This window comes from Danio aesculapii, chromosome 8, assembly GCF_903798145.1.
Source record: "Danio aesculapii chromosome 8, fDanAes4.1, whole genome shotgun sequence".
NCBI lineage: Eukaryota > Metazoa > Chordata > Actinopteri > Cypriniformes > Danionidae > Danio > Danio aesculapii.
The window spans coordinates 33,675,317-33,747,405 of NC_079442.1; the positions used below are offsets into that span (position 1 = coordinate 33,675,317).

Below are 72,089 nucleotides of genomic sequence, written 5' to 3' on the forward strand. Positions count from 1 at the left end.
TTTAAACTAAATGCAAGATGAAAACAAACAGAAAATTAAAAAACAATCATAAGTACTTATTTAAATTAAAGCTCATTATATATGTATTTATCAATACTATAATAATATTTATCTTATTTTAATGTCAGCTTTAGACCACTTTAATAACTGTAATCCAAACGACATTGGACCCTATTGATGTGGGGTAGAAGTGGGGAAAGTTCTTACAATAAAGGTTTTACAGTAGCAATGCAAACACAGAAAGACTTAAAAATATTGAAAGTTGAAGTAGGTATTTCGACTTCAACCTTCCCAACATTAAGTGAAAGGCGTGAGGAAGCCATCAAACGTACTCTCACTAAAATACTCAATGACAGTTTATCACCACTGCATTGTTTCCTGCCTAAGACTACAGTGTCATCCTACCTTCTTCGGCGACACAAAACATTTGCTATACCCAGGAGTAAAACTAAACGTCCTGAACTCTCCTTTATTCCTTGTGCTCTAAAATTGTTGTATGGATAACTTTAATTTATAGTGTATGTTTTTATTATTATTATTATTTTTATTATTATTAATATTAATAATATTAATAATTATTTTTTTACTTTGTTTATCATGTTATACAGTAGTATTTTTATTAGTCAAATATTGATTTGAGTGTGTGTTTGACCAATACCCTGTCCTGTCAAAGTTTAAATAAACTAAACTGAACTAAAATAAAATAAAATACATAATTTTAAATATTCATTCCAATAACTGTGAATTCTAAAAGCATGCTAAATTAAGTATTCACCATGTAAACACACACATACACACACACACAAACACACACATACACACACACAAACACCATGAGCCCTGTTCTTCAACTAGTCCTGCCAGCTTTCCCTTAACCCCACATCAAAGGCCATCAATCTCTCCCGGTACAGAGGGAAAGCCAAATATTTAGAGAAGGCCCAAGCCCCCATAAATCTGTTGTGGGAGAGAGCGGGGAGAACACGATACACCCCAAACACACACACACCTCGCTCCCTATCCCAGCGCGCTCCTCACCTCCATCAGCCGGAGGAGGACAGAAACACAGAAGAAATTGAAGCAGAGAGAGAAAGGTGCACTGGGAGTCTTAAATTAGCTGGAGAAGTATATAGTGCCCCCTGCCTTTTAATATACACACACATAAAGCCAAATGTACAGCAAGACGCAAACACACACTAAAAATGCAGAACTGCCATTTTAAAGTGGTTATGGATTTTTTTTTATTTTGTTATGCTCCTGGAGGTTCACTTTTACTGCTTTTTTACACTAAAAACTAATATTAATGTAGAAAAACAATCATTTTCAACCCTCATCCTGACCCTTTTTGTGAAAATGTGTGATTTTAAGAGGCTGGTCTTAAAGTTTGATTGGCTAATGTCACAGCATAGGAAACAGCATCAACAAATCCTCACTATTGCACGCGTCTTGTTAATTTATTAATAAAAAAAACTATTATTCTCAGTCAAAGCATTATGAAATTAAGAACTTAGACATTCATAAAGCTGCTGTCAGACAGAGCAGAGCTGACTGCTTTGTCTGTCAAATTTCTCATTGTGATCTCACTGTCAAATGCTCCGGTATCCATGATCGCTTCTGTTTGCTTTTAACATGACAATATTTGCATCTAATTTGCAGTTAAAATTAATGCTAAGGACAGTATAACAGCAAATATTTTCATTCGTTTTCACACTAATAATGTTTCCAGGTACACATTATAGGCGAGTAAAGGAATTTTTTTGTGCTGTTTTTTGCACAATATCAATATAATACCACAAAATCACATTATGGTGTCTATGATTTGTTATTGGACATATTTTAGTTATAATTACGGACAACTTTTCCAGTGTGGTCAGTTTTAGCTCCTTTATTACTGTTGTGTTTGTGATACAGAGCACTCAGGTTAGAGTCTGGTGAAAAGAGATGAAAGCTATGTAAAATCAAGGTAAAATGTCTAATTTTAAGAGGTGGTTCTTAAAGTGTGTCAGTTAATTGCCAGTGTGTTTTTTTTTAAAATTCAATTCAATTTTTCAATTCATGTTTATTTATATAACGCTTTTTACAATGTAGATTGTGTCAAAGCAGCTTAACATAGTTCCAGTAAAGTCCAGATTTCAGAGTTGAAGTTCAGTTTAGCTTAGTTTAGTTCAATATATTTTTATATATATAGTTATATATAGTTTTATATATTTCTTTTTGTGGAATCAGAAAAAAATACCACAATTTCAATAATTTACACATTTTCTTTTTTTAAACAATAACTAAAAGTAAACAAGAACTTTCAAAAACCCTGTGTGTTTTAATTGGCTAATGTCACTGCGCAGAAAACAGCATCAACAAATCCTCGCTATTGCACAAGTGTCTTGAAGAATTTATTCATATAAATGTATAATATTGTCAAAGCATTATGAAATTAAAACTTACATATTCGATACAGCTGCTGTCAGACACAGCAGAACTGACTGCTTTGTCTTTCACCAAAATTCTTATTGCAATCTGTCAAATTCTCCTGTATACATTATTGCTTCTGTTTGCCTTTAATGTGACAGCATTTGCATCTAGTGAAGGCAAGAGTCTGCTATTTGCAAAAAAATGCCAGTGGGTGGAGCCTCTGCTTTAGAGGAGGAGTTTTATGTACCACTCTGATGTCACAATCTACCTCATGTTTTATTAAATAATACTTTGCTTATAACAAGGAAGTCATTTAAAGTGTCAATATGCACAACACAAGTTAACATATGTTTGACTGTAGTTAATGTTACGGGGCAGTATAACGGCAACAATTTGTGTTCCTTTCCGCATTAATGATATTTACAGGGACATACTATAGACGCATAAAGAATTTCACAACACCAATTTATTACCACAAAACTAAATAATGGTGTCTATGTTTTTGTAATGAAATATATTGGGTCACACTTTATTTTGATGGTCCATTTGCAGAATTTAAGTTACATTGCATCTACATGCTAACTAATTCTCATTAGATTATAAGTAGACTGTTAGGTTGAGGTTAGGGTTAGTGCAAGTTGACATGTACTTCCAAAGATTCTTATAGTCAGTTAAATGTGTTGAAGGAGCAAAATCAACAGATATTAAGCAGATTGTCTACTAATACTCAAATAGATCATCAAAATAAGATGTAACCATATATTTTACTTATCAATATCCATACGCACAACTTTTCCAGTGTGGTCAGTTTGCTCGGTAGCTCCTCTTGTACGGTGCTGTACTTGTGATACAGAGCATGCAGGTTCGAGTCAGGTGAAAAGAGATAAAAGCTACGTACAAGCAAGGTAAAACTATGTGTTTGCAGTGCCTATTCTTTTACATTTGCTTATGAAAACACTATTGGTTGGGTTTAGGGAAGGATCAGTGGTTCGGTGGGTGATCTGTATGACAAGCTCTGCTTTCTCATGGGCATGTACAAGCTGTACGTGTATCTGAAACTTAGAACAAAAGTGCCCCTACATATTTTAGATTTGCAATAGAAAGTGCCCTATATGTATTTTTAGTCATCTGAAATGTGCTACAACTTATGCACGGATTTCCAGTGAGCCTACGCTGAATTTGCAGGATGTTTTAATGGAACAAAGACTTCTTATTTGTCAAAAGATTAAGGCAACTTTGCTTTCACATATCATGATCCAATTGAAGCTGATTTATATGGTGTTCTTTTCATAACATAAATAATCTAAAGTCAAGTTTCTGCTGAAACTTGGTCTTTATTTTCCCTTTAAATGCAAATGAGGCTTTTTTTAAAGACAGGTGGAACCGTTAGATGCTACTCTGGCAATCCATTAACATTAAAACAAGATTGTCTTGGAAACATTCTCGAAATATGAAGTGACAGACTTGCCACTGATATGAAGTTAGAACACAAGCAATTGTATAGACAATGACATTCTTCAGTACATTTCCTTCATGAATTAAATTCAGCTACCATGCTCTCAGTGGCACAAATTGTGAATTTAAGTATTCACGTGACTAGATTACATATAAAGTCAAGGCACAAGGCAAATAGAGGCAGATTTCTGCTGGGTGGGTTGCAATCCCTGCACGCTTCCAATCCAGCAACTGTGTTCCTTCAGCATTTGATTTACAATAACAAGGCTTGGTTCCACTCAAGTAGGCTGGCAAATATTCCAGACTATTTATTCCCCTTTCATTGGAAAACAATATGGTGTTTTGTGTAATAAAGAAAGGAATGCTGTACTGACAGGTCAGAGGTCGCATTAGGAGTAAATTGAGGGCAGATGAGGCCTATCGGAGTGAATGGAGGCATGCGGAGGAGACGCGAAGATGTTTGGCTCGCTCTGAACACAGAATGAGGAACCAGTTCTGAGCTGGAGGGCTCTTAGCACCACGGTGATAAATGACATGAGTTTATCCATCTTAAGGCTCACCACTTCAGCAAGAGCAGGCCTATTGTACCTGAGAAACTATTTACCCGTGCATCTGTGACACTCTCACACACATTCACACATACTCACATACACAGACTCTCAGCATCCACTTCATCTCTTTTTTTCCTTCTTACATACACACACACGCACACACACACACATTATATTCAGTTGAAGTCAAAACTATTTGTCCTTGTTGTAAATTTTTTTCAAATATTTCACAAATGATCTTTAACAGAGCAAGGAATTGTTTACATTTTTTCCTTTATGATATTTTTAGAGAAAGTATTTCAGTTACAATAAAAGCAGTTTTTAAAACATTATTACATTTAAAACATTACTACATTTAAAACATAAGCAGTTTTTTTTTTCGATTGTCTACAGAACAAACCACTACACAATGATTTCCCTAACTCACCTAATTAACCTAGTTAAGTCTTTAATGTCACTTTAAGCTGAATACTAGCATCTTAAAAACATCTAGTTAAATATTATGTGCTATTATCATGGCAAAGATAAAATAAATCAGTTGTTAAGTAATCAGTTAAATCAAGATAGTATTTAGCTTAAAGTGCAATTTAACAGCTTAACTAGGGGAAACTAGGGGAAATCTCTGGGAAACATCCATACACACTTACATTCAAACACTATAAATAATTTAGCATTCCCAATTCACCTGTACTGCATATCTTTGGACTGTGGGGGAAACCGGAGCACCCGGAGGAAACCCACGCGAACACAGGGAGAACATGCAAACTCCACACAGAAATGCCAACTGACCCAGCCGAGGCTCGAACCAGCGACCTTCTTGCTGTGAGGCGACAGCACCACCTACTGTGCCACTGCATTGCAATAAGACTTTCTCCAGAAGAAAAAATATTATCAGACATACTATGAAACATTTCTTGCTGTTAAACATCATTTGTGGAATAATTGAAAAAGAAAAAAAAAAGAAAAAAAAAAATCACAGGAGGGCTAAAAATTTTGACTTTATATATATATATATATATATATATATATATATATATATATATATATATATATATATATATATATATAAAGCGAGAACAGTCTGTCAGGCTGACAGGGAACAAGCAACAAGCAGGGATTATTCTGTCTCTCTGTACATGTCCTTAAGAGTTTGCACTGTGTGCTTTAGAAATAGACAGGAAAATTGATCCCATGGATGGAAAACAACAACCTCCGGCTCTGACAGAGGGCCGGAAGAACTACAACTTCTTTGGAGATCTTGTTGGGATAGAGAAACACCTCAGTCTGTTCAGAGATCAACCCTAACACTTCAGCCCAGGGCACAACCTAGACACAAATCATGCATTCTGCATAGGGCACCATAGGTAGAAGAAACTTTATAAATATACCAATTATTATTTTCTTATTTAATATATATTATCATTTAAAATATTACATTTAAATCTAAAAGTACCCCATATTAAAATAAAGGAATTCCAATGTAACATTTATTACATTTTATGTAATTGCTTAAAGACTAATACCAATATTTTCTTTTCATAATAAAGACTGTAAAGATATTTTAATTTACTATATTCTATTATAATTTATGCATAACATAAAAGTCTTATTTTGACCATTTCATATTTTTTTCAGAAAAAGGTTAAGGCTTATATATGGATTATACACTTGAAGTCAGAATTATTAGCAACCCCTGAATTATTAGCCCCCCTGTTTATTGTTCCCCAATTTCTGTTTAATGGAGAGAATTTTTTTTCAAATATCTCGTAAATATTATTTACTGTCATCATGGCAAAAATAAAATAAATCAGTTATTAGAAACGAGTTATTAAAACTATTTTGTTTAGAAATGTGTTGAAAAAATCTTCTCATTAAACAGAAATTGGGGGAAAAAATAAACAGGGGCGATAATAGTTCTGACTTCAACTGTACGAGATGTAGAATGTGTATATGCAGCATCGGAGGAGTCACATTATCCCATCAGCATTTTCACTCAATGTAACGTCTAAATTAAACACGTATTCAATAAATGTGGCCCAAATCTTTTCAAACATAAAACATTTTTAAGCTTAAACATTATTTTTTCTACAGGAATATAAAACTGAAGTTCTCTAAGCCATACAATATGAATTGGTGGTTTCACTGATTTCCATTGTAGCAATGCAATACCTTTCTGCTATCAGAGCCATTTTAATTAAACATAAAATCTTCCTCTGATCCAGCTGATTCATCCCCCAGTAACATAAATCTTGGATTATGCGTAAGCTTAACATTAGCAATTTTGTTTATAGTGTGTATTATATTTCGCCAATAGGTTTTCAGTTTGGAACATGTCCAATGTAATAATGTACCAACCTCGGTTTTACATCTAAAGTAACACTCTGAATATGAATCACTTATCTTGTGTAATTATTCAGGTGTATATTATACCCTGTGTAAAATATTAAACTGTATTAATTTGTCTACTATTCAATGAAAATATTAAGGCACTATTACAGATACATTCCCAAGTATCTTAATCAAAAATGCATTTCTTATCTTGGTTTGATTACTTCTATCATTCCCAGGTGTAAGTTGCTTTGAATAAAACCATCTGCCAAATGTTAATGTAATGTTAATTTAAGAAATTTTTTATTGTATGTTTATATATAGTATAACCCGAGTACCTACCTTTAATAAATTTGGAGGAGACTAGAACACTAGTCAACAGTGGCCCTGCTCCATCCTCTATGTGAGCATCCAGGAAAGGGCAAATTCAGGTGCTTCTGTCATTTCGCGCCATCAGTTTGTTGGTATTCTCGGCCGTCGTGCCCAGCCAAATGTCACCTCTCCAAAGGCCTCCATCTATTTTGTGGATAAATGTCAATAATGAGTTATACAACCACAATATGGCAGAGGAATCTTTGCACAGGGGGGTTGTAACCTTTTTTCAATGCTGCAACTTTGCTTTAAAAAATTCGGGTATGTCTTGAATGTTCCCCCAGAGCGGCTTTTCTCCCCCCTCTGTTATTTAACTAACCGCCTCTCCTGTGTTTCTTTTCGGTGTTTATTCTTACAGCATTAATTCTAGCTTTCTTCTCTCTCTGTGTGGGCTTTGCAGAGAGAGCTCCCTTGTCTCAGTGTTTGACACGCGTCTTCCTGTGCGCCTGCCAGGACCACTGGGGACAGCAGAGGAACAAAGCTGTCCAGAACACTGCCCGGTTCAATTACACACCTAGGCCACAAAGAAAACTCAGAGCGTCTGCACCTCTGCACTCACCCACTTCTCCAACATTTTAAATCCTGATATTTTTAGCAGTCTGGAGAGTCAGATTGTTTTGCATTTATGAATTTGCTTGGTTATGTCCTAATAAAATGTCCTACAAAATAGCTACAAAAATAAAGGAGTGCAACATTGATGAAATCTGTGCTAATTTTTGATAATGTTGCTGAAGATGAATTTTCATCACAGAAATAAAAGGCTTTTTAAAACACATTACAAAAAAAAAACTATGTAATAATATTTCACAATAATAATGTATTTTTGATCAAATAAATGATCTTTTGACTAGTTTCTATAAATTATGCATTGTAAATGTAAAGAATATACAATATAAAAGCATCTGCCGATTTCTTTTTTAACGAACACACAATGACAGTAAATTTTTCTAGCTTTAATATATATGTATATATATATATATATATATATATATATATATATATATATATATATATATATATATATATATATATATATATATTTGTGTGCGTGTGCGTGTGTGTGTGTGTCTAAATATATATTTATATATACATGCATACATACATGGAGAAAGAAGAAAATGGATGAATGAATGAATGAGTTTATGATGATGTAGGCTATATATACATTCTACATCTTGTACATGTACATCTCGTATATTTACATCTCATATATGTACAACCTGATCATGCTTATTTCAAAATGGGAATTATTTCTTTCATTTCTTTCATTCTTTCAATTTGTATTTTTTACATTCATCCCCTTCCAATTGCAGTTTCTCATTAATTTACAGATCTAAAGCAGGTTTAACATCAGACTCAGGAATTTTACATTCTGTTATCACCAACTGTACACTCTCAGAAAAAATGGTGCAATGTTGTACCAAAGAAGGTACAAACCCTTGTCACTGGGGCAGTACCTTTCTATGGAACAGAATTGTACCTTAAGACAAAGAAACAAAATTGTACCATTGCAGTTTGTACCTTCAGGGACATGATTTGTACTATGGGAAACCAAAATGTACCTTTGGTTTTTAAAACCTGCAGATACAATATTGTACCTTCATCAAAGGTGAAAATTTGATCCATGAAGGTACCACTACAGTGACAAGAAACTTTGTACTTTAACAGTGTCAAATGTATTCCTTCAAGAACCATTTAAAGGTATTCTGCTATCCAAAATGTGTCAATTTATATCCAGTCAATATAAAACATCAAATACATTTATTAAGCAATGTTGTATATTAAAAAAAAGTTTATTTTTGAGTAAATGCATCTTTTCCATTCACAGATTAAAGATTAAAAAATTCTTTAACATAAATCAAAAGCTCTATTTTTTTGCTAAACATTTCACAACACTTTTCACAAAAAGGTTACAGAAATATAATTCTCCCATGTACAATAATTTTAAAATTGAAATCGAATTATGCAAAAGTATCATAATGAGATATGCACAATGTTTGATTAGTTTCACAATACTAAAATGTCTGCATGAACACATTTTTAATTTAAATCATATCAACGTTACAGGTTATTTCAACTTCATTTAACTGACTTTTTCTGACATGTTCATCCAGTAAAATGTTTTTTAAATAGAACAAATGTAATATAACTTAAAACATTAAGTTGAAAATAGACTTATTTTAATAATTAAAAATAAAAACATATTGTCATGACTATTTAATTATAAATAAAGATCATTATTAACAGTGTTGAGTTTCTCTAAACAATTTTGAATGCTGCAAACTTTTTCCTCAGATAAATGTTTATGTGAATTTAGCCTGAATTAAAACTGTATAAAATGTCTTTCCAGAATATTCGTATTAAACCACTTAATTCTTATTTTTCTATCCTTATCGATTAACCCTACAACAACAGATTTATTACAATTATTTCATGATTAGCCTATGGTTAGTGTAGTAGAAAAAGCAGAAAGTATATAAAAACCATGTGTGGTTTTTACTAAACATTTAATTAAACCATTGTTATTTTTTTGTAAAGGTTTTAGGCTAGTGACAATAAACAATTGTTGTTGTTTTGTCCTCCATACATTCTTATTATTTGCACAAACCCTGAATGCCTAAAACCCCATTACTTTAGTAGAAATCACTGTAACACATACCCTCAAGTGGCTACAGCATTTATAAACCAGCTGCAAAGCCAACAAGATAATATGTCAGCTACATCATTCCTCTTTCTCCTTCACCTCCTCATCCCTCTCCTGAAGCCAACAGCCCCCTCCGCTGGGCCAGGGAGGGTCTCTGTGCACATAATTACTCCTCGCTGATCCTAATAGCACATCACAGACACCGGCACTTCAGCCACCCTCCGTTCACAAGCACCCGGTCAGAGACGTTCGTTACTCCCCGTGACGCCCCCACTCCAGCACCCAGAGCGGGACCCCCAACATCTTCCACCCCCAACACCCAAGCGCTGGCCCCCTTGCACATGTATTGTCCCCTGGGGTTTAATTGGAGCGATGTTCCCTATTGTGAGCGCACTCAATGGTAGTGGAGAAGCCCATTGTAGGAGTGAATGAGGCCAGGAGTGTTCATTAGGTCCCGCAGCTGAATGGGTCTATCTGAGGGTGAGGACCACGACATAGAGCGTCCCAGACCTCCGTGGAGGGTGAAACCATGCACCGGCGCTCCAACATACAGTGACGCTTGGCCTCATGAAAGGCCTACGATGGTGGGTTCATTTGTTATGGGGGCTTTTGTAGCTCTGAGATTGATGAATCATGGAAAGAAAGAGAAATAGAGAGGACTGGATGGACGATTGTACCTGAGAGAGGAGCGTAAAGGATTCAGTTCATTTCAGTGTGTGGAAGTAACTTGCAAATGTGTGTGCCTAAAATATACCATTCAAAACATTGGAAGTATCTGTGTGTGCATATAAAATGAAATATATGTCCATTCATGATTCTATTGTTGTGATTATTTTTTGTTTTGTTTTTTAATATTAGCTTAGAAGTCTGAAATAAAAAGATGATGAATGATGTATACGGATGTAACACGGTTGCTCAGTGGTTAGCACTGTCACCTCACAGCAAGAAGGTTGCTGGTTCGAGTCACGGCTGGGTCAGTTGGCATTTCTGTGTGGAGTTTGCATGTTCTCCCTGTGTTTGTGTGGGTTTATATATATATATATATATATATATATATATATATATATATATATATATATATATGTATATATATGTATATATATACATATATATATATATATATATATATATATATATATATATATATATATATATATATATATATATATATATATATATATACACACATATATGTATATATACATATATACATATATATATATATATGTTTATATATATATATATATATATGTATATATATATATATATATATATATATATATATATATATATATATATATATATATATGTATATATATTTATATATATATATATATATATATATATATATATATATATATATATATATATATATATATATATATATATATATATATATATATATGCGTATACAGTTGAAGTCAGAATTATTAGCCCCACTGTTAATTTTTTTCCCCAAATTTCTGTTTAACGGAGAGATGTTTTTTTTTTCAACACATTTCTAAACATAATAGTTTTAATAACTGATTTATATTATCTTTGCCATGATGACAGTAAATAATATTTGACTAGATATTTTTCATGACATTTCGATACACCTTAAAGTGACATTTAAAGGCTTAACTAAGTTAATTAGGGTAAATAGGCAGGTTATCGTAATTAGACAAGTTATTGCATAACGATGGTTTGTTCTGTAGACTATCAAAAAAACAAAAAGCACCTGGAGGAAACCCAAGGGAACACAGGGAAAACTACATCTCCCAGTAGTTAGAAAGCAGCTTCTTGGATGTGACTCCATACTCCATACAAGCGGCATCTTGAAGCTGTCATTACCAAAAAAAGTATTTTATACAAAGTATTAAAAACATTTCAGAAGTTCAGTATTTTCTCAATACATGACTTAATTTCTGAAAAAAAGGTTTGTTTGTATAATCAGATTGTTTGTATTTTAACTGAAATCTGGTGCAAATTCATGTCAGCAGCACCATTAGAACTATATTTATGAGGACAAATCTTGACGTGTTCGATTATTTTTACCTGCTGTTTAACTTAATGTAGAAAATGCATGAGGAGATGCATGAAAGAAGGCAGTCATTACTGCAGTGTCTGAAATGAGTGAATTCTTGGTGGGCAACAACAGCTGGGCATTTCCGCACCTCTGCAGACTGCAGCTGGCACTTTTCCATTCAGCTGGCATAAAACCAAACCCTTCAGCAGAGTTATGGTGCAGGGCAGAGCAATTCAAGTAATTATAAAAAAGGGACCTACTGTAGATTATGCTTATCGACTTATCAAATCAACAACAATCCAAGGGTTTATAGATGTCGTTTTATACATAAAACACTGCAAGAACAAAACTGAGCTTTAAACATTAATCCTGCAACACAGGTTAGTTCAACCTGTCCTGTAGCTTGTCATGTACAATGAATCATTTACTCACCCTCCTGACAAACAATCTCACCCAGCTAGTTGTCTTTGAAAGCTAAACAGTGTATGGGTCTAACTTTGATGACCCAGAACGTAAACCAAGCCTCTTAAGATAAACTTACTGAGCTTCCTGCACCCAGACTGCAGTGACTCGAGGCCCGCCAGTCTCCAGCCGTCCCATCACTGGAGCCACAGTCACGGAGCAGTCCTGACAAACACCAGTCCTCATCCTGACAAACGTCACCCGCACAACCCTGCCATTGAAGTTCACAGAGGACTTGCTCTCTTACATCCGACGGTTGTGGCCTGGAAAACAACGTCAAAGCCGGAGGTCATGCAAATGAATATACACACACAAGTGGGGCTTAAATGTAATGTCAATCTGACATCATAAGTAGTGAGGCGTCTTATTCATTAAATACACAAACAGAGTGTCTACCAGGCACTTTCCATGAATAGAGTGCAATACAGAGTCTGAAACTCTTTCAGAAACTTATAATAAACATTTTTTTTTTCAAGAAATAGTAAGAGGTGAAATATGCTGATCATCAACCTCGGGATGTCAAGAATTATTCAGTCCATTTTATCCTATAGTAGAACTGCAAATGTTGCAACTCTTATTCAAATGTGGTGTATATAATACTGTAATTTACCAAACTATCAATAAACATTCATAAAATCGTGCCGGCATTTGTTTAAGATTCAGCAGATAACCGAGTTATTCTTTGGAGAATAAGTAACTTTGCAACAAACAGAGCCTAAAATAACTCTAAGCACCAGATCTGAGCAAAATTCAGTGATGGTGAAACATATGAGACAGAGTTACTAACCAGTTAGACAGTAACAGTTTTAATTTTATTAATGTCTGAGAATGCAATACTTCTCGGTTGTAAAATACATTATTATGTAATCTGAAGCATATAACAATGATTTTTTTTTTGATAAGAAGGATTTATTAAACAAACCTGTCACCAAAATAACTACAACGGAAATAAAGTTCTAAATAATGCAATTTAACTGTAATAATAATATTAATAATATATTTGTTATTACAATAGGTAGATATCTTTGCATTTTTTTAATTATTGTTATTGTTGTTCTTTACAAAATACTGCACATACAATTTCTTGGGCAGCAAAAAAATATTTATGGCTGATAAATGAAAGAAAAAACGTCATTTGCAAGTATGGCAAAATGTTACACATTAGCAAACTTTTATTTAATATCAGTAGACTGTTAGAGATGGGGGCAGCACAGTGGCGCAGAGGGTAGCACAATCGCCTCACAGCAAGAAGGTCGCTGGCTGGAGCCCCGGCTGGGTCTGTTGGCATTTCTGTGTGGAGTTTGCATGTTCTCCCCATGTTGGCATGGGTTTCCAAAGTCCAAAGACATGCACTATAAGTGAATTGAACATGTTAAATTGGCTGTAGTGTATGTGTGTGAATGTAAGAGTGTATGGGTGTTTCCCAGTGTTGGGCTGCGGCTGGAAGGGCATCCGCTGCGTAAAACATATGCTGGATAAGTTGGCAGTTCACTCCACTGTGACGACCCCTGATTAATAAAGGGACTAAGCTGAAAAGAAAATGAATGAATGATTGAATGAATGTTGGAGATAGCAAAATTAGTTTAAAAATGTGTAAAGTTATTTAGACTGAGTGCAAAATCTGTTAGGAGATCACCAATTTAAAGTGTAATCAGATATTAAACAGACAGTACAAAGACTATAATGACTGCTAATTGACATATAGGTACAAAAACAAATGCTCTAATAGAAGAGCATTCTGCAAATTATGCCAAGGTTGCAAGAACTGACAAAATTTGTACTTTTAAATTTAATTCTACACTGTAAAACCCAATAAATTAAGGTAACTCAAACCATTTGAGGAAACCGATTGTAACAAACCATTTAAGTTAAAAAAAACTAATTCTAATGAGTACTGTGAACTTAATCCATTTGAGTAAACAAAGCAAGTTGAGCAGAGTAAAACCCAATAAATGAAGAGAACTCAAATCAACTGAGTACTGTAAAACCCAATAAGTTAAGGCAACTCAAACCGTTCAAGGAGATCGATTGCTACAAACCATTTCAGTTAAAAACAATCTAATATATATGAGTACAGTGAACTTACTCCATTTAAGCTGAAGTAATGAGGTATTTCATTAACTCATTACCTTCAACACTGAGTTCAAAACTCTTTTCAAATGAGTAGAATTAACGTTCAGTAAATTTTCTTTGATAAAGTTGACTGTTGGGTTTTACAGAGTAGCAAACAGATAATAAAATGCTGTTATGTGTTTAGAGCCAATAATTATTCATTAAACTTTAATTTGAACGATTTTAATTATCATTTGATTTTACCTAAAACATCTAATAGTTCTCAAAATAAAAAAGTCTTTAATTTTTCGTAAACAAATAACTAAATCTACCACATTCATGGAAAGTGTCACGACCAATGAAAACCCACACAATGATTTGTATGTCTCCCCAACACAGCGGTCTTTCCTTCTTTCAGTCACTGTTTATTTTACTCTGTGTAGTACAGAGGAAGTGTGGAGTAGCCCACATCAATACACACATGCACTCACATTTACATTTACGCATTTAGCAAACGCTTTCATCCAAAGCAAAAATGAGGAACAAAAGCAATTTGTCAAAGGACCAACAACAACCATAACATACAATGTCAGGTTTCGCAGAATAGTGCAAACTTCATCCCACAAACTAGCACACTAACATACACAGTCAACATTTCCAGCTCACAATGAAGTCCTAAGATACTGAATTTGAAACATTTTTTTAAGTCTAAATAGCATCTGGATTGAATGGTACATGCGACAGTGCTTCAACAACTGGCATTTGTGTTTTGTGTCCCCCTTCTATGTTCTGTCCTTTCCTGTTTAGCCTGGGCGTCTGCGGGCAGTAAACAAAGGAGGGCTACGTAACCACTGTGGCACGCTCAGAGATGGGATGGTTTTCATTGTGGTAGAAAACCCAAGGCTGACCAGAAACTTACAATATTAAATTGAAGAATTTTGGACAATATCTGTATTATCCAAGTTGTTGGAATACTCAAATACTCTAATTCAGGCCACAAAAAAAAGATAAATGAATAATGTTCAAAAATAATCTTTAAATTATTCTTTAATAATATTGTCTTTTATAACGTTACAATTATCATTCTTAGTTATTTCATCAAATACTGGAATTGCAAATAGGAATTCACATTTCACTGAATTTTCATTGCATTACTTTGTTCTTATTCTCGGGAGCACATCATCAAAATGTACACCCACAAAGCATTTTCATATAAGTACTATCAGCACAAGCTCTCATGTACAGCGGTTTTTACTCGCACTCTTTGCTAACAGATCATTTCAATATTCAAATTAAACGCACAGAAAGCCATTTAAAGCCAAGTGTGCCTAAAATGCAGTCAAAATTCAAAAATAGGCCCAGGCTATATGCTACATTATGTACAGAATCCATTTCAGATTCAGTACAAACATAATATTTATTACTCTGAAATAATCAAGTACTGTAGAGTAATTAATAATTATAGTAATAAATTAACAGTTACATGTTGAATTTAGGGCGTCACGGTGGCGCAGTGGGTATAGCACGAACGCCTCACAGCAAGAAGGTTGCTGGTTTGAGTCTCGGCTGGGTCAGTTGGTATTTCTGTGAATTGGGTAAGCTAAATTGACTATAGTGTATGTGTGTGAATGAGTGTGTATTGATGCTTCCCATTGATGGGTTGCAGCTGGAAGGGCATCCACTGCATAAAACATATGCTGGATAAGTTGGCAGTTCATTCCGCTGTGGCAACCACAGATTAATAAAGGGACCAAGCCAAAAAGAAAATGAATGAATGAAGGAATATTACATTTACAAGCAATAGACAAATAAATGTCCTCTCTGGTTCTTTAATTACTCTTTATTCTGGCTTATATTTTATCTATGGCTGAAACTTTGTATTATTAGCCATTCTTGAGATTAGTTCTCATTTTTCATGAATGACTTGTTTTTTCCCTAATTTGTAAGTCCCTGTGGATAAATCTAAATAAAATAACAACAATAATTATTATTATTGAAAAAAATTAAAACAAATATGAACCATGTCCACAATAAAACATTTACACACAGGTTTTTACTATCACAGCCCTCTAATATTTCCACCTCACCCTCATTCCTTCACTTGTTTTGGACCAAATCAGCATTTCTAACTGTTGCTTTTCTCTTTGCTCTTTAATTTTCTTCCCTTTTAAATTCTTCAGCTCTTTCAACTGATTTCTGCCACCCTCTGCTCAGTCAAACCCTAGAGTAAAACCCTAGACCGCCTCGCATTTTGTCCAAATCTCTCAATTGCCATCCGCCCCCTCCCCACTCCAACAGTTTGATCTACTGAGAGCCGCACTCTTCACTTTTACAGTGACATCTGTGATTAGAAACCATGTTTCTGCCCACCCACGTGCTGCACATCACACGCAGAACAAGCTGTCGGAGATGTAAAGACATCGGGTTCTGCCAAAAGCATGTACAAACGTCACTGTGTGACCCTGAGATCTGGCTGACAGGACTATCCTTGCATCACATAGTGGGGTGTGGGTTTTAATAAGCAGCCAGGGAGCAAAAAAAGCATTGCTTTGTTTGTTTTGCAGCCTTCGTACTGAAAAAATCCTAAAGTGACTCTCAGCGCCACCCTTTTTCATTGAGAAGTATCTGCAGAACAAATGTTCCCCACACTGGAGCTGTTACTGACCACACGGTAGAGGAGGACGAGAGAGAGTGTGTGAGCTTGTGTGGTGCTGAAATGGACTGATGTGTGAACACACACACACACTTACACACACACAGGGCTCGAGGGCCGTGGGGTGTGTGTAAATGAGCATTATCCTCTCTGCAGCCCCTCACATCCTGACTCACGCCACATCACAGGATCAGACCCAGCCAGTCAACGCTCATCCAGCCATACATCTGTCCCGGAGCACTGAGACGACTGAAAAAGACAAACAGAGAGGAGAGCATGAGAGAGAAGCATTAGCAGCAGCGTGCTGGATAGAGGAGTGATGGAGGAAGGATGGGTAGAGCAAAAAGGATACAAAGGCAGAAAGTAATAGGGGAGTCCAGCTGTGTCCCATTAGAGGTGGAGCACAGGAGGTGGTTGGGGTTGGCAGGGGGCAGTGTCCAGGAAGTGCTAAGAGGGACATACAGCGGTCTGGACAAGGGTTTTATTAGACAAACTGCCCTCTGTCTCTCTCCCTCTACGCCCTTGGGCCTAGCATGGGCTACACCAGTAGAAAACTATTAGAGCTGTGGAACTGAGGCCGGACCACCCAGAGACACACATATTATAATGGCTACCAGGAGGAAGTCCTGCCATCAGGCCTGCAGCTGGAGAGAAAAAGAGACAGAGTGAAAGAGAATGTGGATGAGGCAGACGGAGAAAGAGGGATAGATAAAGGAATAAAAGAGGCAAACCGCTGAGGTTTTGCCACTTGTGAACACAGCTCTCCTTTGATATTTTGCTGTCTGTTGCATTTAAATCAAACGTTCCCCCAATGCCTTTGCTAATCTTGGTTTTCCACACTCTATTGCTGAGGAAGAGACGCATGTTGAAATACCTTGCGTGCTTACATCACAAGAGAAAATGCGCGCGGAATCTGAGGGCTTTGAGAAATGCGCGCATCTCCGTGAATAGAACTTCCCGCCTTTATTCTGACAAGTAGGCTAACGATTATCGCCGCGGCCCGAGGGGTGAAATACATATTCAAAGAAAATAATTTCTTTGGTTTGCCTGTATATTAGCATATTCATCACTATCGCCTTAGGTAACGTAACCAAAGTTTTTAAATAGCGGTATCTTGCTTTCAAAAGTAACTGAACCGCGACGCGCATATGTGGAGAATTTGACACAGCCACCCTCCGTGTTAACATTCCGGAGCAGGATGTGTATACCGGTAATGAGGCTTGGCTCGGACTTCTGAGATCCTTTCCTCCATTGTCTTTGATCTTCTCCATCTGAGTTGTATATTGAGCCGTCCAAACATGCGCACCGTCGCTGTCTTTGCAAGCCACAAGAATGTTTGACTAAATAACCCAATTCCTCGGCAGGAGTCTTGGAAAAAAGTATAGCTGAGGTAAGGGCGGAAATTTGTTTGTAAGGTCAAGTTAGAGATGAGAAAGACGGTAGATGTTTGGGCGGGACTCATTTGTTACCATGGTAATTTTGTTACCACATCCAAATATAACAGACTCGGGTGGGCCTGTGCTTTTGCTAATTCTGGCAAAAAAATTATTTATATGAGAAAAAAATCTGCAAAAAAAAAAACATGAAAACATTATATGTCAGAAATGGTAAAAGTGATATGCTATTGGAATTCAGCGTTCGTCGTTGTCATACGTTTGGTACCACAGGGTGGTCCAGCCGTGGTCAGATATGCGTGCAAAAGCAGCCCAACACAAACGCTTAGAAACACACTCATCAACAATAGCAAAAGTGCACATAATAAATATATTTTTTAATTTCTTTCTGTTATTTGTTGGCATAGCAAATAAGGCAGGAATCTAAATAAATATTAACCCTTTAACTACCCCACCAAGAAAAAAAGGGATTGCATTTCTTAACTCCTAATGTCGCTAGTTAACACAGTCAGTGCATTTCTTGTTCCACACATCTCATGATTTCTAAAACATCAACCTCTACCAAATGCTTGCTATATCGGCTTATTGTTAAAATGAATACATATACTATCAAAAATCAGAAAATATGAAGTGTAAGACCAATTTATTTAAAAACATAATACTAAATCATCGTTATTTTTAGAAGTATGCCATAAAATATTTCAGAATCTCATTTAACATGTTTTCTTGTTTTGTTTTGTTTTGTTTTTACAATAAAGCCAAAATCAAGTGTATAGTGTAACATGATTGTTTGCTTAATTTTGTAAACCAACAAAGCTGTGTTGTGTAAACCATTATTTAAAACACAGCCACTTTATTTAAAACAGTCAAAATATGGACAACTATTTGGTAGAGCAGGCCGTTAAAGGGTTAAGTTAACAACATAAGAAAATAAAACAATGACAGCAACATTATTGACATGTTGCGATGCAAAATGTATTTTCCAGTAAAGCTTAATTAAAAAATTATATTTAGTTAATAGACTACACTAGGTATCATTACCTATAAAAATCCCTTTACATATTTTACAGCATTAACTAATTAAAGAGTTACTTTACATTTTACTGCAATATAAATCATAATTTAAAAAACATTTAAAATGCTCTCTTATAAAAGAAACATAGCTACCAATAAAAAAACGAGGGTTATTAAAGCACAATGGGCTATATGCACAGCTAGTGTTTTTTAGCCAATGATCAACTTCCGGTGATAGCTTTATGTGACTATTTTCAATTTCATACGGTTCTTTTACAGCATCGATGTTGCAATGTAATTAAAATATAATCAGTTAAAGAGACGTAAGCAACCATTTGGTTGTTCAAACGTAAAATTAATTTCCATATTTTAAAGACATGGCGCGGATAAATATAATTTAATGCAGAGCTTTTAGTTTGATCTGCTACTCACTTTTTATATCGTATCTCAGCCAGGCAGTGAAGATCACTGTTTTGTTTTGTTTTTTTTAAATCAGATCTTAAACATGGCGATTTTGTATGGGATGACAATTCACCAGAAGTCCTGGGGCTGGTTGACTGAAATTAAAAGTCTGTGTGAATATACCCCATTAAAAAAGCAAAGAAACACTCGCAAAACTGATACATAATATGAAGGACTAATGTGAAGCTAGTTTTCAAAAACAACATTTTAAGATCAATAGGCTATCTTGACAATGAAAAAGGCACAACTATTTTAATTCATTTTATAATTATTTTTATAAGGCTTAAGAATTTTAACAAAAACAAAAGCACTTAGAGTATTTCCATTTTTTAAATCCCAAAAAGTGTTCAATTTCAAGAAAAGAGCAACACAGCGCACCATTGAAAAATGCATCTTTCACCTCAGTCTCGGAGTTCACTTCAAAAAGTGAAGCTTATTCATTCGCAGGTAATTATTAAACCACCAAAAGCTGTCCAACACAAAGATTTACGGAGAAGGTGTCTCTGCCAGAAAGCAAAGTGTTGGGAGGGTTTATTCTCCCTCTGGCCACATTGTCACACTCACGTGGTTGGTCTCTCGCTTCAACCTCATCCTGTCCAGTTTAATGCTATAGGCTCCCTGACGGAGCCCAGGTCGGAAGATTTAATACTTAAGCTATTCAATCATTAAGGTGTTTTATACATCTAGCCTCGGCCTTCTCGCTCCCTCGTAAAAAATAATATTTGTCTTTCCAACTGTACTGTGAACCACAAAGTCCTTATATTTTATTTTCATCTGTGCTGTAAAACCTTGTTCTTGCCCTCAGACCCACCCGGCCATGGGCAATTACCTTGTTCTGTAACTGTACTGTGGTGTGTGTGATCATGTATGTGTATGCGTGTCAGAAGATGTATGAGCTGAGCTGTGGGGAAGCCACACTCTGGGCAGGAGGTCAAGGCTACTTGAGATTGCGAGTGTGTGTAATATGCGCTTTACCTTCCTTTGGCCTGGCACACGAATGCACGCATACACCAGCACGCATTTGCAGCCATGTTTTTCCAGGCCTGAGACGTTACTGCTTCTGTGGTGGCAACGAAAAGACAAGCTGTAAATGAAGTGTGAGATGAAGTTGTACAGAGTAGACAAGTGTAGAATAAGAGGTGGAATGAAATACATTGAAGAGAGAACACACCTGTGCCCATGACCCGGGTTTTATCACAAAAGAGCCAAACCTAAGAACCCAAAGTCAAACACAACTTTAGGTTCTTCAACAGCCTCTCCTCAGTATAATCAGTAGAAAGTCCACAGCGACTGTCCAGACGTTTAACATCGCTCTGATCTTGAGTGTGGTGTCAAGTCAGCTAATATTATTGCTGCCTCATTAGCTAATCAAAGTGCTAACTTACGAGATGAGCTCAGTGATCCTGTTAGCATTGTGAAGAGGCATCTTCAGGGCTGTCATTTTTCTCTTCTACTCCAGACTCGTTAGAGGACAACGATCCGCTCATTAGGAGTGTAAGTAGTCGGGCTGAATATGAGGAACTCTTCAGAGAGGCTGCTCAGAGCTAATGGATATGTTCAGAATAGCATAGTAGCATGATACCAAACAAAATCTGTCAGTTTTCGGAATGACATTCAACAAAATTTGCTGTAAATAACAAATACAAAGAAATACCATAGCCCACACTCAATCGACTTCTAATTTGATAACGGATGGATGGATGGTTTAAGAACAACTGACTGATAGAAGAATAGAATGATAGACAGACAGACGGACGGACGGACAGACAGACGGGTGGGTGGATGCATGGATGAATGGATGGATAAATAGACATAGATAGACAGATAGAAAAATGGATGGATGGATGGATGGATAAATAGACATACGGATGGATGGATGGATGGATGGATGGATGGATGGATGGATGGATGGATGGATGGATGGATGGATGGATGGATGGATGGATGGATGGATGGATGGATGGATGGATGGATGGATGGATGGATGGATAGATAGATAGATAGACAGACAGATAGACAGATAAAAAGATAGATATGCAGATAAATAGATGGATGGATAGATAGATGGACAGATGATGGATGGATGGATGGATGGATGGATGGATAAATAGACATAGATAGATAGATAGATAGATAGATAGATAGATAGATAGATAGATAGATAGATAGATAGATAGATAGATAGATAGATAGATAGATAGATAGATAGATAGACGGACGGACGGACGGACGGACGGACGGACGGACGGACGAACGGACAGACGGACGAACGGATAGATAAATAGATGGATGGATTGATAGATAGACGGACATGAATAGATGGATGGATGGATGGATGGATGGGTGTATGGATGGACGGACAGACGGACAGATAGATAGACAGACGAACGGACAGATAGATAGACAGATAGATAGATAGATAGATAGATAGATAGATAGATAGATAGATAGATAGATAGATAGATAGATAGATAGATAGATAGATAGATAGATAGATAGATAGATAGATAGATAGATAGACGGATGGATTGACAGACAGACAGACAGACAGACAGATAGATAGATAGATAGATGGATAGAGATAGATAGATAGATAGATAGATAGATAGATAGATAGATAGATAGATAGATAGATAGATAGATAGATAGATAGATAGATAGATAGATAGATAGATAGATAGATAGATAGATAGATAGATAGATAGATAGATAGATAGATAGATAGATAGATAGATAGATAGATAGATAGATAGATAGATAGATAGATAGATGCAAAATATAAATGTTTCATGACCGTGTCACCATATCAGAATACAGAAAATTGAGCATCCATTTGACCAGCTTCAAATTAAACATTAACTCCTGTCCTCTTGTTAAAGCTGCTAGCACGTAACACCGGAGGTTGTAAATACCTTCTCATTGCCTCTTCCCCACCTCTGTGTGTATGGCTACAGTGATGAGATCCACAAGGTGGCTTATTATGTGTATATGATTTATAATATGACAATAATAGCTCTGACACTGTTAAAAATCCTTCATTTAAAGAAATTCTAGTACCTTCAACCCACAACAACTGTACAGTTGCAAAGAGGATTTTTGCAACTACTAGGTTACATCCCCCAGAAACATCTGTTTATCATTTGAACACGATCCACTTAAGATGCTTTGCCTGGATTAAATGCAGATTAATCAGATTGTCAGGTCTGTTGTTATTTTTTAGGGATAATCTTAGATCATGAGTAGACCGTCAATTTTTTTGGCCTCGGCTGTCTACGCTCTCCATGGCAACAGTTTATATATCCTTTCCTTGACATCATGAATGATTTTGTCACCTCTGTCCTTTCCATCCCATTAATAAGGCAAACACATTACTGCACAGCAAAGAGAAGATAACAGGAGTCTCAATTCTCCCCTCAAACCTCCTCCCAAAGAATGAAAATATTATCTTATGCTCATTTATGATTTGAGCTAGTTTTGAGGTTTCAAGAGCGAGTCGGCTCCGTGGACAATGAGAAGCAGCAGCTGGACTAAGCCGGGGAACTGAGACATGACTATGGGCATGGAAAAATGGTGTATTAAATATCAGCATAAGGTTACAGAATTCGGCATTGTCAACAGTTGTACTCCTCTTTCTTTCTCTGTGAAGGAAAGAGCAGAAGTTGAAGGGTCTTCCCTCTGCCAAATACAGTTAACCCTCATAGCCCTCATTAAACAAATCGTTTTTGGAGTCATGGCCTACTAGTTTCCGACACACTGAGCGAAAGACTACCACAGAAGACTATTGACCTTATTCTTCAATGCGGAAATGCGCTTGCTTTTGTGATTGTTTTAGAACTTCTGATTTAGCTGCCTATGGGAGAAATTGTTAGGAATAATGATTGGCAGAAAACTGTCAAAATACATGCTCTACAAACAAGTGTTTGCATGATTGTACAGATAAAAAATATAATAATATAATAAAAAAAGATCAGTTTGCAACATCAAGCAGCAAAACGAACTGTTCTTAATGTCTAAAAATGAATGAAAGTGAATGAGACCGGAAGTCTCGAGCCAAAGTGATTCAAATGGCTGCGCCCGCTCGTACGCAGAGAATAAGGTGAATAGGTTGAAATTTGGTTTGGGGTTCAAGATCCTGCTCTTCATCTCCACCAAATTCATGAAATTCATAAAACTGTGAATAGTTTTACTCTTCTTTCTTTTTCCCTAAAGGAAAGAGCAGAAGTTGAATGCTCTTCCCTCTGCCAAATACAGTTAACCCTCATAGCCCTGATTAAACAAATCATTTTTGGAGTCATGGCCTACTAGTTTCCGACACACTGAGCGAAAGACTACCACAGAAGACTACAGATTGAAATTTGGTTTGGGATTTGATCCTTTTCAAGATCCTGCTCTTCATCTCCACCAAATTCAGCACTGTCAATAGTTTTACTCTTCTTTCTTTTTCTCTAAAGGAAAGAGCAGAAGTTGAATTCTCTACCCTCCGCCAAACACACTTAACCCCCACAGCTCTCATTAAATAAATCATTTTTGAAGTCATGGCCTACAGTTTCCTCTTCGTTTCCGACACACTGCACTATAGTCTAAAACAGAAGACTTAAAATAGGACTTAACATTACTATTTTAGATCCCATTCTCCTTTCCTGCATTAAAACCATCACAGTTGAAAAGAGTTTTACTCGTCTTTGTCTCTAAGACACAAACCTGAATGCTCTACTTACTTCCAAAAGCACTTAAACTTCATGTCGTTCATTAATCAAATAGTTTTTGGAGTCATGGCCAACTAGTTTAATATATATTAAAGAGTCTAATAAACAAGACTTTGGTTTAATTTTGGTTTTGGATATGGTTACACTCTATATTCTACCTCCTTTCTCATCCAATTCAGCAATGTTAGCTTTATTTATTTATTTTTATTTCTAAGACCAGACATTGAATGCTCTACCCTCTGCAAAACACACTTAACCCTGTGAAGAGAACAGAACCACAATAGTAAAATTACAACATAACTGGTCACATGACAACCCTGCACTTATTGTTCTGTAGATTACACTACCTATTCGCCTTTATATTGTGGATTTATTTGTTTAAAGATTTGTAAAAAATTGCTTAAAGATCTTTAAGGATATCAATTAGCTATTGTGCTCAAATGTGTCTCCAGTAAACCTGGTCAGCCTAAAATTAATTCATTTGGCAACTTACGAAATGATGACTTATTTGACACAACAGAAGCAGTACACAGGAGTTCCAGCTTCCACTGCAGCTCCATGGATTCCTAGTATGGATTTAGGTAGATGCATAATGACGTAAATGCATAAATTTGTCCCATTTGGCATTTTAAATTCTTTTGTACACATTGAGGTGCTGGTTTTTCAATCAGGCAATGCTTCAAAAATGATCGATATAAGTTTTATGATAAATCGCTGTGACTTTAACTGCAGGCACTGCGTGATACGAGCGCACATGAATGGGAGTCAGGATTCGATACAACTTTCCTTCACCTGCATGCTTGCGGGTGAGCTAACGCAGTTCGTAAGTTTGTTGGATAAAAAATTTATGTTTTAAAACCGCCCAAACTTTGTCAACCTGCCTAAGCCATTTTGGCAACATATTCAAAATCTAGCAACACTGATTCCAGTTCCTACTAGGGCTATGAGATTAATCGAAATCGAATCACAGTTTGAATCGTTGCGATTAGTTAATCGCAAGAGGCTATATGTATTATTTAATTTCTTCCACCCAGAACAAATGCATAACTGTCGTCTGTGTGTGATAGTCTTACTAGAGTGTGACACACTTTCATTCTGCCCAAACCGAATTGCACAACCGAACTATGCGGAACGCCCACAGTGAAAAAAACAAACAAAAAAAAAACAGGAAAGCTTGGACAAAAGAAACAGCATTCACTTGGACAAGAAACAGCATTCACAGACACCGAACAAAAACAGGTAATTTTTAAGAGCTGTCGCAGAATTGTTGCCACAACTCACAGATTATTGGGCTGAATCTTGACAACAAAATCAAATCGCAATGTCAAAAAAATCTCAATTACATATTTTCCCCAAATCTCACAGCCCTAGTTCCTACCTTCTTTCCCCATCAAATTGAACATTGTCAACGGTCTTACTCTTTCTTTTTTTTCTGAAGGAAAGAGCAGAAGCTGAAAGACTCGGCGCTTTGCCAAACACACCTAATCCACCTATTCCTCATTAAATAATGTTTTTGGAGTTACAGTCTGGAGTAAACTTCAAGTTTCTGACACACTGAAATAGACTCTAGCATAGGTTAAAATTAGTTTTGTGTTTCTTTTTTACTAGTTTCATCCCTCCTTCACCATCATTTCCTGTTCTTTCAGTCCACTCTCTTCTAAATAAAAGCACCAAAAAAGACCTGTGATGGAAAACAACATGCATTAGCAATTCTTTCATGCTCTTACCATTCCATCTAAGACGAATGTTTTCTGTCTCTGAGGGTCTCTCATGTGCTTTCTTCCATTCTGCCTACCATTATCCTGGTTTGTCTATTTTCCTATGCCGCGTTTGTTTTTCTGCAGCATTCCAGCATTCCAGTGCCGCATTAAAGCCGGATTCCTGAGTATAAATGGATTACGTCATTGTTATTGAAGAGATGTTGTTAATTCAAATGTGCTGTATGGATTTGTTTTTAGAAATCAAGTACAGTAAGTGTTCAGGGACGAGCAATGGCACTGGACAGGAGGAAGCAGAAAGAAACAAAGAGAAAAGCCACATGAACAAGTTAAGGAGAACCCATCAACATTTATTTTTTACCTTGAATGTTGGGTTTGGAGGAACGGCCGAGCTTTGTGGCCGGCTGTGTTTGGGTTTCTCCCTATCTGCTGACAGCTTTCTCCATTGGATCGAGGCAGGACGCTTCCCACAGCGCCACAGCCAATCATGCCAATCAGATTTGACATTTCAAGTGGGCCCCAGTGTCAGGCCTAGCAACAGACTGACCTGCAAGCTCTGTTAACAATACCACTCAGCAGATTTCAACACCCGCTCACTTCCCAAACACTGCTGTGCATCTCTAGGCTAGATAATGTCGAAGAGGACAAATTGAATTGGGCTTAAATTTAGCACTGAAAAAAACCCATACGTCTACTTTCTGAATAGTGCACTGAAACACAGCAGATTGGCCCAGAGAGATGCTGGGTATTTTGGGACATGCTAAAGCACATGATTTCTGAAACACTTCCTTCAGATTACTGTTCTCTTGGGACCTCACAACGTAAAATCCTGAATAGAAGTGACTAACTTAAACTGCATTAATGCAAGCATGGAAACATGTTTAAAACTGATTGAAATGAAAATATAGCAGAAATTTGAGATTCCTGCGATTATGCCCGAAGAGTTTTACCACACATGCATACAGTTCTTCTGACCACCCAGCAACTGACCCTGTCACTATTACCCCTCACCCAGTCCGAAAACTGCACTGCCCACTTCCTCTTCTTCAACTCAGTCTATTCCTCCCACTGTCTCTGCCACTCCTAGTCAAGCTCGTAAAGGTGAGAGACTTTGAACTGTTTAAGTATCTCTTGCCCTTCCCCTGATGGCAGTGTTTAATGGTGTGCCTAAAAGATATATCATACATTAAGGATCTTGGAAGGGATGGCAGACTGGAGTAGTCAGTTTCTGTATATGCACTTATGTTTGGGCTACAAAAGGCTATTCATGCTTGTGGGATGTTGTAATAATAATACACGTCGGTTCAACGTTTGTGGTCAGTAAGATTTTATGAAAAGAATTTAATACTGTTATTAAGCAAAATCATAAATGATTAAAAATGACAGTAAAGACTTTCAGATTGTTACAAAAGACTTCTATTTCAAATAAAAGCTGTTCTGAATATTCCTCTCCGTAAAGCAACAAAAAAAAGCACAAAAATATCAAGCAGCTCAACTTTTTAAAAGATTAACTGTATTAGTTTCATCAGCAAAAAAATAAAAAATAAAAAATGTTGAATGATTGCTGAATAAATATGTGGCATCGAATACTGGATACACAACAGTCTATATTCAGCTTTGCATAACTAGAATAAATTACATTTAAAGATTAAATATATGCTAAATAACAATTGTCCATAGCTTGTGAATTCTAGTTTATTAACACTTATTAACACTTTCAAATAGATCATAGAACCTTTCAGCAATTGTTGGAGCAAAGTGAATTTGGTGGTTTACAAAAATATATTCATTGTAAAACATACAGGGTTCAACACAATTCCTTCATGTTGTCCCAGCACAAATCAATTAAGTTAATTGTTTTTAAAAATGTAAGTTGGTTGAATATATAGTTATCCCCCAAAAATCTCGAGAATTGTGTGGATTCAGCTTAATATAAATAAGTAGTTTAAACAAACAGCAAAAATATTTTTTTGAGTGTTGCCTGGATTGGTTAAACCCCTAGTACTTGTTCTGCAGAATAGATATTTTATATATAGACTGTAAAAAATCTGTTATTTTATGGGGGGGGGGGGGGGGGGGTGCCAGGAAAAAAAGCTAGGGTGCCAGGGAAAAAAAATATAAAATAGCAGGTGTTAAATTACAGAAATTTACTGGAAATTTAAATTTAAGGAAATTTCAGCAGTTAAACATTTGTTGATTTACGGTTAATTTCTGCAATTTAACGTTCGTTATTTTATGGTAAATTTCTGCAATTTAACAATCGTTATCTTTTGATAAATTTCTCCAATTTATTTTTGATTTTTTTACAGTATATATATTATTATTATTATTATTATAAAAAAATTGCAACAGAAATATCTAAATGACAACAGTTTTCTTTTAAATTTGGATGAAATGCCATCAGTAATTCTAAGAATAAAACAACAACAAAAACATTTGGTAATACTTTCGTTTAAGTGCCAATTCTCACTATTAACTATAGTGGTTTGTTACCTACCTACCGTATTATCAAGATATTGCCGTTTTTTTTTTTAAGTACTTATAAAGTAAATATTCTGCATGATCTTCTTACATATCTAATCCTACCCAATACCTAAACCAAACTACTACCTTAATAGCTATTTATAAGCACCAAATTAGGAGTTTAAGGCAAAAATCATAGTCTATTATTCACAATAATATGTTGTATTCATAATTTTGTGAAATTAAGGCATGTAGCATGATTACAGCAAATTAATGCAAAAATGTCTATGTCGTTTGCACGTTAGTTATAGGAATTCCAACTTTTTTTTTCAACATAGAAATCAATACAAATTAACTTTTATGTTAGTATTGGCAGCTTTTTGATTTAGAAACAACAGAATGTTATTGCAGCCCTAAAAATTATTTGGTATCTTTTTGGTTGCACTGCACCTTTAATTGATCTTATAAGGTTAACATGGAAATATGAAATAATATTTAATGAACAAAACTTCGTGCTTAGCCAATACACAATAAACTGGAATAAAAGTAATTGATTCATTAAACCAAACACTATTAAACAACCAAAAGGATTTCAAAGTCAGGGTAAATGTCAGAATGACTAGCCAAGGAAAGCTTGCATCAGACGGGTTCATGAGTATTGCGCACCCATCATCACGCTAATATTATTAATAACTAATATTATTATTAACAAAAAATATAAACCATAAATACAGAGAATCTTCAAGTAACGAGTCTTCAAGTGGTCTCTTAATTTTTTGCATAGCTGATGTATGTTAGAGAGGGAGAGAGAGAGTGTTTGTTTGTGTGTGTGTGTGTGTTCGAGTGCACACGTAATACACCTACATCCTATATAAAACCTGTTTTTTATGAATTATAAAAACATTAGTACTCACAGACCAATTTTTAACATATGAAATTTTGCTAGAGGTTTTTTTTTTCATTTTGTTAACTTCTTTATCTAAAAGCTATTGCAAAAAAAGGCGACCATTACTAATTTTAAGGTAATAAAAGTTGAAGCTGGTGCCTGTAAACCCTCAGCAGAGCAAGTTTGATAGTCGGAGAGAGCTTGTTTTCAGCCGCTTCTACCACTACTGTTAGAGGATTACAGTAATAGTCCAGATTACCATCTCTCACATTCTGACCACTCAAACCATACCATAGCAGCTCATCTGATGGACAATTCTGGACAACAGCAGAGCATTTTCTTTTACCACTTCTCTCGTTCTCTGGTCTCTCTAGTGCAAGCGTTGCAGCGGTAGCAGAGGTCAGGGGTCGCTGAGGGTTTGGGTTTCCTGAGCACAGCCTCCTGTGGAACTCAGTCGGGCCGCTTCCTTCAGCTCGGCCCACTCGCTGCAGCCTCCTCTGCAAAAATATTAGTCTTCAAGCGGCACTGGGGAAAAGAAAAAGAGTTAGGGAGAATGTTCTTTTCCTCTGCCAGCTTTGATGGTACAATTATGGCTTTATCCTGATTTACGGAAATTCTCAGTGAGAAGAAGCAAGCAACATATGGGGAGGAATAATATGGCAGGACATGTTTCACACCAAAAATAGAAACAATTATAAAAAAAATGAAGTATTGATAAAATAGACAGATAAACTAACTAATATCCAATTAAATATAAAGATGCACATTTTAAGGCAGCCGACAAGGAAGTGTTTCTAATTTTTATTCTGCACAAGTTGATATATAAACAATATAAATAAATGTACAGACAAATTCATAAAAAAAGAAGAAAATTTTCATAATTACAAAAGAAACTCATTTATCAATAAAAACAACTCAAACTCTAAGGTAAAACTACAATAAAGCAAAAATAAAACTTGTGTGTATTAGGAAGCATAAAAATGTCATCTATTAAACAATCCCTTTTAACTTTTCTTTTAAATGAAGCCTGTTTACAACACATTCTAAAGGCCAGTTCCTTAATATTCTTTAAAAACATAAATTTAACCACTATACTGTGGTACTACCACAAAAAAACACTTCACAATGTATGATGTTTAATAAAGCTTTATAATATTCATTACGGGGGCAGCACAATCGCCTCACAGTAAGAAGGTCACTGGTTGGAGCCCCGGCTGGGTTTGCCAGTGATGTGTTGCAGCTGGAAGGGCATCTGCTGTGAAAAACATACGCTGGTTAAGTTGGCGGTTCATTCCGCTGTGGCGACCCCTAATTAATAAAGGGACTAAGCCGAAAAGAAAATGAATGAATGAATATTTTAAATAATGCATCTATCTATCTATCTATCTATCTATCTATCTATCTATCTATCTATCTGTCTATCTGTCTGTCTGTCTGTCTGTCTATCTATCTATATCTATCTATCCGTCTGTCTGTCTGTCTGTCTGTCTCTCTCTCTCTCTCTCTCTCTCTCTATATATATATATATATATGTGTGTGTGTGTGTGTGAGCATAATTTAACATAATTTGTACAAATAAATTAAAACAGTCAGAATTTAACATTTGTTCAGACATTTAGAAATAGAGCTTTAAACTTCATAGCACAGAGTTATTTTAAACATCCAAAATCCTTCCAAATTTCCAGATTCAAATTGTGTTTAATGTGATTCTGATCACTAATAATTTGCAAAAGGTTTCTAAAACACAAACATATTAAGCAGCTCATCTATATTATCTATTTTTCTATTTTAGCAGTTATCTATTCAAAATCCATGTGTTTGTGTAGGTTTGCAATGGAAGCTGAAGTTTGTCAATTTGTGTGTGTGTGTGTGTGTTATAGAAAGATCCCGGAGGTCCAGCCTCAGCTCTCTTTATAAACACATCAGCTGGGTTGACAGTGCACAGTAGGGGTGGATTGCAAGCCAGGGAACTGGGACACAGTCCTCATAAAAAATCACTTCTAATTTATTTCCCCCCAAATTGGAAAGTGCACGCTCACACCTGACTAAATCATCACGCGTCAACAGGAGACGGCCCCCCGCCGCACACTGCCGAAACCTGAGCTCGGCTTTGCTGCACGCAGGCAGAAAAAACACACCAATGCACTGCACACCCTGTAATGCATTCTGCAGATGTGCCGCTTCAGATAGTCCTGTTCTCAATATGCCTCCTGCTATATTATCAAATTGATCATTTTGCTCTTTTTTACACCCCAGGTTGGCCTCACAATGCCCTCTTAATGTTTCTCAGGCTCTGTCTCTTAGCTTGTAGCTACTGCCCTTCCTAATGCCCGTCCACCCCCCTGCTTTCCTTTCAGCTCATCTATCACTTCTGGGCCAGTTGGCATGTGCAAGCGAGGTGTCTGTGCTCAGCGTGCTTAAGCAAGAGGATTCCTTCGCCTGTATTAAACTCATAATCAGAGTTCTGATCGGATAATTTTACCTTCATGTTTTTCTCAATATTTCACAGACTTGTTCACACTCTGTCCTCTTTTTCTCTCTGTGGACTTCCAAGCTCTGATGTGGAGCACATATGGACACCAAAACCAATGTCAATTTTTGTGAACTGAGATTTAATCAGGACATGAAAGCAAGATAATGATTTATAGTTTGTTAGGATAGTACAAAATTTGGCTGAGACACAACTATTTGAATATCTGGAATCTGGGGGTTCAAAAAAAAAGTAAATACTGAGGAAAAAATTACTTTAAATTTTAACCAATAAAGTTCATAGGAATGCATATTGCTAATCAGAAATTGTCTTTTGATATAAGGACTTTGCAAAAGATCTTCATTTTGACACGTAAAATGTTTTTTGGCTATTGCCAAATTATACCTGCACTGTAAAACCCAAAAAGTTAAGGTAACTCAAACCATTTGAGGAAACTGATTGCAACAAACCATTTAAATTCAAAACCTAATCCTAATGAGTACTGTGAACTTAATCCATTTGAGTAAACAAAGCAATTTGAGCACAGTAAAACCCAATAAATGAAGAGAACTCAAACCAACTGAGTACTGTAAAACTCAATAAGTTAAGGCAACTCAAACCGGTTGAGGAAACCGATTGCTACAAACCATTTGAGTTAAAAAAACAAACTATACGAGTACCGTGAACTTACTCCATTTAAGTTGAAGTAATGAGGTATTTAATTAACTCATTACCTTCAACACTGAGTTCAAAACTCTTTTCAGATGAGTAGAACTTTCAGCAAGTTTTGAGTTAACTACACTCATTTCATTTGATAAAGTTGACTGTTGGGTTTTACAGTGAGTGCAACAACAGACGGCCCTGGGTCTCAGGTTTTATTGTGCAAGATCAGATGTAGTTCGACATAAATCTGACATAAGCCAAACAAACAGAGGTACTATCAAGAGGAACTGGACCAGGAAGATCTGACTGTTGCCATTTCAACACGTCTGAGGTAAAAACACCGCTGCAGACCTCTGAATAATTCCTGAACTGTACTATTAGGTGGGTATAGGGTAAAGAACTGACGTGGAAATCTGGAAATCTGTTGAAGGTTTAAACCATACAAAACATGGCCCATGCATTATTATCATTAGAACTGCAGGGTTAATTCTCTATCTGTCCTATAATCTGTGATAAGTTACTGAACCTCATACTGTTCCAAACCTGTACGGCTTTTGTCTTCAGAATACAAATGAAGATATTTTTACATTTCAATTTCAGTAAAATAAATCTTTAAGGACCAGAGACACAATGAATGAAGATATTTCTCAATTAAAGATTAGAATTATTCTCCCAAAACCCAACATTTCAAATTGTTTAAATAAAATTGTAAAATAAATCCACAGCAACCAAGCAGTTTTTTTTCTTTAGCAGTAAAACGTCTTATGAAGAGACACAAGTACTTTACTGTATACTATATTACTTCACTATATTATTCAGGTATAAACATTGATGAGCAAATATACACACAAGCTTAACTAAATCTGCTTGAGGCAGAAGAACAAATCTTATTGGTTCTTGTAGAAGCTCAAACCTGCCATGTGAAATACAAAAGCAACTCTCATTGGTTCTCACATGTCAAGCAAGCATGGTTAAACTTCTGAATGAAACAAAATTTCTGATTGAATTTGAACGCTGTTTGCCGATCAGACTTTAAATGTGAATGAACACCTAAACTTTCCCAGTGATGGGTTGCGGCTGGAAGGGCATCCGGAGGGTAAAAATGTGCTGGATAAGTTGGCGGTTCATTCCGCTGTGGTGATCCCGGATTAATAAAGGGACCAAGCCGAAAAGAAAATGAATGAACACCTAAACAAAAAAATATTTAATTATTTATTCTTTAAAATGATGTTCATTATTTAAAATGATCAACACAGGCTCATTGGGAATATGTGCCCACCGTTACATTTTTGAGAACCAAGAAGGCACAATGGAGGCACAGAAGACTGGATAGACTTCCAACTAGTGAACAGACTTTCTGTCAAAAAGCACAGCGAACTAAACCTTTAATAGTTGCTTTAACAATTTAAATACTTGTAAGGATGTGAGGAAAAAATAGTGGGGGAACTAAAAAGAATATTCATATATATCATTCTTTCATTTATTCATTCATTATCCTTCAGCTTAATCCCTTTATTTATCAGGCGTCACCACAGCAGAATGAACTGCCAACTATTCCGAAATGTGTTTTACACAGCGGATACCCTTCCAGCCGCAACCCAGTACTGGGAAACAGCCAATTACATCCAATTTAGTTTATTTAATTGACCTATAGTGCATGTCTTTGGACAGTGGGGCAAACCGGAGCACCAGGAGGAAACCCACACCAACATGGAAAAAGAATAATATGTTTAATTATCATTCTTTATGAAATACAACAAAACACATTCATGCTATTAAAGATTAGCTTTAGCAACATCCTCAAACAAACGTGTTCATTTACTGTACAGCAATGCTGCTGAACTAACAAACATAAAGATGTACTGGGATAAACCTTTTTCATGGAATATACAGATTGCATTGCATGCCAGCTTGCTTATATTGCAGATTCTTATTTAAGTCCAGTTGACGCATTAAGAAGAAACTGTGCTTCTAACCACAGATCAAAAACTAGTTTGCAATAATAGCAGTTGCAACTTTGCAATGCTTTTTCATTGTGCATAATTGGAACTATACATTAAGAAAAAAAAACAAACATTGTTTGTAATAATGGAACTCGCAACCACTGGCTAACAGTGCTTTTAGAAAACACACTCCTTGTAATGAGAATCATTCATTCAGAAAGTTTTTCGATTCCGAATGATTCATTCAGTAGCTGAACAACATTGGTTGTGCTGAATGTTTGATTGACTAAAACATATCAGCTCATAAAAGTAATCCACCTTTTTCTGACAAATATATGTGTGAAATACAGAATGGTAATGCCTCTGGTAATTTTCTCATACGATTAGTCAGTGGTGGAAAGAGTACTGAAAAATCATACTCTGGTAAAAGTACTCTTACTTGTACTAGTGCAAGTGGAGTAGAAGTATCTGTTGTAAATATTACTCAAAGTATGAGTAAAAACCTTTCAAATGTACTCAAGAGTAGTGATTAGTGAGTATTACGCTGTAAAAAGCTGATGCATTTACATGTCATTTGTGTGTACATGTGTGTAAACATAACATTCTGTAGTTCATTAAGTTATTGCCCAGCAGGCACACAACGTCATCAGACGTTAATATTACGTTAGATTTAGGTTGTGATGTCAGGTGACCAAAATTTTATGTCTAGCCAGCGTCCAAGGACAATGTTATTTTAATGTCCAATAATAACATCAAATGACGTTGATGTTTGGTTGATTTTAGGTTGAGAAGGTCGAGCCAACATCTTAAACCAACGTCATATGGATGTCAAATATTGACATTTATTCGTCAGGTATGGCAACTAAAATCCAACATCTGATAGACGTTATAGTGGTAACGTCCACACAACATTAAGCTGTAACATCATTAGACATTGATATGGGGTTGATTTTAGGTTGGACATTGGGTTCTAATGTCAACCCGATTTTCATTTACAAACAAAATGCAACGTCCCTACAGCGTTGGGGTACAACGTCAATTTGACGTCATGTTGATGTCTTGTGCCTGCTGGGAGTTTAAGGCCATTTCGGTCATCATACAGTAAACATCCATCATCTTCACATCAGTGACATGCATCTAAACATGTCTCTGGGTCAATGTGTGTAAAGAATTTGAACATTGTCTTGGACAGTTTTAAATCTTCCAATCAGTTTGCTGTAATTATAAATCGCCCATGTCTTGAGGTAACTTAATATGATGCGATTTACCTTATATGTGCGATCTGACTGGACAGGAATCACAGGACTGAAGAAAAAACAAGGTAGTGACTGCAGGTTGAAGGAAAATAGTGGAGTAAAAGTACCAATACAGCATTAAAAATGTACTCAAGGGAAAGTAAAAGTCCCCATTTTTAAATCTACTTAGTAAATTACAATTTCTGTGAAAAACTACTCAATTGCAGTAGTTTAAATATTTGTAATTTGTTACTTTACACCACTGCAATTAGTTCATTAGTAATACTCTATATTATGACTTGTGAGCTAAGCACTTTATTCTATAACAACATTAAAGCCTTCAAATCCCCAACAAAGCTGAACAGCACTGCATTAAATACAGTTCATCGTGCGTCCAAGTCTAAAACAAATAACATATACACAGCGGCCTTGGTTAAACTAAACCTATAATTCACACTCCGATTCCCTCCTAATGTTTAAGCATATCTTTAAAATAACTAACACCGCTTCTGAGAGCAGATGTAGAGAGAGTAAAGGTGAAAGGGAGATTCCACGGCTGACTAATGTCCTGGTTTGCTAGAGAGTGAAGGACAGCAGTAGTCAAAGGTCAGACAGGGTTAGGCTGTCAATGCTATGACATAGAGCGCTTTAACTCTCTCTCTCTGCCCTCGCTCTCTCTCTAGGGCCGTGCCAGATGTTAAAATCGATGTAACTACTGACAGGGCTATACAGATCTTTCTCTCAGCCTGTGACTGACCCTTACAACCTCTGTTCTCACAGCTGTTGTACTGTAGCGCAGTGTTTCCACTGAGATGGCAGGCAGAGCCGAAAGAGCAGGATGGATGAAGCTATAACTTATGCTGCAGAATGTTAAGCAGCAGGGTTGATACTTTCACTAATGCACGACACAATGTGAGAATGCTGTCAACAAAGACTACATAATTTGAATGTATGTGGTTGAAGGAGAGATGACGAACTATGTTTGAAAAATACAATTTACTGTTTAGGATTTTGTACAATACACTGTAAAAAATGACGGTTAATCCGTTATTCAAGAGGTTCCACATGTCATGATTCACACGTGTTTTTTCATTTATTTACATTTGTGAATTTAGCATTATTGAGGCAGTACGGTGGCTCAGTGGTTAAGACTGTCACCTCACATCAAGAAGGTCGCTGGTTCGAGTCCGGGCAGGACCAGTTGGCATTTCTGTCAGGAGTTTGCATGTTCTCCCAGTGTTCGTGTGGGTTTCCTCCGGGTGCTCCGGTTTCCTCCATAGTCCAAAGACAAGCGCTATAATGGTATGGTATGGGTCAACACCTTTATCAGGCTTGCACTTCCATTGTGGCATGGTGTATGACAGAAAGTTTCAGTCGATGTTATTTTCGCTCAATGAAATGTCTAAGTAAAGCTGTATGGATCGTTCACATATCATACGAGAAGCTCTTCTTACAAAGCAGATACTTTATACACATAAATCCTTGTGTATAAAAGTTCATTACTAACCATTCTATGAATAGGATTTGATTATAACTGCAGATCAATGAAATAGCCTACTGCAATGTCTGCAATTATATTAAATAAATAAATAAATAAATAAATGCAACATATATGAACACTAACAGACCCTTACAGTCTCTGATATGTTACCAATTACAGAAAAACTACACACAGCATACATTTAGTCCTTATTTGGGTTCAAAAACAACACGCAACATATAGCCTACAGTCAGAGCAAACTTCAAATCTGTATCTTATACTTCAACCGGAAACATGTAACCACTTGGTAGAAAGTAATTTCGTCATTCTGAGTTCATAATAGTCCAAAAGGTGATAATAATAGTTAAACATGGCAGTTTGTTCATGGTTAAGGTTGCTGAAAGAATCATTTGCTCCTTTGTCTTTTCCGACTTCTCCTTTGGTTTTTCACGGGTCAGTCTCGCGTTTGTCTGTTTCTGGAAAGAGCAGAAGCACTTCAATAATCACGCGCACGTTATTATCGTCAGCTCAAGAAGTTCATTATTTCAAATATTGTTTCCCAGGGTTGCAGCTGGAAGGACATCCGCTGCGTAAAACTGTCGGAATAGTTGGCGGTTCATTCCACTGTGGTGACCCCTGATAAATAAGCGACTAAGCCGAAGGATAATGAATGGATTGCATTATTGGAACTTGATCTCTGCTCTGTCCACTTTTGATGCTGGAAAATCAACTCTGCAGTTTAACAAAGTGACTTTTATTGAAAATATATTGTATAATTAATAATATATAGAGAAATACGTCTGTAAAATAACAGAAAAAAGTACTGGCAGTTTGTTACCAGGTTTTTAGTACTATAATTTATGACAAATCCAGGCAATATATCACTTTAAACAATTAAAAATGTCAATAGATGCTGTTGTTGTTGTTTTTTTGTCATACCTTTTAACATCAAAAGTTGTAGAAGGAAAGAGCTTTCATAAAGCAATTGAAAAGCATAAATAAATGCGGAAAAAACCAAGATGAATCACAAAATATGTAAAACTGTTAATTTACAGATATGTTTTTAGTTTCGAGTTGTTTACAGCAAAATCCTCTGAGTGAAATGTACTCAGTTTAGAGTAATTGGTCTCTCTCTAAATTGAGTTGAAGTTACTCAAGTTAATGAGACAATAAAAGGATTAACTAGGTGATGATTGAGCACTGATGATAAACACCTGCTGTTAATAAACAGAAACACAGAAGAGAAACACAAAACTACAACTGACTTCAGTCACAGCCTTGGATGAAATCTGCAAAAATTTAATACATTGATTCTCTCAAAATCTCAGCACAGGATCATTAAGCAATTCCACAAACAGCAGCTTTACTTATTACCAACCCCTTATTTATAGAGGAGCCAAATACTCTCTGAACGGAGTAAATTTTACTCAGAGGAATTTGCTGTGAATGCACTGTGTAAAAGTATGACAGGAATTCGTCCTGAGAGTATAGATGATCTCATGGAAAATATATGTTATGTGACAATATGTTATGTGTGTGTGGGGGGGCTTTCCCACAAGGATATAGTATCTGAAGATTTGTTCAGTTATAAATCGTATTAAATGTTTTTTAGGGGTAGGGGTATGATCAGGATATAGAATATAAAGTGTGTACAATATAAATCCTGGATAATAAAGAATAAAAGAAAACGTAAAAGTATGTTCTGAGTCAATCATAAATCTGGTATCTGTCGGTTAAGTCATCTGTGCTGCATAGCTTTCTTTTCGCTCTTCTCTTGATAAGATTGTTAATAATCACGGAAATACATTATGCCAATTTATTACAGCAATTTCAAGCAGCGAAAGGAGCTGTTTTTTACTGCTAAAAATAACTGGAAGCGGATGGTGCTGGAAGCCAGACACGTTACATTTACAAATGGCAGCACCTGCTCTGCATGAAAAATAAGGTGATAAGGAAACCTTAAGAATAATGTCACAGAGTTTGTTCATGACGTTTTGTATAAAGCACACAACATTTTTGTACTTCAGTCTTGGTCATAGTAATAATGTTATGTTTACATGCCTGTTGATTGTGATTAAAACAATTGATCTCAAGTTCTTAACATGGCAGATATGCTGGTGTTCATGTTTAGTATACAATAATAGCTTAGTTATCTACACTGTAAAAAATACAACTTGAAAAAAAAACTACATTTCTTGTTTGTTTGTTTTTTGGTGGCAAAAATTTAATACATTTATTTAACCTAAATCAAAATTTTGCTCATTGAGTTAAAAAGATTAGTTTGTGAGCAAAACTTTGCAACTTCACCCAAAAAAGCTTCTGTCAACTTGTTACTTTAAGTTGAGTTCATCTCAGACCTCCTCACTCGTATTTCTAACCCTAACAACAATGACAACAATAATAGTAACACCAATAATAATATTAATGTCATTATTATTAACAACAACAACAACAACAACAAAATACTACTGCAACAATGCTGACATAATTTGAAATTATTATTCATTTGCAATTTATCTTTTTTTTTGGGGGGGGGTGCACAGCTGCTGAAAGATTTTTAATGTGAATTTTCATCTCACATTTACCTAGTTCACTCTACAAAAAAAAAAACTTAGCGCATGTGGACTGTTAATTTTTATATCCTGTTATGTATATTTATTTAGGTTTTTCCTAACAAATTAAAAATTTAAATAATAAATCAAACACTCAAATGATCAAATAATAAATCAAAATGCATTCTCAAATGAGAAATCAAATGTATTTGATATTACATTTTCATGATCATCTCAGTGAAATCCTGTAATAATTAAATGACAAATCAAATGCTCAAACTATGATTCAAATGGAGGAACCGGTTTCTGCTGGAAGCTCATGATGGACTGATTACTAGGACTATAAAGACACCTCATTCACACAGACTCTTTGCTGAGTCTTGTTTTTCCCTGTGAAGCATTTCAAAGCATTTTTCTAATTCTGTGTCTAATAAATGTTTTGTTAATATTTGTCTGTTTTAGTAGTTTGTTTGTTCTGATGATGTTTTATTTCTTATTACCAATTTCCAAAAGAGTTTTTTGTTCACTCAACTTCAGACATTTTAGGTCAGTGCTGCTGATGTTTTCAAAAGTTAAGTACATGTCGGCGCCAATGGTGTAGTGGTTAGTGTGTCGACACATCTCAGGTAGCAAAGAATTTTGGCACAGATTTGGCATAAGTTAAGTGGCAACACACAATATTTGGGCCAGATGTAAAATATATTATTTGGCCCAGATATTTTATAATTGATATGTGGGCCATGTAAGTTTGGCCTATCTTGACCCAGTTTTAAAATACATTTTTATTATTTTCAACATATATGGCCCAGTTCAGGCTCAGTTATGGGTTATTAACTTGGCTAAGACTTGGCCCAGATATGGTCCATGTTTGGCCCTTGTCTGAAAGCCAGACCTGGTCCAGTCATGTACTGTAATTCACTGCATCATGTGGGCCAAGCAAAAACGGATTGTGTGGGCCAGAGCGGGGCCAAAGATATTTTGCTATGTGGGATGGCACTCCGGTGTTCACGGTGACACAGGTCCATTGCCGATGCTTCCCCTCACTCCTCTCCCGAAGCCTTCCTGTCCTATTAATTAAAGGTGAAAATCCCCAAAAATATACAAGAAAAAAACGAAAGGTAAAAAGAATTATGTTTTTTTTTGTTCACTAAACTTCAGGAGTTCTGCAGACAAAAAAATGTTCAGTTGGCACAATTAAAAAAGTTTTGTTACAGAGTAGTTCACCTCTTTTTTCTTGTTTTAACTTCCCTATTAACTAATAAAATATATAATATAATTCCAAAAATTCTAAATAAATTTTCTAAAACTCAACTTAAATAAATAAATAAATAAATATGTTAATATTTCAAATAAATATAAAAAATATTTGATATATTTTTGATTAGTCAAGTCTTGCATTAGCTATAGAATATTCAGTTAAATGTTTAATTGTATCATACTTTTGATCCATTTTGATGCTTCAGAGTTTTTAAATCAACCAAAAAAGGTATTTAGGATTACTTAAAGCAGTTTGGTTTGAGCTCAATTCTGCAGGAAGCAGAAGCTGCTCAGCCCTGCTGTAAAAATGTTTAGGAAAGGGTCAGAAACAAATGGCATGGAATATTCAGATGATATCATAAAAATAATACAGAATGTTTTATAGCATGAATAATGTCTTAAAGTATTTAGAGTGATTTAGTTTGTAGACACAAGAAAACTCATATGGTAGAGATGCCAGCACGTTTTTCTCATTCTGAATGTTAGCGCAGGGGATGAAAACTATGTTCTGGATTGTGTCACATTCGTGCGCTGGATGTTTTTACACCCTTACGCTCCCTTATAGCTGCAGTAATCTGCTAACCCGCTGGATTTCAACATTTGTTGAGCAATAGCCCAAAAACAATAATGCCACTCCATATTATCCCAACCATGCAAGAGCCTGTTAGACAGGAGACGCACAGGGCTGTGATTTGCATGGGTGACCACTGGGGCTAATAAGACAAGCAAACATTTTGACAAACAAACACATCTGTTAAGGCACTGTCTCAGGTGATTAATCACCCCAGTAATTGCGGTGTAGTCCAACAAGTCAGGTTCTGTGCTGTGGGAAACATGATCTGCGCTAATACAACCTGCAGTGCTGTGCTAAGTTGTGTTTGTGTTATTACAGCTTGTCCAGCTGCATAAGCAACAATGCCTTGAAGAAGCGAACACACCCCAAGACAAATCCAAGCCGTACAACATCACATTACTCCATCACAGCATCATAAACCGCCAAATTAAACACCAAAATACCAGACTGATCTAAGCACCTTCAAACTGAACATAATCATACCAAACAAATGAAAGTATAATCAAACACAATCGTAAACATTATCGTACCTAACCACATCAAAAACACAGTGTAACGCCATTAAGTCCTCTCAAAATAACCATTTCAAATACAAGCAAACCAACCCTATTGCTGGGTTCTTGGCTCAAGAACATGCCGTGTAAACGTAAAAGATCTAGTTTGCATTATGGAACAGAACTGGCAACAAATGGCCTCCCTTTGACTGAGACAAATGTTCACAAACATTTGGAGAAATCACTCAGACTGAAAATTCTGGACTGAACAAAAACTCAGAATTTAAGTCTGCTCTTCCTGAATATGAACTAAATTAATCATGCTCAGAAGGGGAATTTACTGAATAACAAAACTACATATCAACATTTCAGTCTTAAACTTTTAAACGAGTGGTCGTCGAGAATCTTGACAATCTTTTTCTAGTTGAAACAGAAATGACAGAGTAGAAACAAAGAGCATCCTGTTCGCTACTGTGCCTCATAGACATGTAGATTGACTTTTATTTGAATGAAATTTTGCCAGGAAAACCAAAAGGATGCAAGATTTTCTCAGACTACAGAGAGCCTCTATACCGTTCTTTGACAAATAAAGAAATGCTTAAAAAATAGTCATAATAGAGAAAAAACATTTTGTTCTGTAATGTTCATGAGTCATCTAAAGATAAGGCATTAACTCAAACTATACATGACTAGTCTTATGGCCCATTTGCATTGAGTGGTACAGTACGGTTTGGTACACTTTTATGGCCGTTTCCACAGTCAAAACATACCTAAATGCGAATCATACCATAACACTTTTTGGGTAAAAAAAAAGCACAACAAAAGGGTTCCAAAAGGCAGAGCTAGATGCGCAGCTGAGCGCTATTGGTTTACAAAGATACGTCACTAGCTCATACTCAAGCCAGAAGAATGAAAACAAAAGTATTTTTAAATACACATCCGAGACATTCCACCCGAATTAATAATGTGTGCCCTGTAGTTGTTTACAAGGCCGTCTAAAGCTATATATATACATATATACATATATACACATATATACACATATATATATATATATATATATATATATATATATATGAATGAAATAACCAACTTCTTGAGCTGATGATAATAACGTGCGCGTGATTTTTGAAGCACTTCTGACATCCGATCCTTTCAGAAACGGACAAATGCAAGAGTGAAGCTCAAAAAACAAAGGAGAAAATGATTCTTTCAGCAACCTAAAACATGAACAAACTGCCTTATTTAACTATTATCATCACCTTTTGGACTATTATGAACTGGGAATGATGGAATTACTCTCTAACAGAGGTTACATGTGCTGGTGAAGACTAAAGATACAGATGAGAGGTTTGCTCTGACTGTGGGCTATATGTTGCGTGTTGTTTTTGAACCCAAATAAGGACTAAATGTATGCTATGTGTATGTTTTTTCTGTGATTGGTAACATATCAGAGACTGTAAGGGTTTATTTGTGTTCATATATGTTGCATTTATTCATTGATTTTAAAGTATCTGCAGTATCTGTTTTCTCCTTCCACAAAGGGAAACCGAACTACAGGTAATCTCTCATTTAAAAAATATTAAAATACATACAGAATTTACAAGCAGTTAGAAAAGAAGTGCAGTGTCATGAACTTTTTGGTTTGTCTGATAAAAATAATGGACAACGTTGGCATTAGGCATTTAGACTGCCGTCATTTCAAAGGGGGTTGTGAATATTTGCCAATATATTTCACATATAAAACACAATAAAGTTAACTGAATTGTGTCTTGATTTATTTGTATCCGGCCAATTTACCTGGTTCTTGTATTTAAAAAAAATAAAATGACATTTGATTAAATATTTTAAATACAAAATACAATCTCTTAAATAATTTTACGCCACATTAAAGGGGTTTAAGGGGGATAAATCATTGGAGAAGCCATGTAGTTTATTATAAAATGTTAATTTAAAAAGATTGTTAGATTATTACAATTTAAATAAATAAATAGAAACATTTCCCAAGTTCTGTTTAGTAAAGACAGTTTAGTTTTAACAACTACTTTTGCCTTTACTTATTTTTTTTATTTTACTTTATATTTTACTTAATGTGAGTTAGGGTTGTCATGATACCATTAATTAATCTTATGATAATTTATCAGCTGAAGTATCACGAAACCAAGTATGTGATACTGTAATTCAGAACTTAAATTATAAAGAAAAATTCCAGACATACCGTATTTTATGTTATAATAGGCCTACTTGAATTGTAATTCATAATTCCCTTAAGGCTAAAAAGTATTATTTGCACCTCACTTCATCTAAAATGTATTCATTATTATTGTGTATTTTGTAGATAACCGACCAACACAAATACATTAAAAAAAGATACAAATTGTACAGAATGAAATTCGTTACAAAAAAGAGCTTTTATTCCAACAAAATGAGGCTATATGAAGAGCTCAAAAACTGTTTCAATGTTTCCTGTTGCTATTTTGGTTTTTTTTTATCTATTTTTCTTTTTCAGTCTTATCAGGTAACAATCCAAAGTAAATCAAAATGTTACTTTGTGAGTCATTCTTTTAAAGAGATTATCGCGATCGCTAATAAATCATATTTACAGTTGCAGAAATGAACTGATTTAGATGTGCATTCGAACTGAAGCGTTAGTAAACATGCAATAGGCTACCATAAAAGGCGCAAATTCTACACAGTTTTGCAACCTTAAAGGGCTCCACAAAAAAAAGGGTCTATTGTTGCACAAACGTGAGTATTTTAGTCACTTTTCCAAATGCAACATTATCTATTGTAGATAAACCATTAATGACGATACTACCGTTTACAAACTACAGACGAACCGCCAGTATTTCGGAGCCATAGTACCGCGATACTGCCATAGTACCGGTAAACCGTGCAACCCTAATTCAAGAATACTTCATTCAATTATTCAGTTTAGTGCAATTTAACGGCTTAAAATCTGGTTAATCAGGCAACTTATTCAATAACAGTGTTTTGTTCTATAGACAATCGATAAAAAATATAGTTCAAATAATACTGACCTTAAAACATTATTTAATGTAAAAACTGCTTTTATTCTAGCCAAACTAAAAAAATGGTTTCCACAAGAAGTATTATAGAAAATACTCTGAAAATTTCCTTGCTCCTTTAAACATCACTTGAGGAATAAATACTATAAACATTTTACAAGTTTTCTTCTCCAACTTTAGATCAATGCTGGTAACCATGATAATAAATATCATAATTCATCCTGTAAAATTCCATTTCAATTCATCATTCGGTAACACTTTATAATAACTACACACTATAAATCATTTATTAAACAATAGCAAATAGTGAATTCATTATCTGTTAAGCATTAACTCTACATTAATAAACGTTAGTAAGCAGTTTATAACTGCAGTTACAAATGCTGTATTCTTGACTTATAAGCACCTGTATAATGTGCTTAATACTTGTATTTTCATACTTAGTTAATTATTTATTTTTCATTACCAAATGAAGTATTGCATTATTTACAAACCGGTTGTATTTAAGAGAGGGTTTTTAGGATAATTCAGAATGAGTTAGTAAATGATCAATAAACTATTGAAATAAACATTTACATATCTTATTATTCAGGCATATATTACTAGTTAACTAATATGTTAATAAATGCTTTATTAACTCAACTTCATGCAATTGTGTGACCTAATCTAAAGTGAGGACTATTTATGCTTTATAAATCTCTTATAAATGACCATTAAAGGCTCAGAATCAAATGAACAATAATCTTTGCAATCTTATCTAACAAATAAAATTACTGTAAAGTTTAAACATTGCCTAATAACAGGAGTGTCAAAATACAACATAAAACTGGATAAAACAACAACAACAATATAATAATTTAACAATATAATAAGATGCAATGTTTAAACTCTACAATTATTTTATATTTTAGATGAGGTTGCAAAGATTTATTTTTCATTTGAAGAACAGTTTTATTTGTGTATCTTTAAATGAAAAGGAATGAATAATGTCATTTTTCCTGTTTAGAATTTAACTAAGCCTTTATTTGTCATTTCTAATGGATTTATAAAGCATAAATAGTCCTCACTTTAGATTAGGCCACAAAACTAGATGAAGTTGAGTTAATAAAGCATTTATTAACATACATAGTAACCCTTAGCATATGCTTGAATAATAAGACATATAAACGTTGATTTTAATAGTTTATTGATCATTTACTAACTCATTCTGAATGATCCTAAAAACCCTCAACTACTTCTAAATATAAATGGTTTGTAAATAATGCCATACTTAATTTATTAATGAAAAATAAATCATTAACAAAGTACGAAAGTACAATTATTAAGCACATTATAAATATGTTTGTAAGTCAAGAATACAGCATTTGTAGCTGCAGTTATTAACTGCTTACTAACGCTTATTAATGTAGAGTTAATGCTTAACAGATAATGAATTCACTATTTGCTCATGCTTGATAAATGATTTATAGTGTGTAGTTATTATAAAGTGTTACCCATCATTCTGGACAACTCCCTCCCATTTTTACTTTAAACTCCTCCTCTACACCATCTCATTCTGTCCCTCCTCTGCTCCAGCATCACCAAAGAGTGCTGCAGAACGAGACCTCCAAAAGAGGCTCCGAAACGTGGCGATTAGGATCTGGGTAAACCAACTCTGCCTCCTCTTTTCCTCCCTTCTTTCTTTGTCTCTCCCTCTCCATCTCCCTTTCCTTCAATCCCTGTGTGGCTGTATGTAACATCAGTAAAGCTGTCAGGCAGCTCAGCCAAGATAAACAGGCCGAGGGCCGGGTTCAGAGGTGAGAGGGGCTGAAATGTTTTTCCTAAGGAACTGAGGGACCCCTGGAGAACCACGGCTGGGGCCAGGCAAGGGCCAGCGGGGAAGACGATCCCCTCGATTGCCCTCTCCACACTAACACATTGGCCAATCTCCTCTCTCTCTTTTTCTTTCTCGCTCTCTTTCTCCTCGATCTGCATCTGTGTACACAAATACTCTCAACAGGATCCGCTTCACACGTACACACACACACACACTCATTCATTCACTGCACTGCCTCTTTAAATTACTGCTACGTCAACACAAAAAACTCGCATGCATATCCCTGTAAAAAAAAATCATGACAATGTGAGGTTTTCCATTACTTTAACTTAATAAAATAACAACTGCAACTTAATTTATAAGTAAAATATGATTTCATGCAATTGTTACATTAAACCCTTTAACTGCCTGCTCTACCAAACGGTTGACCATATTTTGACTGTTTTAAATAATGACTGTTAAAGTACCCTGTTTTAAATAATGGTTTACTCTACACAGCATTATTGGCTCACAAAAAAAATCCAACAAATATAATCCTGCTGCACTACCACACTTGATTTTGGTTTTATTGTAAAAAACAAACAAATAAGAAAACATTAAATGAGAATCTGAAATATTTTATGGCATACTTCCCAAAATAAAGATTAATTATATTGACCAATGTTTTATTTTGATTATGTTTTAAATAAATTGGTCTTCCACTTCATATTTTCAGATTTTTCATAGTATATATAATAATTCCAGTACTTTTAAACCAACTTATAAACATTTGGTAGAGCCTGGTATTTTAGAATTTATTGGATTTGTTGAAAAAATGCATGGAGTGTGTTAACTAGCGACAGTAGGAGTTAAGAAATGCAATCCAACATTTTTTTTCTTGGCGGGGCAGTTAAAGGGTTAAAGAGCTATTTCTACCTGATTTAACACTTTAAACTATTTTTTAAAAGAAACAAGCAAAAAATAATAATAATTAAAAATTTTAAAGTATCATATTTTAATTTTTTACATTTTAGGATTTAAATCTTTTAATTACAGTTAGGGGCAACGCAGTGGCGCAGTAGGTAGTGCTGTCGCCTCACAGCAAGAAGGTCGCTGGTTCGAGCGACATTGAAAATGAATATTTTTTCCATTTCTCAGTGAATATAGGTAATGTATTTTGGTGCATTTAAACAAAACAGATTTATTAAACGGCTATATTTATTTTAGTCGCCAATCATATTTAGAAATTAAAAGATAATACAATTAAATTTAAGGAAAATATTGCAAAAAAGTTGCAACCTACAAAATTTCAACTACATTTTTTTAACTTTTTCTTTTTTTTATTTGAATTTAATATTTTTCTCTAACATATAAATTTGGCTGTACTAGTTTTTGGACCGTTATCTTACATTGTTTTGTTAAATAAGCTCCAGATTTGGCTTTAGTACTGACTAATCTAATGTATATGCACAAATATAATATTGTAGAGCTTCCTATTAAAAATATGAATTTAAAAGAGAGATTTGTGAGGGGTGTACTTATATATGCTGAGCCAGAGATGGGCAAAATACATTGAAATGTATTTTAAAATAAAAAACAAATACATAAATTTTATGTGTATCAAAAGAAACCACAAAATACCGCTGCCAAACACGTATCAAAATAAAATATTTTCATATATTGGGACATTTTGACATCTTTGTGCAGATATCTTTCATCTTCATTAATTAACTAAACAGTGCACCTGCAGATCAGCTACTGATATTTGAAACACCCAATAAAGTATTGTAGGTATCGCCACTGTAGGACGTATTTTTATGTTGTCTGTCTTATTAGAGAGTTATAGACTCTCGGTTTAGACTTCTAAATAACCTAGTACACCGTATCTGCATTTGCACCTGCAGCAGACTGAGACTGATGATGTTCTGAAGCTCCTAATCCTGTTTTTCAGGACTGAGATTTTAGTCCATTACATTTCTTAAGCAAAGATGCTGAACTATAGCCACACTATAGCTATTATATATTTCTGGTCTTAGCATTGCTCAGTAGCTAGTTTAAACGGTTGTTGATTTGCTCCTGAATACACCCTCACTATTTGTCTGGTACTTTCTTTAACCATAACTTCCATCCATACTCCAACCACTGACCACCTTCAAAAAAATAAATCAGTTTTCTGTTCTGATCTCAAGCTTAGGCAAATAACTGAGAAAGCACCAATCAGAAGGCTCATTTCTATGATGTCATCATATACTTCAAACAAAGTATTTTTCAGTATTTTAGAAATACATAAAACAAGACACTAAAGTATTTTGATACAAAATATTAACTCATTTTCACAAACCCTATCAAATACAAATTACAGAATACTATTTTGTTTTTGAAATGCGTATTTGAAATACATGTATCATAAATATTGCCCATCCTTGTGCTAAGCACTGTACTTACAAACATATACGTTTTTTCAACAATAACCTTGTAGTTGAACCTTGTAGTTAGTTTTTTTTCTTAAGTGAACACACAGACATTTGATGTCAGGCATAAAAACAATAATCCACATCCAGCTGTGTCATACAGATATGCTGTGAAAATTAAATTAATTGGTACTTTTTGGTTACCTTTAAAAAATAAAAGTAAAATCTACAAGAGTGCCTGCACTGAATGTGAGCATATGGTATAGACCTGGTGAGGAGAGATATCAGTCACCCGAGAGTGACCTTTTTCCCTCTCGCTTTCTCTCGTCTCATGCTCTTTTCATAGAGAGAGTACAAACAAAATAACGAAAGAAAGAAAGAAAGAAAGAAAGAAAGAAAGGGAAGGTAACTAGGCACAAAAACTAGACTATAAAACTAGAATGGGGTGATGCATTAAAAGGAGGTGGAAAAATAGAGGGAGAACGTTCACTCGTTCATGCCAAGAAAAGCATGTTGAACTGAATTAGGACAATAAGATTGACAGAGCGCAGGAAGAAGAACAGCAGAGGGTGAGAGAGTTGGCTCTCTTTAAGCACATACCCGTTGCCTGCCATCTGGACCAGCGTTCATAACCCAGCTCAAAACAGAAGGACTCTTCTGGGATCCGATTCCTTTTCATCCTGCTGCTTCTCAAAGCAGATTCCGGTTCAGCGCTTCTGACCTGTGATACTGCAGCGTGGGGTAAACGGTAAAACTACGGTCACTTCTGGAGGTTTGAGAAAAGAATGAGCACAAGGCTGAGGAAAAAAAAAAAAGAAGAGTGTGTTTGGGATGACCTAGCAATTTCCTTTTAAATTAAAAAATGATTGCTAAATTAAGTGGTTTTGGATTTTTTTTTCTAAGATGTGAGTGACTTTTTTAATGCGGTAAAATGTTTACTTTTTTTGCATATATATATAATATACAGTTGAAGTCAGAATTATTAAACCCTGTTTGAGTTTTTTTTTTTCTTCTTTTTTTAATATTTCCCAAATTATGTTTCACAAAGTAAGGAATTTTTCACAGTATGTCTAATAATATTTTTTCTTCTGGAGAAACTCTTATTTGTTTTATTTCGGCTAGAATAAAAGCAGTTTTTAATTTTTTAAAAATCATTTAAAAGGTCAAAATTATTATGCCCTTTAAGCTATATTTTTTCTATAGTCTTCAGAACAAACCATTGTTATATACAGTAACTTGCCTAATTACACTAACCTGCCAAGTTAACCCAATTAACCTAGTTAAGCCTTTAAATGCACTTTAAGCTGTAAAGAAGTGTCTTAAAAATAACTAGTCAAATATTATTTACTGTCATCATGGCAAAGATAAAATAAATCAGTTATTAGAGATGAGTTATTAAAACTATTATGTTTAGAAATGTGTTGAAAATATCTGCTCTCCAATAAACAGAATTAGGGGAAAAAAATAAACAGGGAGGCTAATAATTCTGACTTCAACAGTACATAACATAATATTGACAATTATGGTCCTGTACAGCTATGGAATAAATTAAGAGATCACTTAAAATCCAGTCTCTCATATTGATTTGTAGTTTTGTGTTTGAGTAAAATACATATTTTTATTTTTATTCTTTTTATTCTAGCTGAAATAAAACAAATAATAGTTTCTCCAGAAGAAAAATTATTATCAGACATACTGTGAAAATTTTCTTGCTCTGTTAAACATCATTTGGGAAATTTTTTTTTTAATTCAAAGGGGGGCTAATAATTCTGATTTCAAATGTATTTATCAATTAAAACAATATTATATTATATTATATTATATTATATTATATTATATTATATTATATTATATTATATTATATTATATACTGTATTTAAACTATATATGATATTAACTGTTTGGATCATGAGACCGAAATTTGAAAATTATAAATACGTGACAAGAAAAAAAGGACAGCATATTCTTTTACCTGCTTCAGAGTTTTTTTCTTTCTTTCCCAGCTCGTTTCCTGCCACTGCTGCCCATCAATCTGCCTGGGCCACAATAGTGTGTGACAGAGGCGGGCAGGACCGCAGGGGAAGACAAACATTGGTGGACACACAACTCGCTTCCTCTTCCCTCCCGTCATGACACTCAGTCAGGGCTATGCCACACTGCCGGCCTCCCTCCTGCTCCACAGCATATCCTCTGTGCACACAAATACCCAGAAAAAACTTCCTGCCCTACAGTCCAAAACATGAGCAGTAATAAAACAACAAAAATAGACTTTATGTTGTTTTTGCTGCATGCTCAATTTACTTCTTTAAATAATGAGCTCAAACAAGACAGTTCTTTAATACGATTTACAGTTTATTTCTATTATGTATTTCTATTTAAAAAAATAAGTTCACTTCAGAATTTTGTGTTGGGAGTACATGAATAATTTTTGTTGGTAAAACCATCTGGGTGGTGAATGTGTATTTCTTAGATTTGCATGGAATAGATGGATACAGTGCTCTGCATAATTGAGTACACCCCATTTTGAAAATGAATATTTTTGTCCATTTCTCAGTGAATATAGGCATTGTATTTTGGTGCATTTAAATCAGTCAAATGGAAACTAAAAGCAAAGTTAATTTTGAAACAAGATGGAGTTGAATTATCTTGTGAGTTTATCTTAAGCGCAGTTTATTCTTGTTGAAGCAATCAACCCAATACTTACAATTCTGTCATCATTTACTCACCCTACAGCAGTCACAAACCTGTGAGTTTCTTTCTTCTGTAGAACACAAAAGAAGATATTCTGAAGAAAGATGGAAACTTCCATAGTATTTGCTTTTCTGCTCATGCTTTATTTTAAGTACAATTCTTGTACCATTACCTATAGAAATGTTAGCTCAGTAAATTACTTATTTACTGCTTATTAATAGTAAGGCAGTAGTTGGGTTTAGGTATAGGTAGGATTAGAGATGTAGAATAAAATCATACTTTATACAGTGCTCAGCATAATTGAGTACAGCCCATTTAGAAAATGAATATCTTTATCCATTTCTCAGTGAATATAGGCAATGTATTTTGGTGCATTTAAACAAAACAGATTTATTAAAGAGATATATTTGTTAAAACAACATTTTAGTCATCAAATATATTTAGAAATAGAAAGATAATATGATTAAATTCAAGCAAAATATTGCAAAAAACAAATTACAATCTACAAAATTTCAACTAAACTTTTACATTTTTTTTTTTGCTTCTCTTGATTTATCCTCTTTTTTAAATTTGTATTTAATATTTTTCTATAACATATAAATTTGGGTGTACTAGTTTTTGGATCATTGTCGTAATTTATTTTGTTAAATAAGCTCCAGATTTGGCTTCAGTCCTGACTAATCTAATGTATACGCACAAATATAATATTGTACAGCTTCCTATATAAAATATGAATTTAAAAGAGAGATTTGTGAGGAGTGTACATATATAAGTTAAGCACTGCAAGTACTAATAACAGCTAAAATCTTTTAATAGGAAGGCAATAACACCCGTAGTGAACAGTCTGAATAAGTGCTTAAGGTAAAGTTTTCCTGTTTTCCCTATTATGGAAGTCACTGTAATAAATGATATGGGGGAAAAAAACACTGTAAAAATGATTTGAACAATCAGTCATGTCAGAATATGTTTTTAATTCATTGTAACTTAATAAACTAAGTAATCATGTTCTAACTTAATTTTATAAGTTATGCAAGCAAGTCAGTTTAACATAGTATAAGTTTAATGGACTCATAAGGTTAATTTGATTAAGCTCAAAAATTCAAGACAAGCAGGATTTTTATAGTGTAGCTTAGGGCTGCACAATATATGATTTTAGCATCGATATCGGCAATGTGATCATTCGCAGTAGTCACATCGCAGGATTTGCAATGTTGAGTTTATATTATAATTCATTTGCATGTGTTTGATGCTTATGATTGTATAATGATTTTTCAGACATAAGAAATTGTACAATTTGTGACTATAACTACGATTAAATTAATTGTATATTTTTCTTGATTATATTTGTTGATTGTTTTGCATAAAAATACTCATAACATTTGCAAATACAGAAATGCACTGCAAATTTGGCTTCAGTACTGACTTATCTAATGTATATGCATTAGTATACGCACAAATATAATATTATATTATAGCTTCCTATTAAAAATATTAATTTAAAAGATAGATTTGTGAGGGGTGTACTTATACTGAGCACTGTATATATTGACAAAAAGCGTCATCTTAAGTGGAAGACTTGATAGTTTAATCTTCACTCATTTGGATGATTTTGAAGAGTTTCGAAGAAGGTTATTAAGAACATTATTATTAACAACAACAACAACACTATTTGTTGCTTCAGTCAATGACCAGTAACTTTGCTAATGCCAGTTCATGAGATCAATCTCTTTTTAATTGCCCCATCCATGTTACATATACAAACATCATAAAATTAGTTCTTCTTTGTTCGTTCTTGTTGTCCAACTTAATAGGGATATTTCAACTCAAAATAAAAAAGTACTTACCATCCTTAATTAGTTCAAACCTTTTAGTTTATTTTTTTCCATTGAACTTGCAAAGTAACTACACTAGTGCTGCACAATCTAAAAAAAAATCTAGCATTGCTGTTATTTTGCGATATATATTGTGATATGAATAAAAGTTTACTATATGACTTAATGTCTCTATTTAGAAATAAAGTATACTGTTAGATCAATTGGGATGATTCTGCAGTGGGAGTGAAGCCAAATCTGGCGCTTATCTAGCATAATAACTTACAATAATGGTCCAAAAACTAGTACAACCAAATTCATGTGACAGAAAAATAATAAATACAACTTTCAGAAAGAGGATAAATCAAGAGAAGCAAAAAAAAATTTAAAGTTTAGTTGAAATTTTGTAGATTGTAATTTGTTTTTTGCAATATTTTGCTTGAATTTAATCGTATTATCTTTCTATTTCTAAATATATTTGATGACTAAAATGTTGTTTTAATAAATAAATCTCTTTAATAAATCTGTTTTGTTTAAATGCACCAAAATATATTGCCTATATTCACTGAGAAATGGATAAAGATATTCATTTTCTAAATGGGCTGTACTCAATTATGCTGAGCACTGTATAAAGTATGATTTTATTCTACATCTCTAATCCTACCTATACCTAAACCCAACTACTGCCTTACTAACTATTAATAAGCAGTAAATAAGTAATTTACTGAGCTAACATTTCTATAGGTAATGGTACAAGAATTGTACTTAAAATAAAGCATGAGCAGAAAAGCAAATACTATGGAAGTTTCCATCTTTCTTCAGAATATCTTCTTTTGTGTTCTACAGAAGAAAGAAACTCACAGGTTTGTGACTGCTGTAGGGTGAGTAAATGATGACAGAATTGTAAGTATTGGGTTGATTGCTTCAACAAGAATAAACTGCGCTTAAGATAAACTCACAAGATAATTCAACTCCATCTTGTTTCAAAATTAACTTTGCTTTTAGTTTCCATTTGACTGATTTAAGTAGAAATAACACAATTCAAATGTGTGAAAATGTACACCCTAATCATATTAAGTTACACCAATGACTTCTTTTTTTTTGGAGTGCAGAAGACCTTTTATCTATTGATCAGGTTGTGACTCTGTTTGTGAGCCGTATACATACTTCCAACACTCCAGGTTCAAACGCATATGCAAACGACATGATATGGAGAGACCCTGTTGCAATTATATTATTTTCACTCGAGCTTCTTTCCTCCAGTAGCCCTGAGATGTCCTTTCATTCTGCTCTCTCTCGCTCACTCAGCATCTGTTACATCTAAACAGCCCCACTTAACCTCATCTCTGTCACTTTCTCCGCCGGCAGCATGCACATACACACAGAGGGGCATACTTTCTCCCAGCTCCCTCAACAATGCATTCATGACAGAAAAGGAGAGGAGAAATCCTTAGTAAAATTACTGGAGGACATTAATCATTAGGGCAGATTATAAGCAGCCCCTGTGCTGCCAGATGCTTCTCTGTTTGAGCCTCTGCACTGCAATCTCAGGGCACTTCACCTCCGCTGCTGCTGCCTCTCAGGGAGGACGGCCATTGTTTCTGGCCAGCTTTTATTTCTTTATTCCTAACATTTTTTAAATAAGGCGCATTAGAGAGGTCTCATCATCTTTTCCCGCTTTTCAGCCCTCCTCAGCTTTGAACTTGGGGGCTGAAAACCACAACCCACTTCAGAACCTTTAGCCCTGTGTGGCCGCAACACACACACACATATATATGCACATGCACAAACCCACACATACGCCACAAAAGACTTGTTCCTCCATAACATGGTGCTTCAGGGCTGAAAAATAGTCCTAGGAAAGGTTCTCTAAAGGCAACAAAAGGCTAAGGGGAATATAACTACACGTGCGCACACACACACACACACACACACACACACACACACACACACACACACACACACACACACACACACAGGGCTCTCTTAAAGGATTAGGGTATGAGAAGCAGTATTTAGGACTAAAACCACTAAAGTAGGGTTACTACCTTAGAAACTCTCTGTAGGAGTGATAAGTAGTCTCCACCTCCTCTCTCCTTTGGTTGTGCGAAATTGAGTTGCTGTAATAATAGTGGTGCTCCACGGCTCCTGTGCTGTTTGGTGATGCGGGGAAAGTATTTTAGTGATTGCATGTTGCACACGATGGGCTCATACCTGTCGGCTGTGTGCACAAACAGACAAAATCATAGGTAAACCGCAGAGAGTCAACAAATATTGCACATATGTGGTCAAGGGGAAGAAATAGGCAGATAGAAACGCATTGTCTGCTCTTTGTGGTTGGTTTTAGCACATGTGCAACGAATCACGCCCCACCGTCCATGACAATGGCATGACTGTGCACAAGATTTAATAGTGTGGATGAAGAATGTTTATATTTCTCTTAGGAAAACAGGATAAAAAAAACAGTTCAATTATTTTTCAATGAAAATATGTTAATGCGTAATAAATTTAGTGTACAGTGGTAAGAAAGGAGGAATTTGTAAATAATCTGCTTATCAGACTTATATTTAACATATACATTAAAATGTAATTATATATTAATTAATCATTTATATGAATTGATAAATTAAATGTATTTCTGTTATGTTTAATGAAGCAGGGAAATTTTCACCGCATTACCTAGAATATTTTTTCATCTGGGGAAAGTTTAATTTGTTTTAGTTAGAATGGAATCTAAAAAGTTAGAAGCAGTTTTTTAAAACAATTTTTAAGGTCAATATTATTACCCCCTTGAGAATTTTTTTTTACAATTACCCACAGAGCAAACCATTGTTGTCCAAAGGCTTGTCTAATTAACCTAACTTTTAACCTAATGAACCTATTTTAACCTTTATTTGCACTTTAAGCTGATTAAGTATCTTGCAAAATAACTGATACAATATTATGTACTGCTATCATGACAAAGACAAAAGAAATTAGATATTAAAACTATTACTTTTAAGAAATGCATCCAAACAAATGTCTGTTAAACATTGCTTAACGTTTTTAAACTAATTAAACAGGGAAATTTCAAATGAGGGCTAAATTTTACTGCATAAATTATATGATATATGATAATGATACACTGGTATCCTTCAAACGACAACTAAAAACCCATCTCTTCAGAGAACACCTGAACCCCAGTCAATAATACCCAAACCACCAGAAGCTGTCTCACAAAAAAACCCCTCCTACTCTAGCACTAAATTCTCTGAGCACAAACAAGGTACTATGAATAACTAGCCATTTTTTTGTGTATTGCCTCTTCTTGTTGAATCGCTGAATACCTCCTCCATTGTAAGTCACTTTAAACAATAGCACCTGATAAATGAATAAATGTAATGAACTATCCATTTTCTAATTTTGTTGCTTAAAAAAATATCTATCCATATTATCAATTTATATACATATCTCTCATGTAGCCAGTCTTTACACTGATGGCTGAAGCCAGGGGTCTGTTAAAGGTGATTGGCTAAGACATATAAAAAAATTAAATATAAAAATAAAAAGAACTTTGTACATGGGTCAAAAACACCCTATTTTGGTGTCTGCGTCCTATAAAATTCACAAAGTGAATTAACATGCAAAGACAATATACTATATGCAAGCACAGATAAGCCCAAAGTTGGCCCGTGGTAACCTTTGATTTGGCCCACCATCCCATCTGAGAATGATGGGGATGATTTAGAGATTGTCATTTCAAATCTAATGTCACTTTTTGTTTGTCTGTTTTATTGTTAAAAGCTAACTGAGATTAAATGTTTCAGTTAAATGGTGTAAATTATGCTGAGACTTCAAATCAAGGCAAAGGCAGATTCTGCTTGACTAGTGTATTCAGCATTCTCTTCCACTAATCACTGTTATGTTTTTATTGCAATAAGTTATCATTTTAAAAGTTATTTGGCATTAGTTAATATGATTTAAAGTAATCTTTTTAATGTATTTTGAAATATTATGAAATAAATTAGGAAATTACCCATGGCAACTTTAATGTAATATAGTTTGGTATATTTACCTTCGACTCATGGCTCATAATGATATTTGGTTTTTTCGACCCTTTATATAAAAAAGTTTGGGCACCACCGAGCAAGCAGCTTTTACTTTAATGTTTCAATAAACTTTTTGTGAAATAAAATTTCTAAATATTGGTTAAATAAATGTTTGATTGTCATTGAGCATAAACTTACAAAAATATCTAAAGAAATAAGTGATCATTCATTCATTCTTTTTTTTAACCTAGTCAACCCAACAGTCAACTTTATCAAATAAAATGAGTGTAGTTCACTTAAAATTTATTGAATGTTATTTCTACTCATTGGAAAAGAGTTTTGAACTCAGTGTTGAAGGTAGTGAGTTAATTAAATACCTCATTACTTTAGCTTAAACTGAGTAAGTTCACAGTACTTGTATAGATTACTTTAACTCAAATGGTTTGTAGCAATCGGTTTTCTCAAACAGTTTGAGTTGCCTTAACTTATTGGGTTTTACAGTACTCAGTTGGTTTGAGTTCTCTTCATTTATTGGGTTTTACTGTGCTCAAATTGCTTCGTTTACTCAAATAGATTAAGTTCACAGTACTCATTAAGATTAGTTTTTAAACTTAAATGGTTTGTTGCAATCGGTTTCCTTAACTTTAATGGTTTGAGTTACCTTAACTTTTAGGGTTTTACAGTGGATAAGTGATCATGTTACATTTTATTACAGTGTGAAATGTTTAAAAAACATTTCAAAACATCTCACTGGTGAATCTGATGCAGTTTGAGGATAGTGGCAAAATATACATATTTAATATGTAATAATTATTAGTATTTTGGGGCTACTGTGATGCTTAAATATAATGTTTTAATATGTAATTTCTTTGTATAACAGCATTGAATGTTATTTTAGTGAGTGTCATCAGGAAATAATGTTAACTTTACACATTATAAAATAATAATCATAAATCTGCATTAGAGTTTTTTGGTTTTGATACTTGAAAACCCCTTTTGTCTTTGACCCATATATACTTTCACCATGTTTGTTATTCTATAAATGTGTATAGAGAGAGCTCTTTTTCACTTGTTCCAGAACATTTGATTTGTGGATTCGCTTCGGCTGGTTGGGGTGTAGAAGAGGGATGACCAACAGGAGCAAGGGGGGAAGACTTGTCCCAAAATGTGCAAATCGTTTCCCCTTCTCATTTCCTCTCCTGCACATATATTTACAAATGTGAGCATAATGACAGTAAATCCATTCAGATAATGTAACAATCCTGTTCATTTAAAGAATTAGCATGGTGCGCAGCATCGAATCCTGAAAGAATAAATGACGAGAGAGGACACATTTGGACAAGTGTTAAACACTATGGTGCAACAAATCTGGATTATTGTTTGGCACATCACATATGCTCCTTCTTTCTCTCTCTCTCTCTCACACACACACACTCATTACCTCACACCACTATAACATATAGAGTGGGGTTGGGGAAATGTGCTTGAGAGCGGTGGAACATTAAGTGTTTCGAGTCACCCGGTGAACTCGAAAGCTATTGTGCCCGTATGCTGGCCCATATCTGGGAGACAGGGGGCTCTGCTATGACAGGGTCCCACAAAGGTAGAACTAAGAGAGTGAAGTGCAAAGAGGCTTCATCCTGCGCTCTCTGCCCGCTGCCTCTTCACTGGAGTATGTTCTTTGGTATGTGTTGCTCCCCAGCCATTGTATATGTGCTCTCAATGGCCTTATCTCAGTGGTGTGGCATCTGGCCAGTAGTTTTAACGCAATAACACTTAAATTGCAAGCAACATGTTGTTGCAACTCTATACGGCCAAAACCATAAGTTTGTAGAGATAATGGATTTATGATTTATTTTATATTGTTATCTAGTATTTTTTTCCGATTCTGAAATGTATGAGTTATTGCAGTCCAAATTTGGATCAAACACTGGCAAAACTAAATAAATATATATATCTTCCTTAAAATATGTTTTAATAAATAGTCAGATAATCATTAGCTCAAGCCTATGCTTAACATTTGGGGCAAGTGCAACCCAAATAAAAAATATGGGTAAAACATGGAAAACCCAACGTCTGAGAAAACCCAACCAGTTGGATTTAACATCTACAGATTTTTTACTGCACAAATTTAATTTCATGTTCTCACCACTAAAAAAAGAAATAGCACTTTTAAGAACTGTCTATCGGCCTTCTTGTTACCAAACTATTGCATAACTGTAACAAGAGGCAATTCAATCATAAATTAATGTTAAAACAGTTATCATAACAATATTTATCAATATGTGGCTCTTTTTGGATTCTCTGAAGCTATAGAAATGAAAAATGTAAAACAAGGAATACATTGGGACCATTGTTTTTGCTTACATCCTTCAAAATGGTCTATTGAAATACGGTATGGCTGAAAATGTTCCATCAAAGATTCCATCTTTTTGGAAGCTTTTATTTTTAAGAGTGAGTGCATAACGTTAAGAACATGCTCACATGTAGGATAATAGATGAGAGGCATGTGTAAGCAACTTGCTTGGTTCCATTATTTTGTACTTTGTTAAATATAGAGAGCCTTTTTACTCAACATTAAAAAAGAACTATATCAAGTATCAGCATATAGCTAGCCTATAGGTATCATCACCACCACATGCAGATTGACATAAAAAGCTTAAATTCACTTTTTCACTTTATTATTTGAATATTGAATCTGAATAAAATGGCAATGTACAAAAATGGCTAGGTTATTATTACCTTAAATGCACTGTGACATTAGACCTGCAGTATTTCAGCTTGTTCGTGTGACGTTCTTCACAACCCCTATTGCCGAAAAGTCATTAAGATATTGGATCACTAATGTTTTGTGTTGTTCCTTCAGAGCTCGTTACCCTCCGTAGGATCCGTGTCGTGAGGCGCGGCCGGGAGAGAGAGAGCGTGAGAGGGGACAGTCGTCTCAGGAGGGAGCGAGAGGCAGAAGCGGAGAGGGAGTTCGACGCGGAAGACACGGACTGGCTGTTTGATGGCCATTCCAGCTGAACAAACAAAACACCCCAAAACACGACGAACCTGGGAGTTGGAAATATGTGCGGGTCTGCTACGAGGTCAGATTCCTAACCGTATCTAATTCAATTTTACAAACTGTAAGAAAACACAAGAGTTCACAGGAGCATCGATCTACTTACAAACAACGCACACACTGAGTTAAACAAAAACACGGAGGCTTTTATCTGTTATCAAAAAGCATCAAATCAACGGGTCAATTAGTTTTAAAACAAGTTCATTTGCGTAACGGTTACAGTTCCAAAATAACAAATGTGTTGAACCCAAATATTGTGATTTGTCCGTCTCGCTTTTTGACACACAAGTCACCTCGAGGGGTTCCCGCCACAGTGTCAGTAGCCAGGAGAGGCTCTCGCGCGCGCACGCGGGGAAAAAAGCTGCTCGCGCGGTGGTCCGGTCAGTTCTGCTAAAGACATTAGTGCTGCGCTCGAGGAGAGCGCGGGAGGCTCATAGACAGCGCTCACTTCTCTAAATAAACATTAGTCTTAAAAAGTTTGGCCCCGCGACCTCTCTCTGATCGCATTTCACTCTGGATAGTAAACTTCATTTTTATCGCGGGACTTTCCCATTCTTTCCGAAAACAGTCTTTGGTTTACGAAGATATGAAATGCCTACACTGACAAAGTTTCTCTTTCACCTGGCCCAGGGATAGACGTGTATCTAATTTCTTTTACTGTGGAAAACTGAGCCTTTAAAAGTGACACGGGAATTAAGTTTTAATTTCAAGATGAAAAGGTTTGCATGCTTCATCGTTGAGAAACGTGTTTGGATTAGACCCGAAAACCAAAAGATCATTATTTTGTTTAGACAGACCTCAAAATTTCACACTGAGGGAAAATCTTTCTTTCAGAGTACTACAGAGAGACTATGTGAAATGTTATGCCGTTATCTGAGGCGACTCGACATCCCCACATTTCACTTAAGAGTTTTCTCAGTCTGATGTTGATAGTTTCTTGGGACTTACTAAATTGAAAAATCACTACCCTTGTTGTACCCCTCTGTATTTAAATGTCATTTTCTAAATTGGAAAAGTGTTGGAGTTTGTTTAGTTCTTGCTAAAAGCGAACCCTAGTTATTATGTGCCTGTGAAAAAGTCATTTTGAAAGCTGGTGCCACTCGATTTGCATGCATATAAGTAAATAACCCTTTGGGAAAAGTCATTCAAATTGTGTATGTTTAGACTGCGTTTTTTTTTTTTTTTTTTTTTTGAGAAACTGTGGTATCCTACTGACCGGATAACGGGAGCATGCTCTCGGACAGACGACAGCTGCCCCTCTCCATCAAACTGAGAGTTTGTAGGTCACAAGTTAAGTCCTCGGCTTCCATAACGCTAACACTAAACCGTCACTAAGCCAGGCTCCGATTCGATGATATCCCCAACACATCTTGGAGGAGTGTGTGTTTCTGTTGTCTGGCAAACCCAGAAGACGCACGGGAGGATCACTTGGCATCGTGCCACAGAGACTGTCATTAAACGGACCATACATCACTTTTGTCGAGCGGTCATTTTTGGGTCATATATAGACGCTATTGTGCTGATCTGATGACAGAACAGATTTGAGATTATTCTTCGCTCATCGCGTGTTTCTCTGTGTGTGGGATGGCAGCACAACAGCAGGTGTCCTTCAGTGAGTCTCAGTGAGTCGAAGTCGATGGGGCGAACACTTCCAAAGTTAATATTTTGTTTCCAGAAAAGAGGGGAGGCCTGTATCTCTGCTTTATTTACACATTCTAAATTAATTAAGCAGAGGATTCCTCGGTTCGCTAGAAAAACATGGAGGGGGAGATGCTGGGCTGCAGAGGGAGGGTCTAATTTATTGTGGCCGTACATCTCTGCTTCATGCCAAGGTGTCAGGGGACTCGGCCGCCGGCATTCCTTCACAATGAGGACGAGAGCTCCAATCATGTTTATTTCACCGCTTTAAATGAAAGAGTATGTTTGAGATACACAGAGAGAGAGAGAGAGAGAGAGAGAGAGAGAGAGAGAGAGAGAGAGAGAGAGAGAGAGAGAGAGAGAGAGAGATTTTAAAAACACAACAGCAAAAGTTGAATGAAGGCCTAATTTTTTAAAATTGAAAGAGATTAAAACTATCAGGAAACGCAATCACTTCTAGTCATTTTTTGTAGGCCTACTTGTAATAATAAAACATCTACACAGGTAGGCCTAATTATTTTGAACAACTGACTCTAAATTCACACACAAAAAAATGATTAATTTAAGTACTTGTTTGGACAAGATATATTACGGAGATAAAGACATTTTAAAAAATTTATAATTATTAAATCGAGCAGTTGCTGCTGAACGCACGAACGTGCTCATGCGTTCAGCAGCAACTGCACAATTATATAAGTTGTGTACTTGCGACAGGTGCCCCAGTTTATCTAAGGTGCATGTACCGAAGACCTATTTTATATCAAAGCGCTTTGCATAATTTTCTAATTATAACAATGGAACTAAATCAGATTTACTCTATAGCCAAATCTATAGCATTGTAACAATATCTTTACGAATATTAGGCATGGTACAGTTACAATATATCCGTCACAAGCACCAATAACAACAAGGCAAGTAATAGGCTTTAATAATTATAATAATTCTAAAGAATACAAATAATAATGATAATAATAATAATAATAATAATAATAACAACAACAACATAGCCATAATAATAAAAGTCATAAAAGTCCGCTTTTATGCAATGTCACAAAATTAAATGAAAAGACAATGCATGTGGACACTTTTCCCATAATTGAATGCCCTATAAATTTAACGCACCTTGTTAATAATAATAATAATATAGTAACAATATATATATGTATATACAACAACATTAATAATTATATTTCACGCGTATTGCGAGAAAGTCATTTCTAAAATGAAAATAATATGAAAGTGCAGCTTTTTGCTAATGTGCCTGTGACATTTCGGCTAAGAAATTATTGAAATATTAATATTCAATAATGCATGAAACTATAGATTTGCTATAAAACAAAAAAGTATAGCTACGGTGAAATAGATCTAATTTAAAGAAACCTGCACGTCTTCACTCCATAAAAAAATGAAAATATAAACTTTTCCCTAACCTTTAAAAACATAGATTAGCTTATAAAAATTTTTTTGGGGGGCGGAGGGGTCGATTGGATATATTCAGTAAATGTAAACTTTAAACCTCAACTTTAAACCTAATTGTCAACGCAAGTAACTGTAAAGACAATTAACTGCACGCAACACTGAGATCAAATTCACGCAACAGATGCATATCCAGGCTGAAAAAGGCAGACAAGAAAAGCTGACAACATCGCAAAAAAAAAAAATCAAAGAACACACAAAACACCGTCCAGAAGTTGTTTTAGAGATATCCGTTTTAAAATTACAGCGATATAAGAGATAAGTAGAGATATGCCTTGCTCTTTGCGAAATCGTGGGTGGTCCCTCATGGTGTAAGTAACGCGCCACACGGAAAAAATGAAAGCGAAATAAACGGGCAATTAGTGGGATTTAAGGCCGTAACCCATGATTTACACTTTCGATCCGATTAAAGGAGAGTGATGTGATTTCTCATGGAGAGACAAAACAAGACTCAGAAGTACTGAACGTCAAGAGAGAAGATGAACATCCCTTTTTTCACATTAAAGCCCATCTCGCATTTCGTCCCTTTAATCAAGAACCATTTTTCTGAAACTTAATTAATCACCAAAAAATTAATTAGCTGTAAATTATGACATGGCGCAAACACGACCACATGTGAGCAAGTGTGGTTAGGCTGAAGAGATTTTTCTCCTGATTTAATTCATAGGCCGCGATTATAGGCCCTGTTTATTTTACGCTGTGGTAAATACAGATCAAAAGTATACTCTATTGTGTAATTCTCCTTCCTCTCTGCTGCTCTCTGTCACCTCCGACCAGCAAAACATTTAATGTTCTTCTTCCCAATCTTTTTTTCCCACTAGTTTAATAGAGAAGCTCACGACCTCTGCTTTCAAGACAGCCTGGTTTCCCAATAGTAACCTTATAATAATAATAATAATAATAATAATAATAATAATAATAATAATAATAATAATAATAATAATAATAGAAAAGATTGTGAATCTATAATTATAAGACCCTTGGTTTATTATTTAGACGAAGCATCCATTACCTTTCCCGCCCATTATATTCATGTGAAATTGTAATAATAATTCAGTAATTTACCTAATAAGACACTCTGCAACTAGTACAAAACAAAAATATACAAAAATAAAATGTATTTTAAAATATATTTCACTCCCCTTAAAAAGATTTTGGTATGATATTTTGATAAAACTATTATGACAGAAAAACGAAAAACACTTGACAGAGCAATTTCACGCGTATTTGATTGGTGGCCTGGAAGGGAATGGAAAAAAGGATTTAAATACTACTTTTGCTCTTTTTTGTACTTATGAAATATGACCCCATATTTTAGCCTGTTTTTTAGATGGCAAAATGTGTGACGTTTTAAATTGATGGGCTACAAACACGACCGACATGTTTGCATTCGCTTCAAAAGGATTTGCGGAATTGAAAAGGAGAGAAAAATACGGTGAGTGAGTCAACCCTTCCTTTATCCCCAACAACCAGTTGTCAAAAACACCCCACGAAGCAAATTTACCCATTTACGCAAGAACCAAGTAAATAAAGGCAGCTTTTTCATACCACCTCCTGAACAGTACCGTGTGCTCGGCCAACTCTGAAATTGATTCATCAGTCTGTTTTTCGCTCTACGGTGAATTCCCGCTGCTTCTTTTGTACATGTCTCAAGACAACACAGATGACATGAAAGCGGACAACCGAGAGTCTTTTAAGACGATCGCCTTTCAGAAGCAAATGTGTGTGGCTTCTCTCGCTAGGGACCACTTGCTGGGCGCCCATTCAGGCCTTAGGGACAAGGTCTTCAGTGACAACATCAACAAATGGGCAAAAAGCTGCATTATTGTGGATTAGATTCCAGATGAAAAAAATGCTACCACAAATTAGCAACGAATCCTCAAAAGACTTCGTGGGTATCCATGTAGAACCCTCACATTCAATTATAGGCTTTCAAGCGCTGATGTTCCCATTGCTTTAGCTCTTTGTCATTTGCCAGAAACTGGTCAATTATCAAGGCTCAAAGCGCCACACAAGAGGAAACATGTGCCTTGGACCCTCAGTGTAGTAAATACTAGTGTGAAAACGTCACACAGTTTGATTTTTTCTATTTTAACATCTATTTTGTGTGTAAAAAAATAATTGCAATAAACCAAAAACACGGTGGTTAATGTTTTCCTAACTCACATAATTGTTTAAACTTAAAAAACTGTAGCCTTTAAACCACGTTGGCTTGTAAGTCGGTAGGCCTGATAACAAATTAAAGCGAAAAGAAGTTAACCAAAACATCTTGAAAATTCACAAACATTTATTGTCTTGCCATTACAACAAAAAATGACCTATGGACATTGTTTCGTCTCTTTACATATAACAACATTCTTTTCACAGATAATTTGTTTCAATGGAATAATGAAATATGTAATAACGTATGCACAAGAGTCAGACAGAAAGAGGTAATGCGATTTACACCAAGAACCACATAATCATCTATCAACAGAAATAAAATAAAATTCACCAGAACACTTCTGTTGAGAGAACTAGGGGAAGTGGGACGTTAAGCTATGTAATCTATTTACAGCCCCTATTGTCTCTGGCAATGTGCTTTCAAAACAAGTAAATCCTGAGTTTTAAAGTCTCGGTACTGACAGTGCTTTTCACGAACTCACAAAATATACAAAACAATAGAATAATTAAAACAATCTTCATTTAAGTCAACCAAAAGAGGAAATTCCATGTCAATGAGTACAAACTATTTGACTTTTTGGACAAAACGGCAAAGGTCCACTGGCCGTTCAAAGGTGAAATCTTAGCTTACTATTTACATGGACTTACTTTCCTCTCTTCAGCCTTTCTCTCTTCATCTCTTCAAATCTTACATATTTACAGTTCATAAATATACTTAATTAGCCTTTTTATTTAAAAATTCGGAAACATGAAGCGGGCGACAATTTAATCTTGCAAAAGTGTAAATCCTACCTTAGCAAATGACGAAACAACCATATTAAACGGACTGCTGCACTTTCTATTTGTTGCCACTCTAGAAATGGCAATTGTTAAGGCTTGACGTTTTGCTCGAGAAAGTCTGTGTGCCGGGCTGAAGCATCGTTTCCTGCGTTATATTCAAGTGGTTCGTGGCCGAAGCAAGTGTGGGAGTCAGCATGGCTAAGATCTGAGCCTGTCCAGCCGGTTGTGTGGTGTATGGTGAAGCCGGTGAGCTTGCTGCACCAATTATATTGTCTATAGAGAAGGAAGGCCGACTTGGACCATTAGTGTCCGTTTTGAGCGGAGCCAGACCAGGAAGAGTCGGGCTGAGTTGAGGATAAAAAGGCTTTCTCAGCTCAGTACCTAAAAATGAAGGCAAGCTGTGTGGCGTGGAGAAAATCGATGAAGGTGTTGGGAGAGCACAAGGTGTGTTTTGGAAAGGGAACGCGCTTCCCGGATGGTGTGGGTGATAGGGGTGATGCGCATGGAAATTTTGCAGTTGTAGGCCGTAATTGTAACCGTACGGTCCGTAGCCAAAGCCAGGTAGAAATCCCCCCGCCTCCCTAAGGATCTCGTTGGTCTGGTGTCTTTTGAAGCGCTTCCTTCTGCGCAGAAAACTCCCATTGTCAAACATGTCTGCGGACTCTGGGTCGAGGGTCCAGTAATTGCCTTTGCCCGGGTTACCGGGTTCACGGGGTATTTTGACGAAGCAGTCATTAAGAGACAGGTTGTGACGAATGGAGTTTTGCCAAGCGGGAAATTTTTCCCGGTAATAGGGAAACCTGTTGCTGATGAACTCGCAGATCTCGCTGAGAGTCAAACGTTTCTTCGGACTCTGCAAGATAGCCATCGTTATAAGGGCTATGTAAGAATAAGGTGGCTTTACTAATGCATTTTTTCCTGGTTTATCCCCTGACAACGCACCGGTTCGGCTGTCATCCCGTTGCCCGACCCTGTCAGCCGGACAGTCCAAGCTGCTTTGGCCCGGAGAGATTGCGCCCTCCCCCGCGTTCTGGGATAGGTTGTCATCGGAGTCATTGTCCAAGTGAAAGCTAAGATGATGGTGTAGATATTTACCCTCTTTTACAATATCCCCGCCAACGACATCGATGTCCACGTCGTCAGACAGAGCAGAACTGTCCGACATGTCCGTTCCCAGAGTCATCCTTGGAGAGTCTTTTTGTCTTCCTCTCTCGCGTTCCGTGTCCAGTCTCGAGTAGCTGTGAGTCCTCTCAGTCACTTATTTGTTCTGTGACAACAAAACTCCCGTCCTCCAGAAGCCAATGTTTTCTTCACGTCCTGGAGCCGCATAGAAGATGCACATTAAGTACGAAAAACACTCGAAAAGAATCAAACCGTGCTCGTATAACACAAACTGTCCAGAGCTCAGAGCGCTTTCAGTCGAACTGGACACTCGGTTAAGACCTGGATTTCCTTTTCACGGAGCGAGTAGTTGTTCCACATGAAATTTAAACTTTTGGATCATACGAGTAGCACTATAAATATGAATAACTCTTCAGTTTTCATTATTCGAGCATTTGTTTTCGTGTACAGTCGCAGCTCTGTGCGTGAATGAGCCTCCAAGTATACCCCCGCGCGGCTTCCAAAAACTATTTATCCAGGCACCACAATCACGTGATCAGCTTGTCAGTAACCAGGAACTACTGGACGTTTACAGCCGAGAAAAGCAGCACAGGAGAGACAGCAAGTACGTGTTGTCAACTCACCCTGTGTTATAATAAGAGATATTCGCTAGAAATGAACAACCAAAAATAAATAAATTAATTAATTAATTAATTAATAAAAAAAAAATTATATATATATATATATATATATATATATATATATATATATATATATATATATATATATATATATATATATATATATATATATATATATATACGTGTGTGTAATAATAATAATAATAATAATAATAATAATACAGAAAGTACAAAATTTGCTACAACATCTAACAGATTAAGTTCAACCCGATTTATTATTTTTTTAAATCATTTGACATTTTAAGCACAGATTTATTATAATTGTTTAGAGATTTCATTTTTTAACAGCATATCACTGTCAATAAGATCTTAATAAATAACCTCGCCTATGACATGAAATGGTTGGATTATTTCATACTGTTAATATGCTTTATTAGATAGATTACATGGGAAAATAGGATAATAAAATGACACATAAAGAGAAAGAAAGAAAGAAAGAAAGAAAAGCATTTTTAATTAAAACAAGCTACAGAGGTTTATTCATTTGGCTAAGCAAGATATATAGAGTCATAAATAGTAAATAATAAATATTTTGCGTTTGGACATTTAACAAATTAATGAATGGACATTAAATCATCTGTATATAATGTTAAAATACAATATATAATGTTAAAAATATTAAGAAAATAGTCTATTCAAGAATAAGGGGATATATGTTTTAACATTTATTAAGGCTTAGTTGAAGGTAATAATTTAACATATACATGCTATAGTTCACTGGACATATTTAAAAATTTCATGAAGCTTTTATTTTTTGTATGCGCTAGCAGTTTATTAACAGCACGAATCAATAAGATATGACTGTAGAATACTCTACAGGTGGATTGGCTAGTTTAATAGTAACATGTATTTGGTAGGAATTAATAATAATAATTTGCGAACTTTGCGTTTTGGTGAAAATTTCTCGTGTTCTAGTGGGTTCAATAATGTGTTATTTGTAATAATTTGAATTATTTTATTTAATTTAGCATCTTTTCACGGGGTATGTGTCAGGGAAAAAAACACGTTTTTTTAAGAGTTTTTTTTCTACATTTCTAACATACTCTTTTAAAGTATGTAAACGCACACATACCCTTTGCAACCTGCTCGAATTCGTCAATGCTTATAGATGGATGACAAGCTGAATGGCTCAAATCGCGGTCATCGAATTCTTCTTCATTATGCTTATTATACAAACCCCAGTGTGTCTCGGTGAGATTATAATCTGTTCCATAGGTTTTGCCAAATTTCACGCTCTGCCTGCTTTGCGGCCACATGTTGAAAAAAAACTATTTTATCCCATTTCCCATTGGAACTTATTCTGTTTGGTTAAACGCTTGCTTCTAAACTAAATTAAAGCAGACAAAGAAATATGCATCTTGAGAATGAAAAAAAATCAGATGACTCTTTTAAGAGTAGCCAACAAATCTTAAAATATGTAACATTTACACAGCTAACTTGTAAACATTACTTGAGAAACACAGCTTTTGAAATTATAAAAAGAATAAACGACAAAACTGTATATCATGAACAGCTTATAGATACGATGGCGGTGCCAGCAATGTGTGACACTACAGAACAGCTGCCTGTGAGAGTTCAGATTCAGAGGTCAAGTTAACACCTCAAGTTCTTGTCTCAGCAAATATTCTACGTTACATTTCTGCATTCCATGGCTAAAAATTCTTCTAAATAAATTCATTTATAAATTGTTTGTTTTTTTCCATCTGTGTGCTAAGCGAATACATTTAAGTGACACTACTTTTGTCTACTCAACAGACCAAAGTTGGAAGTTTATGCCCTGTACAAATGTCATAGTGTAAACCGCAGGCGATACCCTGAAAAATAACCAGATAATCACAGTCGGTTTTCGGGCTAACTGACAAATAGGCTTCGGTTCCTTTACTTTCTTTATTTTCACTTTTATGTGGCCTCATCAGTTGATGTGTTGAGGAAGAGACAATGGAATAAAATGACCCAGCAAAGCACACTGTAACTCGGTAACGAGTTTAACCACAATACTGCCACCTAGCGGTAATACTGTGTAATAATTCAAAATTCAAAATGAGATTTCACATTAATGTATATGTGAACTATACCATTTTTGGTTCCCAAAAGAACATTTAAGGGACCCTTTTTAACAAGAACTATTTTTATTTCTATTTATCCGGGGAACGGCTCCAAAAGAAAGCAAATTTGTGCTAAAAAGATTCAATGGTTCTAAAAGGTTTAATGGAGCCATCGATTGCAATAAACTCTTATTTTTAGGAGAGCATATAAAAATAACAATTCCGCTTTAACGCTGTACCAAACAAGAAATTACATATACAAGTTATTTTATTAAATTTGAAACATTGTGGACCTGAAAAGCATATTCGAATCAACTAAATAAATTGTGATGCAAATAGTGGGAACACCATAAGAGCATGGGCTGTTTCTCAAAATAGGCTAGCTAAACTATACTTGTATTTAGAGTATATTTTATTTGAGTCTAGCAATATTTGACATAGAAGCCTATATTAACGTTGTCTTCAATGAACAAACCAGTGCATCTTTAAAGGTGCAAAAGTCCTGAACGAACTAATCCCATTGAAAAATCGAAACATAACGGCAAACATAAAACTGCAATTCATCTTATAGGCCCTAATAAATAAATCAATAAACATTCTGAATTTGGGAAAGTGTAAAGGAAGAAACAATGACGATTCTATGTTAAGCTGCTTTGACACAATCCACATTGTAAAAACGCTATAGAAAGTAAAGATGCATCGAAATTAAATATAGATGACACCGTTCCAAAATCTGACATTTAGACATAAAATGATAGTAAACATATAGTTTAAAAACAGTCCACGCATTGCATGGCACTACTAGGCTACGTCTTTGAAAACAGAAATGAAACAGGCTAATTCATACCATAGAAAACAAATAGTTGAAAACAATGATTAGAATGACCGATTGCATTAAATATTTTTTTTTTTCGCATTTGTCATCTTGATGCAAGAAAAAAAAAAAAAAAAAAAAAAACGGAAAGAAATAACAGTTTCCAGTCTTTTAACAACGTGTGCTTATCCATGCATGTATTTAAAGGGATAGAAAATTTTGTTTTGGGTGAACGGTTATCATTTACTCACACTTTACTTGTTTCAAACCAGTTCGTCTTTCTTTCTTCTGTTGAACTCA

The 72,089-nt window shown here is 35.2% G+C and overlaps 1 protein-coding gene and 1 long non-coding RNA gene across 2 annotated transcripts; both read right to left on the minus strand.

Moving 5' to 3' along the window:
- Positions 1 to 29,732: 29,732 nt before the first annotated feature.
- LOC130234246 (uncharacterized) lies at positions 29,733 to 56,229 on the minus strand. The gene is made up of 4 exons (XR_008838286.1): positions 56,028 to 56,229; positions 51,450 to 51,667; positions 50,078 to 50,274; positions 29,733 to 30,099 (listed from the first exon to the last, which is right to left on the minus strand). It is a non-coding gene; the product is annotated as an uncharacterized LOC130234246 (long non-coding RNA).
- Positions 56,230 to 66,454: 10,225 nt separating this feature from the next.
- Positions 66,455 to 68,719, minus strand: foxd2 (forkhead box D2). The gene has a single exon (XM_056464400.1). It carries the CDS (start codon positions 68,309 to 68,311, stop codon positions 67,202 to 67,204), a length of 1,110 nt encoding a protein of 369 aa, XP_056320375.1. The 5' UTR covers positions 68,312 to 68,719; the 3' UTR covers positions 66,455 to 67,201.
- Positions 68,720 to 72,089: the final 3,370 nt, after the last annotated feature.

Excerpts from the sequence above, each read along its gene's own strand:
- foxd2 (XM_056464400.1), bottom strand. The coding sequence starts at position 68,311 with ATGACTCTGGGAACGGACATGTCGGACAGTTCTGCTCTGTCTGACGAC.